General features: G+C 44.8%; 1 protein-coding gene and 1 long non-coding RNA gene across 2 annotated transcripts; one reads left to right on the top strand and one right to left on the bottom strand.

Moving 5' to 3' along the window:
* Positions 1-15,643: 15,643 nt before the first annotated feature.
* LOC123154885 (transcription factor IBH1-like 1) lies at positions 15,644-16,503 on the bottom strand. The gene has a single exon (XM_044573502.1). The coding sequence runs from the start codon at positions 16,449-16,451 to the stop codon at positions 15,918-15,920; it is 534 nt and encodes a 177-aa protein (XP_044429437.1). The 5' UTR covers positions 16,452-16,503; the 3' UTR covers positions 15,644-15,917.
* A 1,409-nt stretch (positions 16,504-17,912) lies between these two features.
* LOC123147619 (uncharacterized) lies at positions 17,913-19,108 on the top strand. The gene is made up of 3 exons (XR_006473349.1): positions 17,913-18,260; positions 18,380-18,488; positions 18,631-19,108. It is a non-coding gene; the product is annotated as an uncharacterized lncRNA (long non-coding RNA).
* The last annotated feature ends 52,981 nt before the right edge of the window (positions 19,109-72,089 follow it).

The raw sequence follows: 72,089 nt of genomic DNA, 5'->3' as shown, positions 1-72,089 counted from the left end.
ATGGGAGAGGTTGAAGCACTTGCCATTGTGTTGAACCTTGAATGCCTCCAAAGCTTGAAATGCCTACAAAATGTTTTCATGCAAGCATATGAGCAAGTGATCTTGATGGCACAAAAGAGGGCGGCTTGCTAGCATACCATGTCTTGCATGCCGATGCCGCTCATGGGGCGGACCTTGACGCTCTTAAGGGTGGCGCAAAACTTGTTGCACTCTTGTTGGATCACCCTCCACCGCTTGGAAATGGAGACCCACCCGCGCGTGCTCACAAATTGGTAAGGTGGAAACTTCTTGCACTCATGAAACTCGCGGTGCGCACGAGTCCAAAAGGTCGAATGCTTTTGCTCGGCGCCGTCTTTGGGTCTTGTCCAATGTCTCGCGAACACTCACAAAGAAGTTTGTCCTCGACAGCTGTGTACGCCTTCGTGCGCTTGCTCTTGCGCTTCGGCTTAGGACCGGCGGTTTGGTTGGCGAACTCGTCCTCGAACAAAGGCTCCACTTCAATGTCGCACTCGTCATCTTCCTCTAGCCCATAGTCCTTCGGGAACTCGTGGTCGAGGGGGAAGCCGTCCAGGTCGATGCCGACCTGATTGTGACGCCCCCGATTCAATCGTACACTAATCATGCACGCAAATGTGTACGATCAAGATCAGGGACTCGCGGGAAGATATCACAACACAACTCTAAAACATAAATAAGTCACACAAGTATCATAACACAAGCCAGGGGCCTCGAGGGCTCGAATACAAGTGCTCGATCATAGACGAGTCAGCGGAAGCAACAATATCTGAGTACAGACATAAGTTAAACAAGTTTGCCTTAAGAAGACTAGCACAAACTGGGATACAGATCGAAAGAGGCGCAGGCCTCCTGCCTGGGATCCTCCTAAACTACTCCTGGTCGTCGTCAGCGGGCTGCACGTAGTAGTAGGCACCTCCGGGGTAGTAGTCGTCGTCGATGGTGGCGTCTGGCTCCAGGGCTCCAGCATCTGGTTGCGACAACCAGGTAGAAGGGAAAGTGGGAAAAGAGGGAGAAAAGCAACCGTGAGTACTCATCCAAAGTACTCGCAAGCAAGGAGCTACACTACATATGCATGGGTATATGTGTAAAGGGCCATATCAGTGGACTGAACTGCAGAATGCCAGAATATGAGGGGGATAGCTAATCCTGTCGAAGACTACGCTTCTGGCAGCCTCCGTCTTGCAGCATGTAGAAGGGAGTAGATTGAAGTCCTCCAAGTAGCATCTCCAAGTAGCATCTCCAAGTAGCATCGCATAGCATAATCCTACCCGGCGATCCTCTCCTCGTCGCCCTGTGGAAAAGCGATCACCGGGTTGTCTGTGGAACTTGGAAGGGTGTGTTTTATTAAGTATCCGGTTCTAGTTGTCATAAGGTCAAGGTACAACTCCAAGTCGTCCTGTTACCGAAGATCACGGCTATTCGAATAGATTAACTTCCCTGCAGGGGTGCACCAACTTACCCAACACGTTTGATCCCATTTGGCCGGACACACTTTCCTGGGTCATGCCCGGCCGTGGAAGATCAACACATCGCAGCCCCACCTAGGCACAACAGAGAGGCCAGCACGCCGGTCTAAACCTAAGCGTGCAGGGGTCTGGGCCCATCGCCCTGAGCACACTTGCACGTTGCGTGGGCGGCCGAAAGCAGACCTAGCCTAGTGGCGTTCCAGTCCAATTCGGCGCGCGTCGCTCCGTCGCTGACGTCTGAAGTGCTTCGGCTGATACCACGACGTCGGGATACCCATAACTACTCCCACGTAGATGGTTAGTGCGTATAGGCTCGTAGCCAACTCAGATCAAATACCAAGATCTCGTTAAGCGTGTTAAATATCCGCGAACGCTGAACAGGGCCAGGCCCACCTGTCTCCTAGGTGGTCTCAACCTTCCCTGTCGCTCCTCCACAAAGTAACAGTCGGGGGCCGTCGGGAACCCAGGCCCACCTCTACCGGGATGGAGCCACCTGCCCCTTCAGCCCCCATCTCCGAACAGTATCACAGGTAATGTAACTGCGTAAAGTATATCGTATATGCCCGTGATCACCTCCCGAAGTGATCACAGCCCAGTAGTATAGCATGGCAGACGGACAAGAGTGTAGGGCCACTGATGGAACACTAGCATCCTATACTAAGCAGTAGGATAACAGGTAAAGGTAACAACAATAGTAGCAAGGACAGGCTATGCAGCAGTATAGGATTAACTGAAAGCAGTAACATGCTACACTACTCTAATGCAAGCAGTATAGAGTAGAATAGGCGATATCTGGTGATCAAGGGGGGGGGGCTTGCCTGGTTGCTCTGGCAAGAGAGAGGGGTCGTCAACTCCGTAGTCGAACTGGGCAGCAGTAGCGTCGGTCTCGTAGTCTACCGAAGAGAAGAGGGGGAAGAAACAATAAATACAATGCAAACATAAGCAAGACGACGCAAGACATGACAAAGAGCGGTGCTAGGTGTGTCCTAACGCAGTATGAGGTGATGTCGGCGAAGGGGGAAAACATCCGGGAAAGTATTCCCGGTGTTCCGTGTTTTTGGGCAAAGGAGCTGGAGGGGGAAAGTTGCGAGTTTGATATGATAGGGGGGTGTGGTGGACGAACGGGCTGCGTATCCGGATTCGTCTCGTCGTTCTGAGCAACTTTCATGTTGAAAATAATTTAATCCGAGTTACGGATTAAAAGATATGATTTTCTAAAGATTTTATTAATTTCTGGAATTTAATTAATTATTTAATTAATTCGAAAAATGGATTTATGACGTCAGCATGATGTCATGCTAACGTCAGCAGTCAACAGAGTTGACTTGGTCAACCTGACATGTGGGTCCGGTGGGACCCACCTGTCATTCTCTGTTTAGGTTAATTACAGATTAGTTTATTTAATTATTATTTAATTAACCTAACCAGTTAATTAAATTAATTAAACCGGATTAATTAACTTAATTAATTCATTAGATAATTAATTAATTAATAATTAATTTTATTAAATCATTTTTTATTTTTTATTTTTATTTTTAATTCCTTCTTTTTTAAAACGTTATGGGCATGGGGCCCATCTGTCATAGGCCCATAGGGGCCTATCGGGTTCGGGCGCTCGGGTGCGGATGTCACCCGAGCGGGTGCTGGGTAGCGGGTGCCCATCGGAGCGGACCCGAGGCGACGGGACGGGCGCGTGGGTGCGCCGGAGCGAAGGTGAGGCGGGTGCGGGGAGCGAGGGCGCGGCCCTGGCGCCTGGCGCGGCTAGCAGCGCGGTCGGTGGCCACGGCCGGCCGGGAAGGCGCGACAGGGCGGAGGGAACGGGGTGGAGCCGCTGGCGGACGCGGCCAGCCAGGCGAAGCGGCGTCGGCGCAGACGGTGTAGGGGAAGGGGTAGGGGGAGATGGGGTCATACCCCCGGTGCAGGGGTTCATCGACGAGGCGCGAGGAAGCCGGCGGGGAACGGACGGGGAAGCAGTCCGGCGGCGTCGTGGTTCCGGCGAGGGGGGCCCCGAGCGGCGGCGGCATCGAGGCCGAGCCCCAGTTCCAGATCCGGGGTGGAGGGCGACAAGGCGGCGCGCGGACGGGCGTTGGGGCGAGGTGACGCCGGCGATCCGGCGACGGCGACGGTGCGAGCGATGGGGTCGGGACGACGAGCGGCTTCGGGTCGGGCAGCGCCGCGTGGAAGGAGAGGGGGCGCGGGGTCGAGGTGGTGGCGGTCGGCGGGGCGCGGACGACGGCGAGCTGCGACGCGGCGACGGGGGCGTCAGCTGCCGTCGGGGGGAAGAGGCGAGGTCGGAGGGGGGGGGGTCGCGCCGGGGCGGCGGGCGTTCAAGCCCGATCCCGATTGGATCGGGGAAAGGGAGAGTGGGGGCGCGAGTGGGGGGGAGTGGGGGTGTCGGTGCCTAGGGTTAGGAGTGGAGGGGGTTATGGGGGAGTGGGGACGGGCCGGCCTAGTCGGCCTGGTGGCCAGCTGGTTGGGCCAAGGCCCAGTTGGCCTGGGGGGTTTTCTTTTCCTTTTTTTTGTTAGTTCTCTTTTCTGTTTTTGTGTTTTCTTTTCTGTTTTAAATCATTTTAAATTATCTAGGCATTTTATAAAAATGTGTTTTTTACACCATATTTACTTAAGCAAAATATGGCACCGTCCGAACATTTTTGTTTAATATTTTGAAAGCTATTGTCGTTTGACTTAGTTAGGATTTAAATTTGAATCGGTTTCGAATTAACCCGAAAATAACTACAGTGACAGAGGTGATGTGTCACCATTAACGTGAGATTACTGTAGCATGATTATCCGGGCGTCACAATTCTCCTCCACTACAAGAAATCTCGTCCCGAGATTTAAGAGGTAGAGCAAGGGGGAGAGGTCTGGTTACGATATTCTAACGAGTCTTCTCGGTCTTGGTTGCACTTCCCGAAGTAGTTGATCCCCTTTGGTGATGTCTTCATTTCTCTACTCCAGGTCATCATGGTGAAGTCGTCCTTTTCTTCGGGAACTCCAACGTACTTACGAATAGGTAAGGGGCAGCTCGGCTACGACATAATGCTTATGAGGGAAACAATCTGGGGTTAACCCATGAATGAGCATAAGATTATCTCTCGAGTTGAACATATAAAATACATCGAGAGTAAGGTACGAAGGTACAATAAGAGGTTCCAAGCGGATAGGTGGTTGCTCGAAGTCCGAACCAGAGTGAGAAAGGGGTTCAAAGTAGCGACAATAAGCATTGCGTCTGATACCATAATAGAGCACTAGGAAGGTGGCCCATGAATTAAATACGAAGCCAAGCGTGGGGAATAACCACTAGAAACAGGGTTGTACGGGAGAGTCAGGTTTCGATCCAGTGGACCTGTGGGTTATGGGCCCACCATGTGGTTCAAAAGTAGGAAGGACGGAGACGTCTTGCATGATCATGCAAGAAAGGCATGTCAGAGGATAGCCTGTCGGTTATGTCAGCAACAATGTCGGTACCAAGGGCGAGGGACGAAGAGAACCATTTTCCTGCTCGTTGAACGAGGCGGACCAATAGGCAAAGTTCTCGTCCATCCGTGGTTACCGAAATGCTATCAACAAAAGAAACAGGGTCTTACTGACACGGTTGTACAATGAGATGCTTACCTAAGCAGGGGGGTATCACTGCTCAGTTAAGTCAGATTACAAGAAAGGTTAAACAAAACAATGGAAAGGAAAATGTGTTTAAACACATATTTCAGGGGTATATCCTTCCCAAGGACAAGCAGAGCATGATAACCATGACAGGATAATAAGTAGAAAACCCGTTAGGGAAGGGGAGAGAAATTTCATGACATTACCCATACAATGATGTTTGGATAATTTGAGTAAGAAAATTTAGCATTGTGCTTCAAGTGTTCTTATTGATGATAGGAGTACCACATACATGCTTCGTAATAGCATTGCCATGGTCTTTAAGCAAAGTTCGGACTTTGGACACACAAGGCATCCATCATGAACAACTCATAGAATAAGTCCTATGATTTCCTCATGAAAGAATGGTTAACCTTGCTAAAAAGAAATTATAGCAGTAGGTCCTCCGGCCAGGTGTGCCGGACATGCCATCACCTTACCGGGTCATAAAAGACCAATGTTATAACTCTTGGAAATGTCCCAGCCATCATATCTGACCGAGGTTCAGATCCGATTGGTGTCAGGATACCTCCGACTTAGGAGGCCAGAGAAGAAAAGGTGCAACACAAATGACGAGATGACATTGTAAGATTCTCGGGAAATTTACTACGGAAGCGAGTTCCGAAACAAAAGCTCATCATTAAACCAATGAAGGGATAAGGAGGTAGCTGATGAACTCAGCGACAATTCATCGAGACTTCCAAAAGATGGTTTCCACAATTAAGTGAACAAGGAGATAACATTAGTCAGATCAAATGGTATAATGATGTATGCTCGAGGGAAACATACACAATTAAACATTGGTTGAAAGGTGCACCCGAAATATGGGCTGGGTTGCACAACCAACATCGGAATGGTGATTCAATAATCGATAGTCTAAGAATGAACGGCCGACCATTAACTTCAAAGCAATAGGGTTGCTAGAAGTTTTGGAATTACACATCACAGTCCATTTGTCGGTGGTTAGAAATAACACGGTGACCAGGAAAAGAATGGTGATGGTGATAAGTATCACTTGTATCAAGAATTCTCCAGAGGTGGTGAAATTCTCACGACATTCTTGACATAAAGGATGGTAATACTCCAAGGTAAAGAAGAGCAATTGCTGGATAGCAAGGAACTCAAGGTATAACACAAAACAAGAACAAGTTTGTGTTGGAGGAAAGGTAGTAGAGTGGTCGATGATATCACTAATCATCGAGGGCAAGGATGGTGTTTCTCAACATAAATTCAATTGATATTCTGGAAGAGTTCGTAAGGTTGATGATGATCACGACACAAGTGTTGAGAGATTTCATGAAGAAGTAATCACTCAGCGACGACATCAAGTCAAGGGAAATGATGAAGCAAGAGGTTATTGGAACCACAGTTACGACACAAACTCGAACTCAAGCTTGTTGTTTAAGGTGAAAGGGTATGACGAGGAAAATCGACGTAAGCTTAGCTATCGTCGCAAATTAGTGCTCCGAGAATAAGGACCAGGTAGCACAGTTAAAATCATCACGACAATGATATAGCCAAACAGGCTAGGAATGGCGTGATCGGGTACAAACTCGTATTTATAGAAGCTTACTGAAGAGTTGTTGAACCGTAGTGCGGACTCGGTTCAGTTATCGGTGTCTTTGAGTGTATAATAACTCAGAGCCCGTGAAAAATTGGAATCAGTGGGAACATAGCACTTGATGAAGAACTCATAAGAAGTTATGCAGTTCCATGATAATCTCGAGATACCAGGGGGTAATACCCGACGACAGATCAAAATAGAGGTTGGACTGGGGTATTGATCCATAGGAGACAATTGTTTTAACTTGTCCGATAAATGAGATCAAAGAAGAACAATCATGGTCGGAACCACGGTTGCAAGGGATCAATTCACAGATACCATATGTTAGTTATCAAGGAAATAGTTATTGTTACAAGAAGCTTCCATGATAGGATATACATCGTGTCCATGGGCATGAACACAAAGTTCAAGGTCGACTCCCACTTCTCCAATGCATAATCTTCCATTCACCTCTCGTATTTCGAAGATGACATTAGTTGTTGAAAGTTTTACCTGGTGCAATACCAGATAAGTATGACTCGTGAAAACTTTCGGGTTCACACGGTTTAGAGAAGGCATATGTTCAACCCATAGGGGCTTCTTAGAGACATATACCACAAGTTTCAAGAGTAAATAACACAAGCCCGAAAGCAGAGCATGGTTGGCCAAGCAGAGGATACAACTTAACAAAGGCATTATGTATCAGGGGAAGAACTCACAAGGTGATCAAATGTGAAGGACACTGTCGGATAACAATCCAACAAAGGACTTGATGGTCCACAAAGGATCCGATATGAGTATCGATACTCAACCAGAAGAGGAAGGAATGCAAATGCAACTGTTATGGAAGCATCTGAATAATTCACAGCTTAAATGCAAAGGAATTATGATTTCCAAAACAAAGGATCAGAAGCAGACGTTCTGATCAAGGATGGATCAATTGAATATACCAGAGGCACAATCGATGACAGATAGTTTGGTCGAGAACCAACTCATGTTCAAAATGACGTCTGAGCCGGAAGGATGAATTCTAGGATCTATTTGAGGATTGCGAGAATCCGCAACATATTGAATCAACAGACTCAAAATGATAATGACAAGGTATGCCATTAAGATTACGAGACTTATGTGATTAATCATATTGCAAGCAAGCAAGAATTTCAAGAGCAAAAGGCTCCAGAGGATTTTCGGAAGATCAAATAGTATTTTGAAGACTTTTGTGAAACACGTGAACAACTAGGGGATGAGCGGATACTCGATAAGTGCGAGAATTTTTTTGAACGGGGTATTCATGTGGCAAAGAACTGCTAGGCAGTAGGCACAAAGTATTCTCGGAACAATAGAGAAAACTTCGGGGGTATCTTGTAATAACAAGATCAATGGGGGATGATCATATGAATGGCAAGTGTAAGTAGTTATCCATACGGATTTATCGGTGGTCAGGAATAGCAAAAGTGATGGGCACAAAGTCTCGAGAGAACATTAGAGAGTATCTTCGGAATCTTCTGATGTAGCAGGCGATCCTCTGCAATAAGGGACTCTTCGGGTGGATGCGATCACGAGATCCTCATCTTAGAGTTAGCAAATTCATTTAACCCGAATAGTAGAGAGATCAGAGTCCCAGAGTATAGACGAGGAATAAAAGATCCTAATACCACCCAATGGCGACGTGGGCCCATGGGCCACACAGCCAAGTTAGTAAAAGTTTTGTAAAGTCTAGACTCGACTTCGGCCAAGGAGTGTGGAAGGGGGATTCCTACAGGCAGTTGGCTCTGATACCAACTTGTGACGCCCCCGATTCAATCGTACACTAATCATGCACGCAAATGTGTACGATCAAGATCAGGGACTCACGGGAAGATATCACAACACAACTCTACAACATAAATAAGTCATACAAGCATCATAATACAAGCCAGGGGCCTCGAGGGCTCGAATACAAGTGCTCGATCATAGACGAGTCAGCGGAAGCAACAATATCTGAGTACAGACATAAGTTAAACAAGTTTGCCTTAAGAAGGCTAGCACAAACTGGGATACAGATCGAAAGAGGCGCAAGCCTCCTGCCTGGGATCCTCCTAAACTACTCCTGGTCGTCGTCAGCGGGCTGCACGTAGTAGTAGGCACCTCCGGGGTAGTAGTCGTCGTCGACGGTGGCGTCTGGCTCCAGAGCTCCAGCATCTGGTTGCAACAACCAGGTAGAAGGGAAAGTGGGAAAAGAGGGAGAAAAGCAACCGTGAGTACTCATCCAAAGTACTCGCAAGCAAGGAGCTACACTACATATGCATGGGTATATGTGTAAAGGGCCATATCAGTGGACTGAACTGCAGAATGCCAGAATACGAGGGGGATAGCTAATCCTGTCGAAGACTACGCTTCTGGCAGCCTCCATCTTGCAGCATGTAGAAGGGAGTAGATTGAAGTCCTCCAAGTAGCATCTCCAAGTAGCATCTCCAAGTAGCATCGCATAGCATAATCCTACCCGGCGATCCTCTCCTCGTCGCCCTGTGGAAAAGCGATCACCGGGTTGTCTGTGGAACTTGGAAGGGTGTGTTTTATTAAGTATCCGGTTCTAGTTGTCATAAGTTCAAGGTACAACTCCAAGTCGTCCTGTTACTGAAGATCACGGCTATTCGAATAGATTAACTTCCCTACAGGGGTGCACCACCTTACCCAACACGTTTGATCCCATTTGGCCGGACACACTTTCCTGGGTCATGCCCGGCCGTGGAAGATCAACACGTCGCAGCCCCACCTAGGCACAACAGAGAGGCCAGCACGCCGGTCTAAACCTAAGCGCGCAGGGGTCTGGGCCCATCGCCCTGAGCACACCTGCACGTTGCGTGGGCGGCCGAAAGCAGACCTAGCCTAGTGGCGTTCCAGTCCAATTCGGCGCGCGCCGCTCCGTCGCTGACGTCTGAAGTGCTTCGGCTGATACCACGACGTCGGGATACCCATAACTACTCCCACGTAGATGGTTAGTGCGTATAGGCTCGTAGCCAACTCAGATCAAATACCAAGATCTCGTTAAGCGTGTTAAATATCCGCGAACGCCGAACAGGGCTAGGCCCACCTGTCTCCTAGGTGGTCTCAACCTGCCCTGTCGCTCCGTCACAAAGTAACAGTCGGGGGCCGTCGGGAACCCAGGCCCACCTCTACCGGGATGGAGCCACCTGCCCCTTCAGCCCCCATCTCCGAACAGTATCACAGGTAATGTAACTGTGTAAACTATATCGTATATGCCCGTGATCACCTCCCGAAGTGATCACAGCCCAGTAGTATAGCATGGAAGACGGACAAGAGTGTAGGGCCACTGATGGAACACTAGCATCCTATACTAAGCAGTAGGATAGCAGGTAAAGGTAACAACAATAGTAGTAAGGACAGGCTATGCAGCAGTATAGGATTAACTGAAAGCAGTAACATGCTACACTACTCTAATGCAAGCAGTATAGAGTAGAATAGGCGATATCTGGTGATCAAGGGGGGGGCTTGCCTGGTTGCTCTGGCAAGAGAGAGGGGTTGTCAACTCCGTAGTCGAACTGGGCAGCAGCAGCGTCGGTCTCGTAGTCTACCGAAGAGAAGAGGGGGAAGAAACAATAAATACAGTGCAAACATAAGCAAGACGACGCAAGACATGACAAAGAGCGGTGCTAGGTGTGTCCTAACGCAGTATGAGGTGATGTCGGCGAAGGGGGAAAACATCCGGGAAAGTATTCCCGGTGTTCCGTGTTTTCGGGCAAAGGAGCTGGAGGGGGAAAGTTGCGAGTTTGATATGATAGGGGGGTGTGGTGGACGAAGGGGCTGCGTATCCGGATTCGTCTCGTCGTTCTGAGCAACTTTCATGTTGAAAATAATTTAATCCGAGTTACGGATTAAAAGATATGATTTTCTAAAGATTTTATTAATTTCTGGAATTTAATTAATTATTTAATTAATTCGAAAAATGGATTTATGACGTCAGCATGATGTCATGCTGACGTTAGCAGTCAACAGAGTTGACTTGGTCAACCTGACATGTGGGTCCGGTGGGACCCACCTGTCATTCTCTGTTTAGGTTAATTACAGATTAGTTTATTTAATTACTATTTAATTAACCTAACTAGTTAATTAAATTAATTAAACCGGATTAATTAACTTAATTAATTCATTAGATAATTAATTAATTAACAATTAATTTTATTAAATCATTTTTTATTTATTATTTTTATTTTTAATTCCTTCTTTTTTTTAAACGTTATGGGCATGGGGCCCATCTGTCATAGGCCCATAGGGGCCTATCGGGTTCGGGCGCTCGGGTGCGGATGTCACCCGATCGGGTGCTCGGCAGCGGGTGCCCATCGGAGCGGACCCGAGGCGACGGGACGGGCGCGTGGGTGCGCCGGAGCGAAGGTGAGGCGGGTGCGGGGAGCGAGGGCGCGGCCCTGGCGCCTGGCGCGGCTAGCAGCGCGGTCGGTGGCCACGGCCGGCCGGGAAGGCGCGACGGGGCGGAGGGAACGGGGTGGAGCCGCTGGCGGACGCGGCCAGCCAGGCGAAGCGGCGTCGGCGCACACGGTGTAGGGGAAGGGGTAGGGGGAGATGGGGTCATACCCCCGGTGCAGGGGTTCATCGACGAGGCGCGAGGAAGCCGGCGGGGAACGGACGGGGAAGCAGTCCGGCGGCGTCGTGGTTCCGGCGAGGGAGGGCCCCGAGCGGCGGCGGCGTCGAGGCCGAGCCCCAGTTCCAGATCCGGGGTGGAGGGCGACAAGGCGGCGTGCGGACGGGCGTCGGGGCGAGGTGACGCCGGCGATCCGGCGACGGCGACGGCGCGAGCGATGGGGTCGGGACGACGAGCGGCTTCGGGTCGGGCAGCGCCGCGTGGAAGGAGAGGGGGCGCGGGGTCGAGGTGGTGGCGGTCGGCGGGGCGCGGACGACGGCGAGCTGCGACGCGGCGACGGGGGCGTCAGCTGCCGTCGGGGGGAAGAGGCGAGGTCGGAGGGGGGGGGGGTCGCGCCGGGGCGGCGGGCGTTCAAGCCCGATGCCGATTGGATCGGGGAGAGGGAGAGTGGGGGCGCGAGTGGGGGGGAGTGGGGGTGTCGGTGCCTAGGGTTAGGAGTGGAGGGGGTTATGGGGGAGTGGGGACGGGCCGGCCTAGTCGGCCTGGTGGCCAGCTGGTTGGGCCAAGGCCCAGTTGGCCTGGGGGGTTTTCTTTTCCTTTTTTTTGTTAGTTCTCTTTTCTGTTTTTGTGTTTTCTTTTCTGTTTTAAATCATTTTAAATTATCTAGGCATTTTATAAAAATGTGTTTATTACACCATATTTACTTAAGAAAAATATGGCACCGTCCGAACATTTTTGTTTAATATTTTGAAAGCTATTGTCGTTTGACTTAGTTAGGATTTAAATTTGAATCGGTTTCGAATTAACCCGAGATTAACTACAGTGACAGAGGTGACGTGTCACCATTAACGTGAGATTACTGTAGCATGATTATCCGGGCGTCACACTGATCACGCATGAAGGCCGCCTGATCGGGATCATAGCCAGCGGCCGGCGTGAACGCCCCGCGGCCGTCCTGGCATTGCGTCTCCTCTGGATCGTAGCCAGCGCCCGGCGCACCACCCTCGAAGATGAGGTGTTGCATGAAGTCCTCGTCGACGGCGGACGACATTTCCTCGAATAGGTTACGGGCGTCCGGGAGACCGCCGGCCGGCGTCTGTCGCACGCGTTTCCTCATGCCTCCGGACGACGAGCCACCGACCACCGGGGTGGCGTTGAGGTCGATGGGCGCGGGCGCGGGCGTGGAAGGCGCAACCACGCTCACGTCGGGTGAGCACTCCCCGGAGAGGCGGGAGGCCTGCGGGTAGACGTGGAAGCCGGGGACCGGGTTGCAAGCCGATGCGTAGGGTGAGTCGGGCATCACCATCCGAGGAAACGCCGACGAGCCGGGGCTGGCCGCGGCAACGGCGGCTTGGACGAGGTTATGCTGGCTAGGGTTTACCCCAAGCATGTAGAGCGCCTCCCTCGTTGCTGCGGCGACGCGGGCGTTGGTGAACTCCTGCTGCGCGGCAGCGACGGCGGCGGCCTGCGCAGCGGCCTCATCCCTCGCGTCCGCAGCGTGCCTCCGGCCCTTCCTCTTGGCAGACTCGCTTGCCCGTTGTTTGGGCGTCAGCGCCTTCTTCGGCTTGGTCGCCGCGGCGGTCTTACGCGGGGCACGAGGCTTGCCTTTCCCAGAGGGGGCGACGGCGCCGGACGAGGCGAGGAAGGCGAGGGCCGGCGGCGGCGTCGAGGTCGAGGTCGATGGCGTCCTCCATGGCTGGTCGGGGGGCGGGGGCGCACGCGGGCGGGAGCGTTTTTGGAGAAAATGGGGGGAAATGATGGTGGCTGCCACCGACAGGCGGGCCCGGGGAGAGGAGTAGGCGCGCGGCGTCCGTCTCGTGTCCGCACCGACGCAAATCCGGCTCAAAATTGAGCCTGAAATGGGTCGCCCGCGGACGAAAAATGGACGCGCGTCCGTTTGGGTCGGCGCGTTGGGCCGCCACTTTTGTCCGCGCCGACCAAAACGGACACGGGCGGACGAAATGGATCGCTCCATTGGAGTTTCTCTTAGTCCTTCCTATAGATTTGGCATTAGACATCATCGTCATGGGATGCTGGAGTACATGGATGGTCAGAAATGATAAGATCTTTAAGCAAGTGCCTGCTCATCCTATCAGCTGGACTTCCTACTTGAAAGAAGGACTCTATTATTCAATGCTGAGAGCTAAACAAGTCAAGGCCAACAAGCTTCAGTCCTGAATTAGTAACAATCTGTAGTCCATGATTAATTTTGATAGAGCTGGTATTGGGTGATTTATGATGTATTCTGGACTTCCTTTGTATATACTTTTTTTAATATAATTGAAATACCGTAAAGCAATTCTTCTACGGTAAGAGTTTAAAAAGAAGTCCGTGCATCGCATATGATTGCTTTTACAAAATTAGCACCCTATCGCGCATGTTTATCCGTAGCATGTGTGACAGTAACACACCTCTAGCAAACCATGCAAGACAATGATTCACTTCTGTGTGTGCGATAGTTTTTTTTTGAAGTGTATGTAATTACCTTAACTGTAGTAGTGCTAGTATTGACCAAGTACTGTCGAAAAAGTGCTGGTACAAACCAAAGTTTAAGATCACGGCGAAAATGATTTAGCGGCTGGCTCTTCAAAACGCTACGGCCGCTATGCCATTTAGCGGGAACAGTACATATGCATGTTTGTCTGAAGAAATTTAGGAATTTCAGCAGAAAACAGAGGATTTTCTTGGAAGCAGTGTTGAAAATCTAAGCTACAACCTACAAGTCGTGCAATACCAATAGGCTGACATGCTCTGTTGCTTGTATTGAATCAACAAACGATAGAGATTAAAGAGGATCAGAGCAATCCTGTACCTCCTGGAGATATACTGCGAGTTGGAACCGTGTGAGACTGAGCTATCATTATGGAGTGTGGACACATCGACGTCGTCCTGCAGAGGCCTTCATCGCCGGTCGCAGCGTTGGCGTGACCGCAGCAGTATAGGTTGCGGCTCCTGCCAGGTGCTCTGGTCTCCGCTTTGCTGCCTCGCACATTAGTGCATCCGACTTCCGGCGAAGCAGCCGCCGGCCCACCGAGCGCAGCTGGGAAGAACCGCGCAGCCGCCGCAACAGCTGAGAAGGGAATGGGGATAGCGATGAGTTAGGTTTTCTGGATGAGCTGCTCCTCTGTCCTCTCCATCGGGGCAAATGTGGGCCTGGCTCTTGTTGGGCCTCTGTTTCAGCCCGTCCCAGCGAAATTGCAGCGAGCGCAAATGAGTTTTGCGCCGCTTCGCGCAGCGATCGCGTGATTAGCTACAGATCGCGTTTTTTAAGGCATCGCGTCGCGGGAAGGCTTCCAGCCAGCGATCGCGCAATTTTCATCCGCGATTTAAAAGTTTGGTACAAACCCAAGCAAACCTAAAGAAAAGGTACAAAAAACCAATTACTCGTCGCCATCCACCTTGTTGATGAGCTGTTATGACATTTATTCTTTTTCAAGCTCCCCGTCAAGTGTTGGTGCCTATATATAGTTTCCATCAACCGTGGTTCATAGTGATCATATAGCCAGAATCAGATAACGATAGGATATTCATCCGTTGTGCCCACATAATTTATCTCCGAGTATGCTAGTCATGGCAGATAGTACTCAAGACAATTCCTCTCATTTTATTTTGTTAAAGTCATGTTTTTAGGAAATATGAAATATATATTGGGCCATATGTGCACACTACCACAAATATGTTAATTAGATTTGGGAGGCGTTAGGAAACGATTATCTTGTAGACACTACTCCAAAAGCGGTGAATCAAATGACATTTTTTCTATAAGAATTCAGATGCATGACATCTATTATTCTTTGTTTTTTTTTATTTCTATCACTGTTTTAAATAGCCCGCTATAGCGTTTACAAAAGGTCTTGCGCTAAGAGACTTTGTCCAAACAAATAAACAAACATTTTAAATAGCACGCTATAGCATGCTATAGCATTTGAAGAGGTCCGCCTCTAAGATGCTTAGCGCACTGTTTAAAACTATGATTCCTATCCTATGAAACAAAGAAGACCTTATATGTGTGCAATATTTTTATAGTAGGCTTTGGTACAATTTCCTGTCACTAGCTACATCCTTGCCCGTGAATTTTATTAGACTTAATTTCCTAGGTGTTTTCCATATAGCTGTTTCGGGTGTACTGCAGTAATACGCAGCATATATATGCCAGGTCTCAGTTATTTACATACTTATTAATTTTGGATTTTAGAATTTTACCATTTGTTTCCGTCGTGACAAGACAGTGACCTTCATTTGGAGCCTATGTACGAGCAGTTGTGGCCTTCTCCTTTAAATGAGTGAGCACTGCAAGTTGTTTCAGGTTCTGCAGATTTCCTGACTAATGCAAAAGCAGACCTTGCATTTAAACTGCACATGCACGCATGATCTAAATAAGTAACTTTTCACACACTCTAATATCTTCATTTGCAACGGACACCACAAAGTTTTGCTACAGTAAATACATAATTCCGGGCAGCTTTTTCTCTCTGCTGATCAACAAAGAGTGTAGTCTGCTGCTCGCAAGCACTCTACACTGATAGGAACTTCCGCAAGAGCAAGATAAAATCCTGATATTTTTCACCGCTTTTCACAAGGGGCAATATGTTGTGCGTAGCTTGTCCTTCTGTTCGCAGAAGCATTGACAAGCCACCACCTGGTACCTTAATCATGCCTCCTTTGGCAGTGCACGGTTAGAGTCACTGGAGCTAGATGTTTGCACGGTTTCCGAGAGCCAGCGGAGCACGTCGACCTGAGCGCGCAGGTGCATGGCGTAGTCCATGGCCTCGCGTAACAGAGTGGCCTCGTCGACGGTGGAGTTCCGGCCTCCCGGTATCACCTCCCTCAGTGCCATGGTCCTGCTGCTCACCAGCCTCCCCGGAGTGTCGCCACCACCGGTGCGGCCTGATCTCCCCGAGCACCTCTTATGGCGGCAGCACCTCCTCACGGTCCTCCTACACCTCTGCACCTTGCACGCGCTGGACGCCGGTGCCAAGATGGCCTTGGGCCACCTCGCTCCGCCTCCATGCGCAGCCGCCATGGCGACGTCCACGGAGGACTTGACGGCGCGCTTCCTCTCGTGGAGGCTCATGGCGCCGTTACCGAAGGATGTGCACGTGTGTGCCTGGAGCTGCAGTCCGAGGAGGAGGTTCTTGAGGAAGGCCTGCTTGAAGGACATGGTGCTGGTGTTAGGATCTTTCATGGCTTCTATATCTTGTTTTGCTTGAGAGGAGACAGGATGTACTTGCTGTGGCAAGTAATGTCGATGGATGGATAGGTACCCGACACAAGGGCTCCTGCTGCTTAAATATGACTGTCTCCGGCATCCATGTGGATGTGGTGTCACTAAAAGGCGCCTTGCTTAAAATTATTCCGTATAGTAGGTGTAACATGCTTGTGTCACCGGCAGCTGAATCATAACCTCCCACACATGCACGCATGATCTTTGTCGTTGTTGCCGATAACAACGTTTTGTGCGGTGCATGTTGGTGACTTGAAGCCAAAATGTATACCACCACATACAGTCATATACTCATGACATTAATTGTTATTGCCTTCATATCACAGCTAGACGTGCTCATATTCTTCCATGATGATGGTGATCGCTTTAATTGGGCACGCATGTATATATGAAGGCGTGTCATATTCTTTCATGATAATGATGTGTTGTCTTATGCTACGCATGGAGGTAGAGCCGACAAGTACGACGCCAGATGTTCACAAGCTTAATGTACTCCAAACACATGATGGTAACATAATTACTGGTGATCAGCTGGCTCCATGTCATGATCACACAGAAATCTATTTATATAAAAAAAGAGATTGACAGGCTAACCACAAAAAAGATAATTAGGCTAAAAATTCCCACAATACTCCCTCCATTTCTTTTTAGTCTGCATATAAGGTTTGGTCAAAGTCAAACTTTGTTAACTTTGACTCAGTTTATAGAAAAATATATCGAGATTCATAATATGAAATCAATATTGTTAGATGCATCATGAAATGAATTTGCATACCATATAGCTTTACTATTGTAGATGTTGATATTTTCTCTTATAAAGTTGTTCAAACTTTACAAAGTTTGACTTTGACCAAATCTTATATGCAGACTAAAAAGGAACGGAGGGAGTAATTAGAAGTATCTAACCATTGATTTAATAGACCTTCTTTTTCTTAACAAACCATAGTCGTTGGATATTAATAACCTGGTGGACCTCCTCACGCATCCATACAGGAAAGAAAATCTACCCCTTAGGATCCATCTACTAGGAAAGAAACTACTATCCCCTCAAAAAAAAGGAAAGAAACTACTCACGCAAAAAAAAAAAAAACTCCTCACACATCCAGATGTAAAAAAAACACACGCATCCATACAGAAAAGAAAACCTACTCTTATGTATCCATCTAGGAAATAAAAAAAGGCCATCCCCCTCACGTAGGTACATATCTATACCTACCAGGGAAGAAAATAGATCGAAAGCTATCCTCCTCTCGCCTCCTCTTTTCCTCCCATCCTGGCAGGAAAGATCGATCTGAGGTGCTCTCTTGGATGAGTTCCCAAGCAATTCCCCTAACGCAGCCCTCCGTTCCAAAATAGATGACCCAACTTTATACTAATTAGTACAAAGTTGGGTCATCTATTTTGGAACGGAGGGAGTACCTATCTAGACCTAAGGTATGCGTACAGAAAAGAAAATAGGTGGAAAGGTCTGCCCTTCTCGCCTCCTCTATTACTCCCATCCTACAATGGAAGATCGATCAGAAGTGCTTTGCTGGATGAATTCCCTGGAAATTCCATGATGTTGCCGTTGTCTAGGCGAGGATCAGGGGCTCCGGCCTCAACTCTGATTCTACATGTACAAGCCGCTAACTGGCAATTCTCTGACATATGTCTCCGCATTAACAGGTTATATGATGTTCTGCGTGTAGCGGCACAGAGGATGTGAAGACCCATGACACTACATGAGACTCACTATATACAAAACGTATGGTTTGCCGACGTCAGGGCAAGGTTCCTATGATTCCACCCACCCACACATGCATCCTTAACTTCCTTTTACTCAGCTGGATGAATGAGAGCATGGATGCAACTAGCTACATCACGAAGACTAACTTAGTAAACATGTGCAGATTGGCTGATTCAGATCGGTATGGGGTAAACAGATGTACGCATCATGCCTGTTATTCTTCCATGCACATCCATCACGATATCAGGCAAGACAACTTGCCACATGCCGAGGTATGAGCATACAAACCAGCTGATCGACCTAAGCATCCATACATACATATTACAACTAACACATATCTGCTTTTGACTGCATCATCTATTTTCCTATATTGTATCAAGATATGGAGGCCTTTTAATTAATCCTTGTGCTTAGGAATATCTATATTTTTGTGGTGGATGAAGACGTTCCCGTGCATCATGTGACTGGCCGTTTGGTAGGACAACACACTGGATGGAGGGGTGTCTGCGTCATCTATTTTTCTACATAACAACGTATATCTAGATTTTCATGTATGATTAAACTTTTCCTTTTTCTGAAATCTGCAGCATGTACAGTGGATGAGAAGCTTGGTGCATGATTTGGGGCCTTGTAGGTTGATCGGACAATAAGCTATATGAAGTCTTGAGGAGCCATACAGTTGATAAGAGATGTCACATGATATGTCGTGTGTCCAGACTAACAACGTTCACGCTGGATTGAAGCTCTTCTTTTTAGGTATTGCACACATGAGACTGGAAAAGCAACGTAAGATGGACGGCAATGTTAGTTTGCTGCATCTGAGTTTTCTTATCACGTTCTGCCTGTGGGTTACATCTATGTACAACATATATCTCCTTTTTGTAATTAGCATCACAGCCTATATAATCACTGTAAACACGCCGCCTATTTGGGGTGGCCCTTATTAACATCTGTGAAGTAAAAATTTCATGGAACTAATATATTTTCAATCCTGTGAATCACATGAAAACAATGTTTGCATTTGTTTGAACAAGTACCTTAATAATATATTTCCACTAGAAAAATAGTATGAACTTGATTTCCAAATTCACGCTCTGACGAATATTTAACCCAATAGTATGTGGATGCAGATGCAGATGCTCTTAATAACACTGTTGTTAATGTCCAATTGCCATTTAAAATCTTGGTCGCCCAAAGTTACTACTAGAGCCTCCATTTCTCTCTTTGAAGGTGTGAAATTTTATCAACTAGATGATACCCCGCGCATTGCTGCGGGATCTCTTTGCTAGCATTAAAAGTGGCATAAAAAACCTAATAGAACCGAAAGTCAGCACTATACATTCCAAGGTGAATCACAACAAAGAGAACAGTTTTCCCGCAGGTAGTAGACTGGGTCTTGTGGATGTATGGCCAAAGTATAGATATCAATATTCGATCGTTTTGTATGACCAATGCTTGAGTGCCAACAACATTTCTATGAATTGCGCCAAGTTAGTGTATCAAAGTATCAAAGTGTGGAACAGTGCCTTGATACTAAGAAAGACTTACTCTATTTTATTTTTCCTTTGAACTATTGGAGTAGATTTCCAATTACCATTGATTAAGACATCATCACATAGCCTCTATGGAGCTCAAAAGATTAATCAGGCGAGTAACTTTTACAATTCTGAAGATATTTGACAAAAATGAACATGAAAACAAACCTATTGACGCCAACCTACTTCCATTGTTCTCCATCAAGTACAATTGTTCCTTTTTCATGGGAAATGCGGTAGTTTTCGGAATAGAGACTGCTTGATACATTTGTTGGTTGAAAACACAAGTAATAAAACATGTGTTAAATATTGTACTTTTCACAATTGATGAAGAAACCACTCTGTTTGGAAAATATCAGGTTTTGTTGAATCTCCTATTTTCATCATCAAGCATAAGTTGCAAAGGTATATCTGAGATTAATTTAGGAATACTTAATATTATTACTCAACGTAGGTAAGTGCACCAAATATACGACGGGCATACAGCCACAAGTTATGATACAACGGCAGTACATATTGTAAATAAAAAAGACATCGCTCCAGCGATACCCATAGGACTTATCTATCTTCGAAAATGCGGAGAACATACCTCATCTTCCATAAATCATATCTGCAGCTTACACTTGTGTACAAAGAACTACATGTGCCATAAACATTCAAATGATCGAACAAATAGGAAATCAAGATTTTGCCCAAGCCACACACAACCAAAAGCCATTACATAGGGTACATGCATAGAACAAAAATGGTAATTTAATTTTTGATGGATCTGTAACAATGTCTTGCCTGAAATAACATGTAGAGAAGTACAGGTCCTTGAAAGTGTAGTTATCCTGTATGGATCTGTAACAATGGCAAGCCTGCAAACAACATAAAGAGAAGTAGAATTCAACGAAAGTACAGTTATCCAAATAGCAGATCAAGATGAGCAATGGTACTGGCTCATATATCATCACAAAAATTATTATCATTCACCGTGCGTCCTGCAGTTTTTAATTCTTACAAAATATAAAAACAATTCAAAACTGTAGACAATTAGGTTTGTAGGGCGAAATCGGACCGCTTCTTCCCATGGCTAGGGGCAATGTAGACGCATCCCCAGCCTTGGTGGCTCCTCCTTCTCATGGCTCAATTGAAAGAGATGAATGAACCTAAAGCTGAAACGATGGACCTGTAGAGCAGTTTCAGCAGAGAATTTTAATAGTGGTGGAGAATTATTTCCGATCAAGGTAGAAGGAAGACGAAAGGAAAAGATTTGTAACCTGTTAATAATTGTCGTTGCTATTTACTTGGATTCCTATATGAACTCGTGTTTATTAAAAGCCATAATAAAAAGTTAAGTGGGGGAGATGAAAAACTGATGTAGGACGCACTGCAGTGGGATTATTTTGGCTCGATCAGTCAATGGGTTACGGCTGCAACTGAAGGCAAGCGAGGCTAATTCGATCGGTTGTGTGCAAAGAATACGATCATTTTTATAAGAACAAAAATACTGAAGACAGAAAAAATCCCGAAGAGTACACAACCTGTCGACGTACTCACGAAGTTTGCTACCCTTGCCGCAAACCCATGGCGGACACGCATGAGCAAAACTTCCTAGTACTATGCAGTAGCTCAACTTGCCAAGAGCATGGCTACTATTACGTCAGGTGCAGGTGGCTCACCATCCGCAGATACATCACCTCCGCCTGTTGACTAACCAAAAAATTAATTAGTCATCATGGAATCAATGAACCAACCAACGATCTGTGGTTGATGACTGGACTCTCTATGGCACCGAGTAAGGGCGACGTACCAGCAACTCGTGTGCCGCTAGACACCGTTGTTGTCGAGGCCGAGGTACTTGACGGCGACCTGCTGCGGAGTGGGGCTGGGGCGAAGGCCGCCGTCGACGGAGTCCCCCTAGACGGGGCCAAAGCCGACCTCAGAGGAAGTTGGAGGTGGATTTGCGAGGGATTTACAGCTCGTCAGGGGAGTGAATTGCACAAAACCACCACATTTGCGGCTAGGTTTGCAGAAAACCACCAAGTCGCTAATCCGCTGCAAAAAACACTTCATTAGCAATAAACTTGTTGCAAAAAGCACTGATCAGGTGATTTAACCCATTTAATCATTTTCTGACAAGTGGGGCCCGGTTGTCAAGAGCTGACTTGGCAAACAAATGGCATACACACCCCTGGATCCAAAAATAAAAAGCAATCAACCCCCTTGCTCTCAATACCCCTGCTCTCGATCCCGCTGGCTCTCGTGGCCGCGGCAGAAGCCCACCCGCCGCCTGCGCGTAGCCGCCACAACGGCATCCTCACTAGAGAAGGGCAGCAGCGGCACCCTCAGCGCGGTGGCGACGGGAGTGCTCGGCCCCGCGGCTGCTAGACGCCGTGCAAGCAGCGGCAACAGCTCCACGCCGCTCCTCCCTGGCTCGACGCCGTGCCCGAAGCAGCAGCTCAGAGCAGTTGGGGACGCCGTGTGGTGCACCACCACCAGGGGCTGGGCGTGGCTCTCTTGGACGGGGGCTCCACGACGGCATCCTCCTCCTCCTCGTGGTGGCCGCGCTGCCGCTCTGCGCCGCCCAGAGCCCCATCTCGCAGCCCCCATCGCCCGACGCGCCCACCGCGTCCCCGCTCCTCCGCCCCGACGCCAACGGATCCGCCTCCCCTTCCATATCCCCCTCCGCAGGGTCCCTCGACAAGGACAAGGCGCCGGCGGCATCCCCTCCGTGCCCATCGAGACGTCCCCGCTCCCTTCCCCCGCTGTGGCCCCTTCCTACGCGCACTCGCCGTCGCCGTCTCGTCCTGCACTCCGCCGCCGCGCCCGCCCCCTCCCCTGCTGCTGACAAGGAAGGAGACGACGACGACGCCGATTACAACAAGAAGAAGGGCCAGGCCCCAGTAGGTTAGGGCGGTGCCGACGGGTTAGGTGAGGTGGCCGGAGCCGGAGGAAGGTCAGTCGCGCAGGGGAGATGAAAGATGGGTCACGAGCGCAAGGGAGGGGGAGGGATGGGTGGGGGTCTGATTGCTTTTTTATTTTAGATCCAGGGATGTGTATGTTAATTTTTTGCCATGTCAGCACCTTACAATTGGGCCCCAGTTGTCACAAAGCGATCAAACAGGACAAATCACCCGATCAGTGTTTTTTGCAACGAGATTATGCGGATCGCGGTGATTTTTGCAACGGATTAGCGACTTGTTGGTTTTCTGCAAACCTAGCCGCAAATGTGGTAGTTCTGTGCAATTGACTCCTCGTCAGGGTGAAGGCTTGCAGCCTTTGTCATCGCCGCCGTCCGCCAAAGGTCCTCCAAGGAGAGAAATCGTAATTTCATCACCGAGCGCACCACGCCGCACCGGTTCATTACCGAGCGCACCCCGCCGCACCGGCCCTGGCATAGGACGTACCTCCTGCTCCATTTCTCGTAGCAGCCGCCACCACCAGGCCTGAAGCACACGAGGTGGCCCATGTATTCGGACCAGTAGCTCAGGAGGACCTTCAAACCATGGACTCAAGCACCGTGCCAAGAAGGGGAACATAGCACGGGTGACCCCAGGAGAATCACAGACGGGAGCCAAGTCGGTGGTCCTACCGGAGGGGAGTGAGATGATCTCGGCCGCCACGCCGGACTGTACATAGGGGAAGGGGAGTCGATGGGCTCGGCTGAATCGAGGGAGAGAGAGGCACATTCTGTAGTCTGTTCTACACGAGACGGGCAACCTTTGATGGTTCTCCACTGTAATAAGGTGGTAACCGAAGCATCACAACATTGCATTGTGAGCCTGAAGGTGAAGAATTCAGGGCAATTAAACTCAGAGATGGAAGAAGAGCAGTCATGAAAAGTGGGTGGCGTAGGTGAATGTGACATTTCCGTTTTAAAAAGAGAGAGATTAGGTCCTCTTGGAAATGAGCCGATTGGTCGGTGTTTGGAAATAAAAGCTGATGTGGCATGATGATGATGTGGACAATGTGCATGTTGAGAGAATTGCTAGTAGTGGGGATCAACTTCTTAAGAATGTAAGATGTAAGATATGTTATTGCATTGTTTTGGTTGTAAGTTATGCATGGAGTGACATGGAAAATCGTGAATGGACAACCTCTTCTAATAATAACATACAAACACCATGGTCCTGAATTTGCCATCTATTTACTATACCTACAACTCCTTTAATTAAATATCTATATGTAATAATATATGTTTACGATGTCTCACCACTAGCCACACAAAAGCACGGGTTGGGGATGTCCTTCATAGAAGTATCCACATAATACAAAATTATTGGGTAAATACAGAATACTATTAATTATTTCAAGCAACCGCGATGAGGTCTACCTCTGCATATGCACAAAAGGTGCAACTTATATTCTGGCATCAAGGGGCGGCTACAATAGATGTTATCACTAATTTAATTCATTTTCTGCATCGTTCTACTTATTTACTGAAGATAAAGTGTGTACTCGGTGCTTGAGCCTGACTTCATTTAGCTCTTTGTGTTAGCAAACCGATTGCACCCAATGAGAAAACATACTGCAACGAGTGGTATATTTTTCAGAACAATGAAAACTTGAATATGGTTGGAATGACTCATATAAGCAGCTGAGGACCTGAAAAAAGTGTGATTGCTTCAATGTATTTTGTGCTCAATACTTCAATGTATTTTGTATGAACCTTACGTATATCGATTTTTTTTAATATTTAGAAAATATCAATACCCCGTTATTTGGTGATTGTACGAAACAATATATGAAATAATAGTGTTCTTTAGCTCACAACAAAGATACCATGATATTTTAAATATTTCTCTTGGACTATCCAGAAAAAAATCTGTTCGTGTTAGGCTTACATCATAATGTAATACCAACAACTGAATGCACTTAAGTTGTGTTGATCTAGAAAATGCACATCATATGCATTCTACCAAGTGATATTATCACTAAGATAATTCAGTTTTTCCATTTTGTGTAGTTTAATTACCAGTTGGTGTATGGAGAAACAAATATGACATTTTGGTTGAATAGAACTTTTGAATCATGAATTAGATATTTTGAGAAAAAAAATGTGTTCTGTGATCTATGCATGTCATCAATATGATAGACCAATAATAGATTATCCAAAGTAAATCTTCCATTTATGTATGTTTGGGAGACCAAATGTGGCATGACTTAAATTAAGGCTCCGATCATATTTCTTCTCCTCACTGATAACTTTAGACTATTGAACTATGTATGATGAGTTTCTGATGTAGATGTAGTACAAGAACAAAAATAGTTTGACATGAAAAAAAATTGTTCCATTATTACTGTTAAATAGTGGAACACAATCTATGACACATATACATTATATATATTCTCAAGATAAATCAAATCATAGCATTCTAAGTCAAACTTACAGGTAGAACTACATGCTATCTTATAAATGTATTTGTCTCACATATTCAATATAAATATCTAAATGATAAGTAAGAGCGCCACGGTGTTTCATTATAACAGGACAAGATGTTAGCATAAATGTGCTAGCATAGAGGAGGAAACAATTGGCACACTGAAATTCACAAGATCCAAATGGTATAGCTTTTTTAGATGACCTATTTATTTACTCAATGATCACACAAAGGGATACCTTTGTAGACAAAATTGGCCTATTTCTCTCTCAAACTTTGGTATAGAATTCGGAATTTGCTTGCAATTATGGGTTCCATCCTTCGAGCGATTTCTAGATGGGATGTGACATTGTGCGAGTGACTAAAAAGAAGTTCATGGTGAATTATGCACTGATTATGCATGTGTACAACTACATTGCCAGATAAATTAAGGAGGCGGCCATGCACAATACGATAGTTCAAACGACAGATAGTGGAAAAGATAAAACAAATGATTGGGTGTGCTAATGGAGGGGTAGATTGTAATAGTATATGGGGACTATCCAGTTTCACATGACACGTAGAATTACACATTGACATATGTGTTCTTACTCAGCATACTACGCGTATGGATTATTAAATTTCATATACAACCTTGGGAAAGTAAAATAATTCTCTTGCAACCAGCCACCAAATTTCATATTTAGTTCAAGTTTATGTTTTCCATCCATGGGAACTTGCAACTCTTATTCTATTTCTTTGTTGGAACAAAAATATACAATTGAAAAAAATTAAAAAAGTATATCATACCATCTATCCTTTAAAGATGCTGCCATTATTTACACAAAACCGAATAATATGATGTCATTACTAAACTGTGTAAAGTTCTAGCCCGCGCATCGAGCGGGCCACTTTGCTAGCTTGCTTGAAAAGTTGAAAGAGTTATGCTATATACGCACGTTGGAATACAGCACAACACATGCCCACCATTGCTGGTACGCTGACATCTCAATGTCTCATCATCACACATTGCATGTGCGTTTACTACGTGTATTATCATTGTGTGTTGTCGTTTGCTCTTTGCTTGACATTTAGAGATATTAAAACTGAGCACTTTTCCATCCCTCTCAGGTCATCAGCCTTTTGAGCCGTCGGATCTCGCCCTCTACACATTCTTGGCCGTGAGATGCACTTCTAATCCCGCATGGGTGTAGTGAAGTGGATTGGGCTGCTGCTCCCGTAACAAAATCCAACCTTTCTTGTTAATTGGGCCAGCTTACCATTGCGTTGTGCCGACTTGGGCTTGCTGGGTTCTACTTCTCTCATCTCCCCCCGTGGCGGCAATGGGGTCCAAGGCGGGGAGGGCCTCGCTATGCGATGCGACGCCACACGGCGATCCCACCTCACCAGTCTGGCATTCATGGGATGCGGGCAACGAACCGTCCCTTCATTTGAGTACAGAGTTTGAGGAAATAAATCACCATTGGTGACAGCCTCTAATTGCGATCAAAGTGTGCCACTCACGGATGGCATTGTTTGCATGCCGGTTACCGTGACGCTCAGGCTCTTCCTTTACTCCAGGCGTATACATATAGTCGCACTGTTCCTTCCCCACCCCTTCTTTACGTCGGCAGTGGCGTCTCGGGCAGCCATTGTTGAGCCCCTCTTCATAATGGATTCATCATTCGTTATTACTGATGCTGTTATTTCTTCTCCCAGCTTGATGCGCCTGCTCTAGGTCGACGGATTCGACACAGATCTTCTTGGTTTCCCTCTCCCTTGCTGCAGATTCCCCTTCTTGCTACCTTCCCTCTTTTGCACAATTAGTTATGGGTTCTTCTTAGTGTTGATCTCTTTCTCTTCCAATTTGATTCAAGTGGTGTCAATGGTTGGGTTGGCGACTGGTTATTCAGTTGGCTGAAGGTATACTAATGCTGTTGATTTCCATTGCCTAAAGGCCAAGTTAGTATCTGTGTAAACCTGTGTATACGTGTCTATTATTCCTACAATATCATGGCATTTTCAATGCATATTATTTACTGAAATAACTCCACTGCCTATGGACGCGACAATTGGCAGCACTGTTGAACGGAGGAGGCATCTCAAGTTCGTTGTCTACAACAGTCCAATCCTGCGATGCATGCTTTTTTTATTTGGGATTGGAGTTACAAGAGGTACTGATTTATTATTTTCCATCTGGGTTCACTGTTCTTTGTAAATTATAAATCTAGCTCCCAACTCACTAATTAATGCATAAGGTTGGTCAGCGCCTTATTATCCTTAGATTTTTTTTACTATTATCCTCAGATTTTTTTTGTTTAGTAATGTTCTATTTTTGCAAAATTGCTTACTAGTAACCAAAGTAAACAGGTTACTTGTGTGATGTTTCGAAGATAATATTTTCCATACAGTAGATTCATAATGGAATCTTCATTATATAGTTACTTATTGTTGACTCAATGTAATTGCTACTACCATCATCATCCGTTTTCTATCATTTTATCATTTCTTTTATATTTAGATGTCCTTCTTTGTGTAGTTGCTACAGTGGCCGTGGGTCAGATAATTAGTTCACCTGTACTGTCATACATCATACCGTTATGTTTTACTCCCTCCGTCCTGAATTATTTGTCGCAGGTATGGATGTATCTATATGTATTTTAGTTCTAGATACATCCATTTTTGCAACGAGTAATTTGGAACGGAGGGAGTAGTATATATGCATTAAGGATATGTGATTGCTTATGCGACAGTTTACTTTCGTGAAGGCGCACGGCAATAGTGACGATCCACTTTTATTGTGATGATGTGAGGTGGTGCAAATGGCTCGATGAAGCAAAAAATGCGCAAGAAAACGAGGTGCTGTTACTTTGCCCATTCTTCAATATCCCACACAGAATATTCTCTGGCTTCATCTCATATAGGGGATGTCGCAAGTTAAAAGACAAATATTTTCTCTCTTTCATCAGTTCATGTGCCATGTTCCCTTAACTCTGTTGCTGCACAGGTGGATTCCGTAAGTTTAAATGAAGCTGCCCACTAAGCACATCACTTCCACAAGTTGGTTATCTGAAGCACCTTTTTAAATTTCTGCTGGGTACGTATTAGAGTAGTAGAGAAAACGAATAAACTCTAGAATCACCACTGCTTGGTGTCCTATAAGTATGAATGATAAATCATTGTCATTTCGATATTTTCTACATTCCATTTTTTGTACACTAAATATCTGTATATACCTTGTCTTAACTTGTACTTTCGGATGATTTCCATCTAAAGATGTCAGACTACTTCATGTGAGTATGAATGATAAATCATTGTCATTTTGATATTTCCTACATTTTGTTTTTTGTACTTTCGGATAAATTTCATCCCACGATGTTCTGTGACAATATTGTTTCCACTTGTTCTTGCTTAAAGATGCTTACCACATAACCAGGCTTCTCATCTTTTGGTTTGTCTTTTTAGACGTGTGCAGTTAAGCTATCTGGTTCCAAATTCCATCAGGAAGTCCAAATAATAACAACTTTGATACAATGTGTGGAGGTAGTGAAAGAAGCATACGTTCCGATCTTTGTGGAAAACATTATCTACTACAAGATAATGCATTGCATCTTTGTAAATAACACTTCAGTTGGGATGATATGTTATTATTATTCTGGAAATGAAAACCCTATATTCTTATCATGTTGGTTAAAATACTATTTGGTAGATACTTCTGCTTTAGATTTATATGGTTACTTTTGATACTGACATAAACATATTTTTTTTATCTTCATGCTTTGATATATTTACTAAATTCCTAGCATTCTATCATCATAACGGATGGGCGTAGCAACACGCGCCATCAATGATCTAGTGAATACATGATGGGCAAGTATGATACGAGATGCCCACAAGATCTTGCAAAGTCCAAAGCCACGGCTTTACGCCGATAATAGGTACTGGCGCCCACGCGCTGCCTGCCCGGGCCTGGCCCAACAAGGCCGATGTGCCCGGTTGCTAACAAGACTGCTTGGGGAGGTGGCCCTCTCCAGGATTCAAACTCGAGGCGTTGCTTTAACGTACAGCTGCGCACAACCACTAGAACTATTCGACTGTAGTGACTGATAGAAGTGCCAACATTATAAGGACATTTGGGCGTGCTATTTATTGTATGTGTACACCATCACTTAGTATTTTGAATTATTTTTAAAAAATTATGAATTTAAATAACTTCATCTATTTACAAAAAAGTTCATCGAATTTGAAAAAAAGTTCATCAAATTTGAAAAAAGTTCATCGAATTTGGAAAACGGTTCATCAAACTTGAAAAATAGTTCATTGATTTTTTTTGAAAAAATCATCAATTTTGAAAAATGTTCACAGATTTTGAGAAAAGTTCATTTGATTTGAAAAAATTTCATCGATTTGAAAAAGTTTCAAAGATTTCCAGAAAGGGTTCATGAATTCTAAAAAAGTAATTTTTTTGAAGAAAAATCACGAATTGTGAAAAAAGTTCATCAAATTTGGAAAATAGTTCATCGATTTGACAAAAGTTCATCAATTGTTTTTAGAAAAATCAAATAAAATAAAAAAGTTAATCAAATTTGAGCAACAAAATCACAAAACTTTCAAAAGATCATCATTTAAAAAAAAATGTTCGTGCATCCGAAAAAAGAAAAATAAGAAAAAATAAATGTAAACAAATTAAAAGAGAAAGAAACATGAAATAAAAACATCACAAAAAGCGTCTAGAAAAAACAAAGAACGAAAAAAAACCTGCTGGTAACTCTTTGCTTGCACTTGTCCAAGACAACAATGAACTTTTGGATGGTAAAAACTATGAAGTCTCCTTTCACTACTCACAATGAGTATGTAGGCAACAATATCGGAATATTTTTGTTCTTGTAGTTTCCAAACCAGTTTACTGAAGATATTGCAAAACCATGTGATGGGTGCCAAACAAATGAAAATTAAAGTAATTGGCCCTAACTACTATGATAGACCAAAAGTTTTCCTCAAAATGGTGAAGGTTGGGCGGACTGTCCTCACAAGGGGTTGGACTAAATTTGTGCGTGCCTTCATCATGAAGGAGGGCAGGATATAGGCCTTCTGCTTCTTCACCTGGACCAACAACCAAAATATATTTCGTCTGTCTCTCTTCCGCTCCTTAATGCTACTGCTGTTCTTGTTTTAATTTGGTGCTTTTGTAATGGTTTTTCTATTTGGTTCTTTTGAATGCTTGAATATATGCTTCTGTGATGTGAATTATGCAAGGTGGTTGTACCTATGCAAATTGGGCATGTATGATAGACATGAAATATGTTGATTATCTTCTTTTGAATTCAAATTATAAAGAATTCTAAACCGTGGAAACTAAATTATAGAAAATAACTAATTGTGGTTGTCATTACGGTGCACATGGTTTTAGAAAGAAAAATGTGTGCAACATTCCCCTACAATACATACGTTTCTTTGTCACCAAACATGTGAGATGGTCGACGTATCGCAAATGGTGCGCTATTGCAAAGAGTGTGTGATAGGCTACCTTATGGCACAAGCTTAGCTTATACAAAACATGTGCGATTGGTAGACACTACACACGTTTAGCTGTTAAACATGTGTGATGCGTGCTGCATCACAAATCGTGTGCCCTAGTATTGTGTGTGATAGGCCCCTCCGTTGTTGGCCGCATCACCAATGTTGTGAAACAACATAGCATGTGTGATAAGCCCATATGTTCTTGACAATGAAATATCTGGGACATTGGATGCTTTGTAAACGATTTTTTCTTGCTTCCTGTGTGTGATAGGCCCGTGCATCGCATATGATCGCTTTTACAATATTTTCTGCATCCTAGCACCCTATCACACATGTGATACACCCCCTATAGCAAACCATGCAAGACAATGATTCACATATGCGTGTACGATATGTTTTTTTAAGCGTATGTGATGACCTTAAAAGTACTAGTGTTAGTATTAACCAAGTACAATAAGCTCACTTGGTTGAAAAAGTGATGGTACAAAATCAAGCAAACCTAAAGAAAAAGTACAAAAAACCAATTACTCATGGCCATCCACCTCGTTGATGAGTTGTTATGACATTTATTTTTTGGCGACCTCCCCATCAAGTGTTCGTGCATATATATATCAACCGTGGTTCATAGTGATCACACAACCAGAAGCAGATAAAGATAGGATACACATCCATCGTGCCCACACATTTTATCTTCGAGTATGTTAGTCATGGTGGATAGTACTTAAGACAATTCCTCTCATTTTATTTTGTAGAAGTCATGTTTTTAGGAAATACGAAATATATATTGTGCCATATGTGCACACTACCACAAGTATGTTAATTAGATTTGGGAGGCGTTAGGAAACGATTATCTTGTAGAAGCCACTTCAAAAGCGGTGAATCTAATGACATTTGTTTTCCTATACGAATTGAGATGTATGCCATGTGTTTTCTTTGATTTTTTTATTTCTATGATATTCCTATCCTATGAAACAAACAATACCTTATATGTGTGCACTATTCTTACAGTAGGCTTTGGTACAATCTGCTGTCACTAGCTCCATTTTTGCCTGTGAATTTTATTAGACTTAATTTCCCAGCTGTTTCTGGCGTACTGCAGTAATACGCAGCATATAAATGTCAGGACTCTGTTTTTTTTCCGTGAAAACTCAGTTATTTACATATTAATTTTGGACATATTTTTACCATTTGTTTCCATTGTGACATGACAGTGACCCCTGTTGTCATGCATTTTCACTTGGAGCTTATTTACGAACACTTGTGGCCTTCTCCTTTAAATCTTGTTTAGAGGAAAAGAGCACCAGGCTTCAGTTCCATGTGGATGTGGTGTCACTGAAAGGCGCCTTGCCTAAAAATATTCCATATAGTAGGTGTAACATGTTTGTGTCACCGGCAGCCTAATCATAATCTCCCACACATGCACACATGATTTTAGTTGTTGATGATAACAACGTTTTGTGCAGTGCCAGATCCGCATGTTGGTGACTTGAAGCAAAAATGTATACGACCTCATACAGTGATATGCTCATGACACTAATAGTGATTGCCTTCATATCACAGCTAGACGTGCATGCTCATATTCTTCAATGATGATGGTGATATCGCCTTAATTCGGCATGCATGTATATATGAAGGCCTGTCATATTCTTCCATGGTAATGATGTTGATGATGATGTGTTGTCATATGCTACGTATGGAGGTACAGCCGACAAGTACGACTCCCAATTCTCCAAACACATGTTGGTAAAAAAGTTACTGGTGATCAGCTGGTTCTGCACCTGTCATGGTCACACAGAAATGGCTTGAAAAGTTACAAAGAGAGTTTGGCTATATACGCGCGTTAGAATACAGCACGACACATGCCCACCATTGCAGATACGCTCACATCTCAACGTCTCATCATCACACTGCATGTGCGTATACTACAAGTATTATCATTGTCTGTTGCCGTTTGCTTTGCGAGGCATGAATACATGATGGGCAAGTATGATATGAGATGCCCACAAGGTATTCCAAAGTCTCAAGAAAATGATGATGATAACAAACATAATCACGGAGCTGGCTCCCGTGCTATGGTCACCGGCACCGAAAAAATGGCTTTCGAAAGTTGGAGACGTGGGAGCTCGGGGGAGGGGGGGGGGGGGGGGGGGGGAGGTACAGACAAGACGTGCGCATTTGGAAGCGGGGAACATGAACAAGATGGGTATGTGTTGACCACGTGCATGTGACGGGTACAACGCTGCCGTAGACCATATGGTCAGCTAGCTTGAACAGTTGGAGGACTTTAGAAGACATTCCGATGTTGGTATGTCTTAAACGACCAAATAACTTGTGTGTTTTTTAGAGGTACACATATTCATGTGTTTTATTTTGAAATTGCATATACATGTGTATTAGGGCTAAGTGTATATGTGCAACTTTTCTTGACTATATTCGAAATTGCATCCTCACCGCACTCATGTTTCTCGAGGTTTGCAAAGATTTCAATTGTAGGGCAAAGTTTGTTTACAACTAATGATTTGACTAGCCCATATTTGGCATAACCAGTTCTTACAAAAACTAGTAGAGATAAGCCAAGTAGTTTGTTTTTAAACCAATTAATAGCTAATACTTTGTGCTAACCCATACAATAGTAAAAAAACTTCCCCATGAAAGTAACCATGCTCTTAGTCTGCTAGACCCAAGAAGAGTCTTGTTCCTCTTATTCTGGAGTCTCTTGCTAACTCTGCTCGTCTCGTGCATCGTGGACCATATAGTAATGGTGCAACCGACTATGCAGTTCAAGATAATGAACAGCTACAAGCAAATCTTTTCCTAATACCTCCCAAATCTAACATATTTGTAGTAATGTGTGTGTGCTATAATGTACGTTCTATATTTTGTTGAAACATGACTTTAGTAGAGTTAAACTGAGGACAATTTTTTTGAGGAGTAATGTATCCAGAGTGGTTAGCTCACTTGAGATGAATAACCCATATGTATCTTTCTTCACTCTATTCCTTGCTAGGTGATCATTACAAATCAGGGTGGATGTGAGCTATATATACACTTGTGTGGTGAATGGGAGCTAGGAAAAAACAAATGCAGTAATAATTCATTGCACTGTTATCACACCATCTGCCTTCATGGTCTAGCTATTATTTGGATACATCATTATTAACATAATTATATAACATGCATAACGTAGGAGGTTAAATTTCAGATATCATAATACGGAACAAATGATAAGTTATTTGAAACTATGATAACAAACAATGAACACATGTATTTGTTTATTTTTCTAACTTCATGCAGATGGGTAGATGTTTTTTGTTCTGTGTGAATTGGGATGTCGAATCCTTTTTTTGAAAGTAAGTGGTGTCTTTTTATAAGCCAGGACTTCGAATAGATCTTTACCATCAAATTTTGTATGTATCCTTTTTCTTTGTTTAGAATGGATCAATGGAAGACAGAACGTGATTATTCTTATGCATCTCTTTCCTTCTTTTTTTCCAAACGGAGACGGCATATATTGTTGAAGGAAAACTTGATCATGTGTGATGATGGCCTTTTTTTAAAAAGGATCCTTGTTATTGTGACTTAATCAAACTAAAAACAAAAGAAGCTAAAAGAAAGTGTTTGCATAAATCTTAGCGTAAAATTGACGACATAGAACTTAGATGGACAATACTTAGAGCACATCTAAATGTACTTTAGCAAAACTGTTAAAGGAAAAACATCACGATGGCTCTTTTCTTGTAGCATGATGACTCTTGAAGGCATATATTGTCGTAGAAAAACTTGGTCACGTGTGATGATGGCCTTTTAAAATAAAATCACGATGGCTCTTCTCTCGTAATCCTTTTTTCGAAAGTACGTGGTGTCTTTTTATTAGCCAGGACTTCCAAAAGATCTTTACCATGAAAATTTGTACATATCTGTTTTTTTCTTTGTTCAGAAAGGAAGAAAGAAGTGATTATTCTTACGTATCTTCTTACCTTTTTTTTTCAAAACGGAGAAGGTATATATTGTTGAAGGAAATTGATCGTGTGTGACGATGGCCTTTTCTATATCTATATCTATACCTAATATTAAAGGGTGGAACCTTTCATAGTTCTCCATACGTCATCTATTTATATCCGTTAATTTTATGTTAATCATGAAGATTTGATGGCTGAGATTTAAAAATAAATTTACACACGTACAAGGAAAAAAAACATTGCAAAAAAAAAAGCCCCAGGCCCGTAACATGGTTTCAACTTTTTGAGTTGTGTAAGTATTTGGATTGGACTCTATGCAATCAGTATGCTATAAATAAAGTCCTCGCATATAAAAATAATAATCTATAAATGAAGAAGAAAAGCTGTACCGAGAAAACAAAAGAACGATCCAATCGCTGTAGATACGTGCATATGTGTCTGATGAAATTAATCGGCAAGATCAACTAGCTTTTTAGGCCGTACTACATGGCGACGTGGCACAGGCATGGGCAGCCACCGCCAGCGCTGCTGCCGCCGATGGTGGTCGACAAGCCATGGTACATGTACAAGCATGTCCCGGGAGAGCATAGGACGAGGTTCCCAGGGCCGATCCCGGCGCTGCGGATGGGCCCGCGCCTGACTGGCAACGGTGGCTTCAGGATGAACACCACCAGAGTCGAGCGCGTCACCATGATCAAGCTAGATAAAGGCGCGCGCCCTTACCAAGTGGCCACGCCGGTACCGGGCAACGAGAGCCGCAGCAACACCAGCATCATGAGTCCATGATCACCAGAGGTCACCGTCGCAAACGCCGCCAGGACATCTTGCTGGACACCGGGGAGGAGGACACCGGAAAGGCTCCCCGGGCTTCCTCTCGTTGGAGGCAAAGCACAGGAAGCTGTCGGCCTTCTGTTTCACCCTCTGCGGCATCGTGTTCTGGCTGGCGGTGGTCGTCATGGGTGTGGCCGTGCTCACCGTGTACCTCGTCTACCGCCCGCAGCCGCCGAAGCTCCGCGTTACGGATGTGTCCCTGAATGCCGGATATGTGGATGAGCTGAACGTCCACGGCGGCCCGGCCCGCGGCCTCTCGCTCAACGCCGACCTCAGAGTGCTGATCGCCATCATGCAGCCAGTATCGATCAACGATTCGTTGGTCTATCCTGGTTGTGAAAGTTTGATCAGCCCTTCCATGATCGTGCATCCATAGAATAGTCCCACCTCGCTTCATTAGATCGAAGCAGACCAGTTTAAATACATGTTGCTTAGGAAATCAAAAAGCAAGCTTGGAAATCAAACAAGTAAAGGGCAAAAAGAGGGATTGATATCCAGATGGAGAGGGAGGCGTGAGGGAGAGAGAAGTTGAGCAGCGGGGGCGGCTCAACGGACGAAGCAAGATGGATAGGGAGGCGTGAGGGAGAGAGAAGCCGAGCAGCGGGGGCAGCTCGACGGACGGCAGTGCTAACCGGCCACATGAAGCAGAGCAAAGTGGCGTCGGAGGGATTTTTGCAGCCTCTGGCTAGCGCTCTCCTTAAAATGAGCTCTACATGCTGCTGCTGACTCGTGTGATTTTTTCTCCTAATTAAACACCTGCATAACCTATGGCCGATCCGAACATCACATACATGTATGTCCTGGCTGATCTGAAACATAAAAAATCTGGTTGTCATTCCAATAATCAATGCATAATCAATCAGGCATATATGAGCACGCATCAAATTAGCCTCATCACGTCTCGCACGTTGGTAGCTCACCTGGTGTGTCCAAACAAAAGGTTTACCACAGACGAACCCTTAATTGTATTGGAATTCTTTTTTAAATATTGGTTTGTTCTTATCTTTTTGTTCCAAACAGTGATTTCACTTTTTTGACTCATCATTTTGTGTTGTTCGACAGTCTTGGATCAGCTTGCTTCTAATCGATCCATTAATAAACATCACCGGCTACAACGCTTTCTCATATGTGAGACTAATTAATATTACTTTTTTCATTTGTTGGAGACGTACTTTAAGGCTAGAGGGACATCAAGCTTGGAGACAACGACTCTGATGCTTGAAGTGTATGGAGTCTGCCTTTATAGGACCAAAATTACCATGGATGCTTTTGTGAAATTAGGCCATGTTGACATCGTAGCCCTTTTAGATTCAAGTGCATTTTAAAAGTCCTTATGTCATTTTAGTATATAATTTCAAAGCTTTTTTTTATCTCTACCACATCTCCATAGCTATTCTTGAGTCTTGACAACGTGTTCATTTAGTAGGAGGATATGACCATATGGGGATAATAGTTTTTCACCCGTTGCAACATACGAGCATATTTTAATTGTACAATTTTGAACAAAAGATTGTAACTTCCACAATTTTCTTCCTCGGTTCCTAGCTCATTTTCCATTTTTTCCATTTTAGTGAAACTCTTGTAGACACGACGACAATTACGTTATGTTTACACAATCACAAGACCAATCATTAGAGAGTAAAGTAGCTTTTTTGCGGGGTGAGTAACCATATTTGTGACTATTTAAGATATGGAGTGCACTAGATTTTTTTTTTCAAAATTATTACCTTCCTCTATCCATATTCATATAGAATTTGTCAAAGTTGGACAAAAGAAGGGCGCTTTGTCAAAGTTGACAAGAAGAAGGTGCGCGCGGTGAAATGAACAAGATTTAACAATTCTTACTAAATTTGAATCTACATCAAAAGTTTCTCCCGTTGCAACGCACGGGCATATATGCTAGTTAATAAAAACATGACGATGGCCCTTTTCTTGTAGCATGAGGATTCTTCAAGGCATGTATCGTTGTAGGGAAACTTGGTCGTGTGTGATGATGGACTTTTAAAATAAAAATCATGATGGCTCTTTTCTTGTAGCATGATGATTCTTGTCTTTACGTGATTCCTTTTCCTATATTATAAGCACTACAATAAAGACACATCCGTGATATTATGACCCAAATAATAACTTTTTTTGTTATGAATGTGACACTTCTATGACAATAATTGTGACAAAAACACGTATTATTATAGATGTGATAGGCTCCTACTTCTATAAAAAAATTATGACAGAAAATAGATTTTTTGTCCTAGACGGGCCGGAGGCGCACCTGCATGATATTCTTTGTGCCGTCAATTACGTAAATAGTCATGGTAGAAGTGAGGACGGAGATTTTTTTTTAAGATTTCTCGGTATACGGTGAGTGGTCGGGCACGAGCGATGCAGAGGTTTACGTGTTTCTCTTATACACATGCGTATATGAGCCCTTCGCTAACTGAATCCGAGTGAGTCGTTTGCCTACAGAAACTGATCGATCGATAAATCCCTCGCACGTACTACGTATTAAGCACAAGCGGTTGATCCCTCACATGTACTACGTATTGAACACAACGATCGATCTTTCTCGGTACGTACTGAAGCGATCGATCCCTCGCCGATAAATGAACCCTAGTGATACCTGCCCTGCTAACTAAACCCGAGCGATTGATCCCTTCGCTGCTTACTGAACCCGAATGATCATTGCGAGCGAGTCTCGTACGCGTACGTAGTTTGCTGGCCCGATCGAGCGATGCGTTCGAGGCGTGAGTTGACCTAACCGGAACAGTCCCCATTGTTAGCTGCCGTGCATCCGATACATAGATTGACTCGAGACCAGCAGCCGGTTGGATCGATCCAACCCAGACGTGTTGACCTAGCTGGTTGGTTGGTTGTGGATTAAAAAGTAAATGAGATTTTTAAAATAAAATGTTTAATAAATTATAAAATGTTCGTGGATTTAGAAAATATTTGTGATTTCATAAAAATATATTTGCCTATTCAAAAAATGTTTGAAATTTTGAAAACAAATGTTCGGGAAATCATAAAGTGAAAATGTTAATGAAATTGAACAAAATTCTGCCAATTTAAATATATTCATGAATGGAAAATATCCTAAAAATTAAAAAACTGTTCAAAAAATATTCTATTCATTCATAAAATGTTCATTGATTCAAAAAATGATCATGCATTTCAATAAAATATTTGTTGAATCAAAAAATGTTCGTGAATTTCAAAAATTGTATCACCAATTTCCAAAACAATGTTCCTCCATTCTAGAAAAGTTCGCCGATTCAAGAAAATTGTAAAAGAGAAGTTCACATTTTAGGTGGACAGGATGTACTTGCTCTGGCAAGTAATGTTGATGGATGGAGAGGCACTAGTAGAAAACGGGCCCATTGTCCCGGTTTGTAAGGGCCTTTTGTCCCGATTCCTGAACCGAGACTAAAGGGTCGTTACTAATGCCCTGTCCCTTTAGTCCCGGTTCAGTCCAGAACCGGGACAGATGGGCCTCCACGTGGCCTGTGCGCGGAGCCCAGGCAGGAGGGCCTTTGGTCCCGGTTGGTGGCACCAACCGGGACCAATAGGCATCCATGCGTCAGCATTTCTGTGGCTGGGGTTTTTGTTTTTTGTTTTGAAGGGGGGGGGGGGGGTTGGGGGTTTTGGGGGGTTAATTTAGGTGTTTCATATATTGTGTTAGCTAGCTAATTAATAGAGAGAAGTGTCCTCTCTTATGTCCGTGCTTGGTCGACCCTACGTACTATACATACGTATAGAGAGGACTAGACACGCTAGCTAGCTAGTAAGCAAACGAAGGAAACAGAAGATCGTCATGAACATATATGCATACAGAGAGAAGTGATATCGACCACCTCTCCTTCTCCGAGAGATTGGTCGAACAACAAGTTCTCGTATATCTATCCGACACTACCGGCTACATATATACAATAATTATCTCTTACAAATATAATCTCCTAACATACGGACGCATGGTCCACATAGTATTATCCGTCTTCAGTGATCACGTGGTCAAGAAAGAATGCTGACAATTCTTCTTGAATTGCTCACATGCGATCTGGTGCTAGGAGTTCATCCCGCATCCGAAACATCTACTTTGAAGAAGGGGGTCAATACATATATATATATGAATGAATGAAACTCAACACAAATGATGGTAATAAAATAAAATTGTGAATATTGTTATTTACGTACTTCATATTGTTCGCCAGAGTAGCCCCGCTCACAGGTCGTGTGGCAGATGGACTCACACACGTAGTATCCACAAAAATCGTTCCCTTGTTCCTGCCACAACCACTTTACAAGAAATAGAGGTCAATCAATATAGTATTGATGAAACTAGCGCTTGAATCACTAGGAGATGTGCGGAAAATACTACTATAGTACTTACTTTCGGGTGTCTAAATTCCAGCTTCTTCGGCAGTTCCGGAGCTTTTTTGGTGAATTTTCTCCAAACTCTGCCAGACAAAGAAAACAATTACTTGATATCAGAAATGAACAAAGTTGCTGATATGGTGGATAATGATCGATTTAACTTACTTCTCGAGCATTTGAGTCATGTCCGCATACTCCTGGGGATCTTTTCGTTTAGAGTCCAAGACAGTTACTACTCCCTGCTCAAGCTTAATCTCTAGGAGAATATAGTGGAACCCGCGCATGCATGCATAACTCATCAATTACATTACTATAACCTTGACTAATATATAAAGGAAACCGAATATGCACAAGACAGTAACACTCACTTGAAGTTGTAAGGAAAGAGTATTATATCTTTGTTTTCATTTATTACCAACGATTGTAGCAAGTTGGCCTCGGTATGTGCGGCATAAAATTTAAGCTCAGTTGCATCTATGAGATTTATGTTAATGAACCCAATATCACCGACTTGTCTTTTCTTCAATTCGACGATCTTCAATCTGCATAATATAGTGAGGATAATTATAAATACATGCAATGAAAGAGCTGAGCTATATAGAGAGACTTAATGACAAAAGTAGTACTACTTACAGACAGTAGCAGATGACCGTTGCTTTATCGAGGGCCAATTGATTGAAAAACTGAAAGAACTCCTCAAATGGAACAGGCAACAGTTCAATTCCAACGAGGTCATGCTCCTTTTTTAACTCTCACATACAAAGTATTCCTCCCCCCAGACTCTCTGCATATTTTCAAGTACCAATCATGCAATCTTCGCATCATTGTTGATAGAGATCTTTCATCTTTGACGAGAGGCTTTCCGTACACATATCTTTGTATCTGCACCTCCAAGAAATCATAATGTACATTGTCGGGCAGGTAATCTCCAAGATTGCTATAGTCGGGCACCATCCTCGGATCATTAGCGACGATGTCGCTAGGCACCTTGAGCGGGGGGCACGATTGCTTCGCTTGTTCGCCAAGCTGGGCAATTTGTTTCCCAGCTCGTCGTTCTTTCATCCTTTGATCACTGACAGTACTTCCCGACCGCTCCGCTTCGGCAAATGCCTTTCCAATAATGCGCTCATAGTTGCCTTTCGGCGGAGACTTGGGTAGTTTTGTCAGGGCAGCCAGAGTGCGCTTCGCTTTCAGCGGATCTACCTTCTCCTCCGGAGGTGGATGTTTCTTTGCTTTCACCCCTTCAAAGAAGTTCCTCACTCCTTCTCGCGCGATCTCGATGTTCTCCTCCGGGGTCCTCTCGTATGGTAACTTCTCAGGAGTCTTCAGAGAAGGACCGAATCTGTATGTCCTCCCGCCTCTGGCTGTACTGCTAGACGCTGGCAGAGCAGACGGAGCGGCTGTCTTCTTTACTTGCTTACAAGGAGGAGGAGAAGGACTACGACGCGCCGGAGCAGCCGGAGCGGCGGCGGGTCTCTTCCGCCCTTGCTGACGAGGCGGAGAAGGAGGAGGCTGGCTGCTCGGGCGCGCCGGTGCAGGCAGAGAAGGAGGCGGAGTGCCGCCACGCGGAGGAGAAGGAGCCGGCCGAGTGCCCTGATCGTCACTCGCTGGAGGAGGAGGCCGTGGAGGAGGCGGAGTGCCCTGACTCGCCGGAGGAGGAGGAGGAGGTGTCCAGTTAGGAAGGTTGATGAGCTCCTTCCGCCATAGGCATGGAGTCTTCAGAGCAGAACCCAGTCGAGTCTCCCCTTCACCGGTAGGGTGGTCAAGCTGGAGGTCCTCAAATCCCTCCGTTATTTCATCCACCATCACCGTAGCATATCCTTCTGAAATCGGCCGGCAGTGAAAAGTTGCGCCGGGTTCAGTAGAAAAATCAGAGCCAACAGCTTCCTTGACCTTCATATTAATCCATTGTGTCATAAGGTGGCAATTTTGAGACTCCTGATAGCATCCACGGGACAACGGCGAGGCAGGGCGCGCTCGGGGGCGGCGGACGGGCTCGGGGACGCAGGGGGTGCGGCAGGGCACGCTCGGGGGCGGCGGACGGCAACGGCGTGGGCGGCAGACGGTGTCGGCGTGGGCTCGGTGGCTGGGCAGGGGCAACAACGTGGGCGGCGACGGCGAGGCAGCCTGGCGGCGATGAGCTCGACGGCGTCAGGGGGAAATGGGCAATGTAAACTGAAACCGCTAAGTGGTGGGTATATATACATGAAGCATTGGTCTCGGTTCGTGGCACAAACCGGTACCAATACCCCCTATGGTCCCGGTTAATGTTACGAACCGGGACCAAAGGTCTCATTTCGGCAGCCCAAAGGGCGGGAAGCAGAGCCCATTGGTCCCGGTTCGTCGCACGAACCGGGACCATAGGTAGGCATTCGTACCGGTTTGTGCCACGAACCGGTACGAATGCCCCCCTATGGTCCCGGTTCGTGCGTCTAACCGGGACCAATGGCCTGCGCCGCGGTGCTGTGCGGTGGGATTTTTAGTCCCACCTCGCTAGCTGAAGAGCTCCCGCACCTGTTTATAAGCCCTGCTCTGTGTTCCCTTTCGAACTCCTCTGAACTGCAGGCTTACGGGCCTAATGGGACACTGCAATGCGTGTGGGCCTATTGGGCCTGCCGCGGGCTTGAATCCTGGCCCATGGTTGGGTTTCAAGTCGTATTCAGACCATGCTGGCCCAGTAGATGGCATTTTTTTTTCTTTTTTCTATTTATTTTTTCATTTCTACTTAGAACTAAATACTTATAGTTTTTTAGTGATTTCTTTTTTCTTTTAGGTCACAAAAATTAAAAACTTTCTGTTAGTGCCATTAGTTTTAAAATTTGAATAGTTTAAATTTGAATTTTTTAAAATTTGTGTGAATCACTAGTTTATGAATAACTTTAGTATAAAAATTGATTTTTGAGTCATTCTTTTTCCTGATATTTAATATTACTGTGTTTTATCATTATACTCAATTTGGTAATTTTAGTTAGTCATAACAAATATTATAGGCATTTTTTTCTTTTTTGCTATATATTTTTTTATTTCTACTTAGAACTAAATACTTATAGTTTTTTAGTGATTTATTTTTTCTTTTAGGTCACAAAAATTATAAACTTTCTGTTAGTGCCATTAGTTTTAAAATTTGAATTTTTTAAAATTTGTGTGAATCACAAGTTTGTGATTAACTTTACTAAAAAAATGAACATAGATGCACCTATAGAGAAAATCCGACCTAAATTCATAATCAATTTCTATGAATTTCAGAGAAATTCATTATGGATTTAGGTCAAATTCCATGTATAGAGGCATCTATTTTCATTTTGAGAGGAGCTCAACAAGGCAGAGAGGGACGAGCTTGTAAACCGGTGTGGGCGCCCTTCGGTTGGCGAGGTGGGACTAAACTCTGAGCGCAACGAGGACCAACCCTTTAGTCCCGGTTTATGGCACAAACCGGGACTAATGGTCATGGTCCAGGGGCGAGCCCTATTTTTTCCAGTTTTTTTGTTTTGTTTTCTGCATTATTTATTTTCTTTTGTTTTTTGCTTTATTTTTTAATTCTTTTTGCTTTTAGTTTTAGAAAAATTATAAACTTTCTGTTAGTGCCATTAGTTTTCAAATTTGAGAACACTTTTTTAGTTTTTTTGTTTTCTTTGTTGCTTTATTTATTTTATTTTGTTTCTACTTACAACAAAATACTTATTATTGCTATTTTTATTTTTTTCCAATTTTTTATTTTGTTTTCTGTATTATTTATTTTGTTTTGTTTTTTTGCTTTATTTTTTAATTATTTTTGCTTTTAGGTCAGCAAAATTATAAACTTTCTGTTAGTGCCATTAGTTTTAGAAAAATTATAAACTTTCTATTAGTGCCATTAGTTTTCAAATTTTAATAGTTAAAATTTGAATTCTTTGAAATTTGTGTGAATCACAAGTTTGTGATTAACTTTACTAAAAAAATGAACATAGATGCACCTATAGAGAAAATTTGACCTAAATTCATAGTTTTCAACTGAACTCTGAAAAAGTTGGCATAACATACTTGTCTGGTACAAAGTTGGCATGGTATCATCATAATAGTTGTGGGAGAAAGTCTTCACTTTTTCTTCGCTTGTGTCATTTGCTTATTGCGCCGTAACCATGGATAATCTTTATCGTTTATCAGGATGCTTGGGTCAGCCTTGACATTGAAGGGAGGAATTTCATGAAACTTTTCGTAATCTTCAGACATGTCTGTCTTGCCCTCGACTCCCAGGATGTCCCTTTTTCCTGAAAGAACTATGTGGCGCTTTGGCTCATCATATGATGTATTCGCTTCCTTATCTTTTCTTTTTCTCGGTCTGGTAGACATGTCCTTCACATAGATAACCCGTGCCACATCATTGGCTAGGACGAATGGTTCGTCGGTGTACCCAAGATTTTTCAGATCCACTGTTGTCATTCCGTACTATGGGTCTACCTGTACCGCGCCTCCTGATAGATTGACCCATTTGCACTTAAACAAAGGGACCTTAAAATCATGTCCGTAGTCAAGTTCCCAAATGTCCACTATGTAACCATAATATGTGTCATTTCCCCTCCCGGTTGCTGCATCAAAGCAGACACCGCTGTTTTGGTTGGTGCTCTTTTGATCTTGGGTGATCGTGTAAAATGTATTTCCATTTATCTCGTATCCTTTGTAAGTCAATACAGTCAAAGATGGTCCCCTGGACAACAAGTACAACTCATCACAAATAGTGTTGTCACCTCTGAGACGTGTTTCCAACCAACCGCTGAAAGTCCTGATGTGTTCACATGTAATCCAGTCGTCGCACTGCTCCGGGTGTTTGGAGCGCAGACTGTTCTTGTGTTCATCGACATACGGGGTCACCAAGGTAGAGTTCTGTAGAACTGTGTAGTGTGCTTGAGACCAAGAATATCCATCCCTGCATATTATTGAGTCACTTCCAAGAGTGCCTTTTTCAGTCAGCCTCCCCTCATACCGCGATTTAGGGAGACCTATCTTCTTAAGGCTAGGAATGAAGTCAACACAAAACCCGATGACATCCTCTGTTTGATGGCCCATGGAGATGCTTCCTTCTGGCCTAGCGCGGTTATGGACATATTTCTTTAGGACTCCCATCAACCTCTCAAAGGGGAACATATTGTGTAGAAATACGGGCCCCAGAATGACAATCTCGTCGACTAGATGAAGTAGGACGTGCGTCATGATATTGAAGAAGGATGGTGGGAACACCAGCTCGAAACTGACAAGACATTGCGCCACATCACTCCTTAGCCTTGGTACGATTTCTGGACCGATCACCTTTTGAGAGATTGCATTGAGGAATGCACATAGCTTCACAATGGCTAATCGGACGTTTTCCGATAGAAGCCCCCTCAATGCAACCGGAAGCAGTTGTGTCATAATCACGTGGCAGTCATGAGACTTTAGGTTCTGGAAATTTTTCTCTGGCATATTTATTATTCCCTTTATATTCGACGAGAAGCCAGTCAGGACCTTCATACTGAGCAGGTATTCAAAGAAGATTTCTTTCTCTTCTTTCGTAAGAGCGTAGCTGGCAGGACCTTCATACTGCTTCGGAGGCATCCCGTCTTTTTCGTGCAAACGTTGCAGGTCCTCCCATGCCTCAGGTTTATCTTTTGTCTTTCCATACACGCCCAAGAAGCCTAGCAGGTTCACGCAAATGTTCTTCGTCATGTGTATCACGTCGATTGAAGAGCGGACCTCTAGGTCTTTCTAGTAGGGTAGGTCCCAAAATATAGATTTCTTCTACCACATGGGTGTGTGTCCCTCAGCGTCATTCGGAACAGCTAGTGCGCCTGGACCCTTTCCAAAGATTACGTGTAAATCATTGACCATAGCAAGTACGTGATTACCGGTACGCATGGCAGACTTCTTCCGGTGATCTGCCTCACCTTTGAAATGCTTGCCTTTCTTTCGACATTGATGGTTGGTCGGAAGAAATCGACGATGGCCCAGGTACACATTCTTCCTACATTTTTCCAGGTATATACTTTCAGTGTCATCTAAACAGTGCATGCATGCATGGTATCCTTTGTTTGTCTGTCCTGAAAGGTTACTGAGAACGGGCCAATCGTTGATGGTCACGAACAGCAACGCCTTTAGGTTAAATTCCTCCTGTCTGTGCTCATCCCATGTACGTACACCATTTCCATTCCACAGCTGTAAAAGTTCTTCAACTAATGGCCTTAGGTACACATCAATGTTGTTGCCGGGTTTCTTAGGGCCTTGGATGAGAACTGGCATCATAATGAACTTCCGCTTCATGCACATCCAAGGAGGAAGGTTATACATACATAGAGTCATGGGCTAGGTGCTGTGATTGCTGCTCTGCTCCCCGAAAGGATTAATGCCATCCGCGCTTAAAGCAAACCATACGTTCCTTGGGTCCTTTGCAAACTCATCCCAGTACTTTCTCTCGATTTTTCTCCACCGCGACCCGTCAGCGGGTGCTCTCAACTTCCCGTCTTTCTTACGGTCCTCACTGTGCCATCGCATCAACTTGGCATGCTCTCCATTTCTGAACAGACGTTTCAACCGAGGTATTATAGGAGCATACCACATCACCTTCGCAGGAACCCTCTTCTTGGGGGGCTCACCGTCAATATCACCAGGGTCATCTCGTCTGATCTTATACCGCAATGCACCGCATACCTGGCATGCGTTTAGATCCTTGTACGCACCGCGGTAGAGGATGGAGTCATTAAGGCATGCATGTATCTTCTCCACCTCCAATCCTAGAGGGCATACGACCTTCTTTGTTGCGTATGTACTGTCGGGCAATTCATTATCCTTTGGAAGCTTTTTCTTCAATTTTTTCAGTAGCTTCTCAAATTCTTTGTCAGGCACAGCATTCTCTGCCTTCCACTGCAGCAATTCCAGTATGGTACCGAGCTTTATGTTGCCATCTTCGCAATTGGGGTACAACCCTTTTTTGTGATCCTCTAACATGCGATCAAACTTCAGCTTCTCCTTTTGACTTTCGCATTGCGTCCTTGCATTGACAATGACCCGACGGAGATCATCATCATCGGGCACATCGTCTGGTTCCTCTTGATCTTCAGTAGCTTCATCCGTTGCAGCATCATTAGGCACATCGTCTGGTTCCTCTTGATCTTCACCAGCTCCCCCCATTGCAGCATCACCGTATTCAGGGGGCACATAGTTGTCATCGTACTCTTCTTCTTCTCCGTCTTCCATCATAACCCCTATTTCTCCGTGCCTCGTCCAAACATTATAGTGTGGCATGAAACCCTTGTAAAGCAGGTGGGAGTGAAGGATTTTCCGGTTAGAGTAAGACATCGTATTCCCACATTCAGTGCATGGACAACACATAAAACCATTTTGCTTGTTTTCCTCAGCCGCATCGAGAAACTCTTGCACGCCCTTAATGTACTCGGAGGTGTGTCTGTCACCGTACATCCATTGCCGGTTCATCTGCGTGCATTATATATAATTAAGTGTCCAAATTAATAGAAGTTCATCATCACATTAAAACCAAAGTACATACATAGTTCTCATCTAACAACATATAGCTCTCCAGAGCATCTAATTAATTAAACCATACATTGAAACTATGTAAAACATTTCAATGCGAAAACAAATGCGATCATAATCGCAACCAGGGTAACAATTGATCCAACGGCATAATGATACCAAGCATCGGTATGAATGGCATATTTTCTAATCTTTCTAATCTTCAAGCGCATTGCATCAATTTTGATCTTGTGATCATCGACGACATCCGCAACATGCAACTCCAATATCATCTTCTCCTTCTCAATTTTTTTTTATTTTTTCCTTCAAGAAATTGTTTTCTTCTTCAACTAAATTTAACCTCTCGACAATAGGGTCGGTTGGAATTTCCGGTTCACATACATCCTAGATAAATAAAATCTATGTCACGTTGGTCGGCATAATTTTCATAAACAATAAATGAACCAATAGTTATTAAGATAATATATATACCACCTCCGAATCATAGACATGACGAGAGCCGACGGGGGCGGATACCAAAACCATCGCACTATATAAGATGCAATAATAAAAGTAAGAAAATAATACAAGTATCTATGTAAACATACAAGTAAGAATATATTTTCCTTTCAGAAAGAAGATAAGAACAAGAGGCTCACCACGGTGGTGCCGGCGATGAGCTCGGCGCGGGTGATCGACGGCGGTGAAGACGGGGACGGGGCGTGACGGACCGTTAAACCTAGACAAATATTGAGGAAAATGGAGTTTGGAGGTCGAGCTTGGAGAGGAGGAAGCTTAAGTAGTGTGGCTCGGGCATTCCATCGAACACCTTGTGTGCATAGGAGGTGAGCTAGAGCACCACCAAGCCCTCTCCCCCTCGGCCAGAAAAAACAGAGCAATGTGCTCTGCTCTTACGCGAGGGGGTATATATAGGCACCTCATTGGTCCCGGTTGTTCAAGCCACCAACCGGGACCAATGGTGATGGGACAGGAGCGAGGCCCATTGGTCCCGGTTCGTCCCACCAACCGGGACCAAAAGGTCCAGACGAACCGGGACCAATGGCCCATGTGGCCCGGCCGGCCCCCTGGGCTCATGAACCGGGTCCAATGCCCCCATTGGTCCCGGTTCTGGACTGAACTGGGACTAATGGGCTGACCCGGCCTGGGCCTTTTCCCCCTTTTCTACTAGTGAGGGGCGGTCCTGCACCTTAAATATGAGAGTCTCCGGCATCCATGTAGTGTCACTAAAAGGTCTGTTAGAATAAATCCGAGGCATATCGTAGATCATCCAAGGACCAAGTAATCACACGAGCACGACACCGAGATTTCTTTACAAGGTTCACCGATATGGCTACATCCCTGGGGTATGACTACGGGTGCTTCTCCCCATGACACCGTCACAATACCGCACACCGGCCACCCGGGTGCCGGCACACGCCGCTGGCTCCTCCTTGCGCGCATGTGCTATTATGTTGGCTTAAGTTACATCGTGTGTCTACCCCCGCTATATATGAGAGGCCTAGGATACAAGTGTCCTATTAGGACACGACTGCATATCCTATCTAAACACAATACAACTCAGAGTCCAACTGTAACCTAACTTGTACACAATATTCGACACAACTCTAACAAACTCCACCTTGGCGAATATTCTTCACCACCTTGAATTTGTCAATGCGTCAAACTTCCATGTACATTGGACTTGAGCTTATCCTATGAGCACCGCTGCTACTCCAAAGACTCCATATGACTCCACCTGCAACTTGTAGTCCCTTCTTTTCATGACCACAGTCAACACTCGAGAAAAATTAAGTTCCTTGTTACTCTAGTTTGTGCTCCCAACTTTCAGAGTATCAGTCCAACGTCATCACACACTGATCACTGACCTGCGTGAAAGTGAACAACTCACATATTGGATGTCACACATAAGAGTTACCTGAACTCAACATCACCGCTCCTTTCTTGACCGCCTGTCTGAAACTTGAAGGAATTTCACCATTGCTTTTAGTCATCCCGAGTCAAATTCACAGTTGTCTCACCACATGTATGACCACCAGAGCCCTGGCCCGTCTCCTTGTCCCATGCATACCGCACACCTCGCTGCTATTACTGCGTCGAGCCTCCGCTATCCCGGTCGAGTCTCAAGGGCCGCGAACCCACACCACTCAACCCCACTGCAGAGTACCACCGATCATCACCGACCGATGACGAGTTTCACGCTTTCATCAGACCACTGGGCTCCAGTCCGAACTACGTGTCACTCACTTTTTTCCAGCTGAATAGGCTTCGACTCTCTGTGCACTTACGCCGTAGCCCCTCAATCCAGCTCCACCTTCAACATGACTCCATGGTGGCTGTACGTGCCACCCCGCGCCCCGTCGATCTAAGCTCTCATGTGCACCGTCTTGAATCAACCCCGCGCCATAGCCTTGTCGAAGCCACACAAGTCCTCTAACCTGCGCCACGTGTTTCCACGTCCTAGAAGTCGGCCACCATCAGCATCACGCTCCTATGTCGCCACCGCTGATCCCGCACCGTCTTTTGTACCAACCGACTTGCGTCGATCCGTCAGACTGTCCAAGTCTGGCCCAGCCAAACTTATCCGACTGCATGACACACTCGAGACTCCCAAAACGTCTTCCGCGAATCTCCATCCATCACCAGATAATTCCATCTTAGCTGACATGACTTCCTGCAACACCTTCAAGCATCCCTGTCGTGCCAACAAAATTTTCATCCTGTGAAAAATTAACCGAGCTCCACCACAATGCCCCAAGTACACAAACAAAACCTGATAAGGTACACCCCTGTGTACTAATAGCAAAAATCGTGATATGCTCCTGGCTCAATATATGATGCTAGTGTTGTCTTGCCAAGTCTCTGCTTTCCAATGGATGCACAACGTGATGGTCTTTTTCCCTCCGCTCAAAACGATCTGTTTGTGCCTCTTTCCGTGTCCTACACGAGAACCTGGTCCTCTCTTTTTCTTTTCCAAAACAAATCTCACTACGGCTTCCCGATCAGCCTGGCCACGTCCTTGCGCTTCCACGTACGCCCTCACGCTTCCAACCCGGACAGCATCGCTAGCCCTCCAGGCTCCAAGCCTGCCGCCCCAGCACGCCATGCCACACAGGGCTCAGCTAGCCACACGCTTTTCTAGGCGGCCTCCAAAGCCGAGCCGAGCCATCTGATCTGCTGCTCCCTCGTTCCAGTCGCTGATTTCTAATTCCAATCGATCTCAACTGCTTCGATTAACAGCTTGATCATGCCGAGTACGACCTTTCGGCCGCTTCCAACTCGACGCTCGTTATTAAACGAATTAGATTTCCTCGCAGCAACTCCACGCAAATTCCTCAAGATCAACTCAATCACAGCCTCCGAACAACCTAGCTCATTATACCACTTGTTAGAATAAATCCGAGGCATATCGTAGATCATCCAAGGATCAAGCAATCACACGAGCACGACACCGAGATTTGTTAACGAGGTTCACCGATATGGCTACATCCCCGGGCATGACTACGAGCGCTCCTCCCCGTGACACCGTCACAATACCGCACACCGGCCACCCGGGCGCCGGCACACGCCGCCGGCTCCCCCTTGCGCGCCTGTGCTATTATGTTGGCATATGTTAGATCGTGTGTCTACCCCCGTTATATATGAGAGGCCTAGGATACAAGTTTCCTATTAGGACATGACTACATATCCTATCTAAACACAATACAACTCAGAGTCCAACTGTAACCTAACTTGTACACAATATTCGACACAACTCTAACAAGGTCCCTTGCACTAAAATATTCCACATAGTAGGTGTAACATGCTTGTGTCACCGGCAGCTGAACCATAATCTCCCACACATGCACGCATGATTTTTGTCGTTGTTGCCGATAACAACGTTTTGTGCACTGCCAGATCCGCATGTCGAGGCCTTGAATTAAAAGTATATGGCCATATTCTTGTGGTATGCTCATGACATTTAATTGCCTTCGCCTTAATATCACAGCTAGACGTGCTCATATTCTTCCATGATGATGGTGACAACCTTAATTCGGCATGCATGTATGAAGGCGTGTCATATTCTGCGATGATAATGGTGTGTTGTCTTATGCTACGCATGGACGTAATACCGACATGTATGGCGCGTGTCATGGTAGTATTACTGGTGATCAGCTGGCGCGTGTCATGGTTACACATAAATGGCTTTAATAGTTGAAAGAGAGTTTTGCTATAAACGCGCGATAGAGTACAGCGCAACACATGCCCACCATTAGTTGCAGGTACGCTGACATCTCAACGCCTCATCATCACACATTGCATGTGCATTTACTACGTGCATTATCATTCTGTGTTGTCGTTTGCTCTTTGCTTAGCATGAATACATGATGGGAAAGTACGATACGAGATGCGCACAAGGTCTTCTAAAGTCTCAGACACATGATGATGATAACAAACATAATCACAGAGCTGGCTCCCATGACATGGTCACCGGCACCGGAAAAATGGCTTGGGAAAGTAGGAGACGTGGGAGCTCCGGGAGCCGAGTGGTAAACACAAGACACGCACATGGCCACACGAGCAGTGTCACGTGGCGCCGACACTTGGCAGCGGTAGTGCGCGCGGCATGGGTATGTGTTGATGACCTGAATGTGACGGGGCACTACGCTGCTGTAGACGCATACACTCAGCTACCTCGGACTTTAGAAGACATTCCGATGTTGGTATGTCTTACACGACCGTGTGGTTCTTAGAGGTACACATATTCATGCACACTATTTTAAAACTACATATACATGTCACTACACCATAACACTACATTCCCAACAACCTACTTGGTCGGGAAAACAACTTCCGCCAACAAACAGTCGGTCAGGAAACACTATTGCCGACCAATCGTGTCCGTTGGGGAAAGTCTAGACGGGAAAACCCTTACCCGACCGACATATCTTTCCCGACCGACTGCTTTATGGGTATGGCGAATCTTTCCCGACCAACAATATGTTGGGCTTGCCATGGGCCTTTCCCGACCAACAGCCCGTTGGGGTAGCCGTGGGCCTTTCCCGACCAACTATCGGATGGGAATTCTTTCCCGACCAACATTCTGTTTGGCCTATTTTAGCCTTTCCCAACTGACAGTCGGGCAGGGTTTGTTTTGCCCAGCGTTTTCTTTTGCGACCAAAAATTCATTTACATTTTGTTTATCCAATCACAACTTTAACTAACATATGGTACTGATTGTCACATACATATAGTTCATGTGTTTTAAGCATAATCACGAAGACATCATACATCAGGTGCACCAAACATTTTTTATTCCATTCTCTAATGGTCACATACATACACATCATTCTGTTCTAAACATAATCACCAATACACCATACATCAGGTTCAACAAAGGACGCAGTTGTACAAAATGAAAAGTAAAACATTCGGTGATGCGGATCGCTGGCTTCATGGGTCATTGTGAGTCGAGTCCTTATGGTTGTTTCCTACAAAAGTTAAACAAGTCTCATTAGAATGATCAATTAATTTATGAAATTGAATGCAGCCAGAATTCACATGTGTACTGTGCACACACAACAGCAGAAAGAAGAATACACTTGCCTAATCTACAAAACTAGCATTTCTGGTCATGAAGACCGCCAATCAACATCCAGCAGTAGACATGGATGTGGCATAGAAGCCCTCTGTCCACCTTTTGTCTATCCACTTGAAAGGAAATGCATCATTTACTCTGTATGATTGCTGATCATAGAGTGTGCTGAGGATATACTTAAGTTACTGTACATAGGTACTAGCCAATATTCCAACACTTGTTTCCAAAAAAATAAACATACAACTTTATAGATAGTGGATAAAATGAGCTGGAAGCTAAATAAATATAACTGTGACTCTTTCAGTAGATGTACAGTTTTCTAGTATTTCACACTGGATATAGCTACCTGGTAGCTAATTATAGATGTGACTCTTTCAGAATGCCCGAAAGTATCGTCTTAGCTCCTAAAAACTACGAGTAAGAAGAAAAGAGGCCACAACACCAAAGTAGATTAACCTGGTATCCCTGCCAAGGTAGGCGGACGCAGACTAGTATTTAGGTTTGACCTGAATACACCATGATAATTGAAATCATTGGTATTGGATTGTATACTCTGTTGAATTTGTCGCAAAAGGGTAAAATTCCAGACTGTATAATCAAAGCCATGAACAAAATCCATCAAAATCAAGCATTTACAGCAAGTAGGATGGAACCAATATACTAATATTCCAGATTGTACCCTACTTTTTTAGAAAGAAATAAATATACACAAAAACGACAGCGAAAAATTATCACTTACTATCTTACTGTAAGTGAACGACAGTGTAACAATTACATCGTAGTAAGATTCGCCATACTTTTGGTTAGACAAATAGAGGACAACATCCATGTAAACCACCTTTCTAAGAGCATTTCCATGTTATGAACCTGCATGATCTATGATCCTTTAAGTATATGCTCCAGAAACTAATTAAGTTCTGCATTTTTTTGTTGATATTCAGATCTGCTATAGCTTCTTCCATTGTTTGATGATGCACTATATATTTTTATACCTTCATATCCAAAACCATCTCCTTTCTTGTATAAGTGCCCCTAACATGGAAGAGGTAAGAATATATTTGGTGCTTTTGTTTTTTGTACAGATGGGAAAAATATAGGAATACCAGTAGAGCGACTGCAGAAACTTTGACAGTTCTTCATATACACAACCCTTTTACTCAAGGAATAAGGGGAACATGATGCAAGGAATGCAACCTCAGCACTTGGACAGTAGTAATTAGAAGACTGTAGGGAAGTATATTAGAGTGTCCTATTTAATGTAACCCAATTTCCCTTTTGTTTATTTCTTGGATGAACTTTCAGACATACCGGTCGTACCAATTACTGTGGTAGTTTCAGATTAACACCTGAGATTAGTATGCCATGATATTAACAGCAAATGGCCAGGAATGACATATATGCCATAATTTATATATATTGCCCACGGTCTAAACAGGAGGAGGAGCAGCAGGAATAGCAAGTGAATGTCACGGAACTTTATTTAAGGATAACCAAATTACCTGATAAATTTCATTGAAAGAGAAAAAAATTGGCCAAAGACACAAGTTCCCCTTTTATGAATGTACATACTCCCTCCGTCCCAAAATTCTTGTCTTGAATTTTGGGACGGAGGGAGTACATAATATCAGTATAATCTCATGTTTTTGTTTGCCCTAGAATGTATTATTGCTAAAAACAAGCATGATCCTGCAGGGATAACTATACCATGTCTGTATATTTGATCCTGCAGGTACGACTTAATAGCCAAATAAAACATAATAACCCACCTTTCAGGATTCCAGGCGTCATTCGGATCCCATTGAATAGTGGCATTCCTGGTTAGTACTGTTTCCACCCTTCATTTGCTGGGCAGTGCTTTAAATGTTCACCTACAAGGTTTTACATGTGGTGTCACATTCTCCATACAAGAATAACTATTAGAAATCAAAATCTGAAATAAACAAGTTGAACACAAGGTGTTATTTGTCAAGGAGGACCAAGCGTACGATATCCAATTCAACAAAGAAAAACATGGTGTTCCATAGAGCAGATGCTTACCATTTCTCACCAAGTAGTATGGTTCAGCTCAACACTAAATTTCATTTATTTCAGAGAAGCGTAGATGTAAAACATATCTAAATAACAGATTGAGGCCCCTTTCTTTATTGTACACTTAACTCAATCAAGCATGTAAGCAAGACACTAAACCAGGAACGAATCAAACGGTGCCGCACTAGCAGGACATGGTCATGAACAACATAATTAATTGGATTATGATTACCATGAGAAATATCTAGAAGTTGAATCATAGGGTGAACAGACTTTGATGGCTGCAATGGAAATTTCAAAGCTTTAAAAGCGAGATTGTACTACAAAACTGCTAGTTCAGATGTCACATGTAGGTGAAAACACTTGCAATACTAAAGTAATCTACTTCAGCAATCAACATACATGATCTATGTTTAAGGAAAATCCAAAGTGTGAAAAGGGGTTGTATACATTAATTGCATCCACACTTAAGGAGGGCCTCAATACATGGGGTGGAGAAACTCACCAAAGTGGTTGCAACAAGCACGTTAGATGACTTCAAGATGAATGCCCACGATGTGGTTTTCTAAATAAAAAATCACATAAGAACCAAAGCCTAAACAAAACATTCAGTACTTGTTCACACACTGCATTGGCTGGGAGCTAATAGCAATAGACTAGGATGACATATTAGAAAAGCTTAGAGATGCTCTCGTAAGAGAAAAAGTACATATTCTTCTTTATTGTTGTGTACATATTGTTCTTTAGCTCTAATATATAACCATCAAAGTACAGTCTAACAACTTCAAAAAATCTAGCAGCCAAATTAGTTATAGACAAAGCATTACCTGGACATTCAGCTCATAAATTTTATAAAAAAGATAAGTTTGCTAGCCACCATTTCCTGCTCTTTTTATCATTTTAGGTATTCACACCAGTTTTGAATTAAAGTGCCAGGCTCCAAGCTACTAAATCAAAACATCATCTACTGAAAGAAAGAAAAAAGAGCCTCTACACACCACATCTTATGAACAAAATTCATCTGAAACTAAAATTAGTTCAAGTCATCATATACCAACAGATCTGACGATAATGTTTTCTAAGCAAAGAACAACCACAGACAGTGCACTAAATCACAGACGAGAAACATAATGTTGAAGGATTTTTAAGAGAGTTGCCTCACCCGTCATTGCACAGTTGCAAAAACAACACACATCTTTTGACATCCACACATAAGGAGGTCGTCAAGACTCGGGGCAGAGAAACTCACCAGAGTGTGGTTGCACGTCAAATGGATATGGTCTCTGAAGATGAACGCTAGACGTCTAGTCTTCTGAAGAAGAACCCGCCAGTGCTGATGTGTTCCGATCTGGGAGATGAATTTGGTTGTCAGGTTCGAGAAACAGAGCAGGGGGAGAGCGGAGGGGGGGAGGGAGTTGCCTCACCGTGGGAAATTGCTGGCAGCGGCAGCAAGGAGTGGGCGGCGATGGTGGGAAGCAGGCCGGTTTGGGGGCACCGGTGGAGAGGCAGGACGACGCGGGGGCGGCAGTGAAGAAGCAAGATGGCGTGGAGCAGTGCCCCGCCACGGCCAACAGGAGCTTCTGACACTGGTTGAGCCTAGTCTTCACCGGGATCTACCTGGTGCCCAGGACGATGACGAGGCCGGAGTTCTTGGTGACGGGATGGGGACGGAGCACCTTGGTGGAGGAGAGGGTACGAGTTCGTGGGGGATGGGCGGTGTGGGGCGTCGGGAGGGTTTGAGGACGACGACGCGCGCGGTGTAACGGCCGACCGGAGAGAACAGTGAGCGTCGTGACTCGTGATGTGCGGTGCGAGTGGCGGCTCGTGGTGGGGGAATTAGGGATTCCACGGGACCTGGAGGAAAAGAGCGGTGAGGTTCGCGGGATGTGCCAAAATTTAGCGCTAAAAATTTGCGTCTGCGCGCGCTTGGCCCATTTAGCCACAGGCGGTCGGTCGGCGTTATTTGCCGACCCACAGTTCGATGGGTACAAGAGAATTTCCGACCGACCGCTCGATGGCAAATGTGCATGCATTCCCGACCGATAATTTGTTAGCATACGAAGGTTTTCCCGACCAACAGTCTGACGAGAGTTTTCTCCACTACTGATCGGTCGGTAATAGACATCTTTTCCAACACACGTCAGTAGGGAATACTGTACCGTGGTGTAGTGTGTGTTTTAGGGCTAAGTGTATATGTGTAACCTGACCATCGAAATTGCATCGTCATTGCACTCATGTTTCTCAAGGTTTGCAAATATCCAATTGTAGGGCAAAGTTTGTTTACAACCAATGACCTGGCTAGCCCATATTTGGCATAACCACTTCTTACAAAAACTAGTAGAGATAAGCCAGATAGTTTGTTTGTAAACTAATTAATAGCTAATATTTTGTGCTCATCCATACACTGGTAAGAAAAACTTTCCCATGAAACTAACCATGCTCTTAGTCTGCAAGACCCAACAAGAGTCTGGTTCCTCTTATTCTACAGTTTCTTGCTAACTCTGCTCGTCTCGTGCATCGTGGGACCATATAATAATGGTGCGGGCGACTATGCAGTTCCAGATAATGAACAACTACAACCAAATCTTTTCCTAATGGCTCCCAAATCTAACATATTTGTAGTAATGTGCATATGCTATAATGTCCGTTCTATTGTTGAAACATGACTTTAGTAGAGTAAAATTGAGGACAATTGTCTTGAGGAGTAATGTATCCATAGCGGCTAGCTCACTTGAGATGAATAAAACCTATATGTATCTTTCTTCACTCTGTTCCTTGCTAGGTGATCATTACAAACCAGGGTGGATGTGAGCTATATATACACTTGTTTGGTGAATGGGAGCAAGTAAGAAATAAATGCAGTAATAATTCGTCACACTAGTCATCACCCCATGCACCTGCACAGTCTAGCTATTATTTGATACGTAATAATTAATGGAATTATATTAACATGCATAACGTAGGATGTTAAATTACAGATAGTATCATACCACGTGACAAATGATAAGTTATTTGAAACAATGATAACAAACAATGACCAAATGTATTTGTTTACTTTTCTAAGTTCATGTAGATGGGTACATGTTTTTTTTGGGTGTGAATTGGGATGCCGAATCCTTTTTCTGAAAGTAAGTGGTGTCTTTTTATAAGCCAGGACTTCTAATAGATCTTTACCATCAAATTATGTGTAGTATCATTGTGTGTTGTCGTTTGTTCTTTGCTGGGCATGAATACATGATGGGCATGTATGATACGAGATGCCCACAAGATATTGGAAAGTCTCAAGCGCATGATGATGATAACAAACATAATCACCGAGCTGGCTCCCGTACTATGGTCATCGGCACCGGCAAAAATGGCATTGGAAAGTTGGGGACATGGGAGCTCTGGGAGCCGAGTGGTAAACAAAGACGTGTGCGCATGGCTGCACGTGCAGCGTCACACAGCGCCGACACTCGGCAGCGGCAACGCGAACGGGATGGGTACGTGTTGAGGGCCTAGATGTGAGCACTACACTGCCGTGGACGCATACACTCAACTAGCTCGAACAACCGGATACGCGACCCCCGCGCCCTCTCCCTGACGGCTCGGGGTAGAACCATAGCCGCTGCAACTATGTCCCCCGCTCCTTTTCGTCTCGTCGTCCTCCAATGCACTCGGTGAAGCCAGGGCCGGCCTCGAGGAACGCGGCGTCACGTACTTCCCTAGCGGCGCGTCACATGTGTGTGGCAAGGTGTCCGGCGTTGAGGCGTCTCCCGGACAGGAAGGCGGAGCGGCAAGCGGCAAGTGCGCGGCAACTTTTTTGATGGGTTTTCCTTGCGGCTTGCCCTCAACAGTAGGCACCCCGCAACCTCGCAAGAATGGGCCCCCGGCAGTAGGCACCGGATCTGAAGAGAGAAACCTTTATGAAGACTCATTGGTGACCACCACATCCACCGACGTAGTGAGGTAGCACCACCACATGCCGCAACCTGCTCAGAACGTCAGTTTGCCCGGTAGCAGTACTTACTGGCAAGGATCTCATCATTGACAACATGCTTTAAGATCCGAGCGATGGACAACTTTTATTCCCGTCTTTCTATTATTCAAATTGAATACTAGACATAATACAACTATGGGCCACAAGCATTTGTGCTTGATATGGCAGGGATGAAAGCATTGTTACAGTACCCACTGTCTCTCTTCTCTCACATATAAATCCATCCTTTTATTTCACCTTCACTAAATTAAATCATCAATATCGTTTGAAATATAAGTTCATTTTTGAAATAATTTATATTTGAACTCCTGCCACCAAGACCTTTAGAACTAGAACAATATTGGATATATTGCAAGCACATTTAATTTTCAATGTTTCACATTTCGTACGTTGAACAAACTGATTTTACTAGAAAAATTGAAACAAACCTTTTTCACTAGGAATATGTGAAACAAACCCATTTCGCTAGAAATCTATTTAACCCAATTATATTTCAGATACAAGAAAAACCTGTTTCACATACACTAAAAATGTGCAATTGAAATAGTTGTGACATTTAAACGTGTCACACAAAATATAATTGTAATATAGGTTCAGAAATTGTGAATTGGTAACCACACAAAGTGAATTATAATGTATTATTGTGAAACAGATTATTTTTGAAATGTGAAATAAATTCTTAAAATGTGCAATTGAAATAGATGTGTTTTTATGATGATTTTTTTACAAATGTGTAACAGTTTATTCCAAAAGAGTGAAATATGTTATTTCAACAATGTGTAATAGAAATAGATGCGATTTTGTTGAAACAAGCTAGTGGAAAGTAAAATGTTGGTTCTGAATTGTAAGAGTAACTACAAAAAGTGAAATTTAAATGTATCATTGTGAAACTGATTATTTGGAAGTGTGTAACAATTTATTTTAAAAGAGTGAAATATCTGTTTTGAAAATTGTGCAATTGAACTAAATGTATTTTTTATGAAACAAGTTAGTGAAAAGTGAGATATATGTTCTGAATTGTTAAATAGTAACTACAGAAAGTGAAATTGTTTGTATCATTGTGAAATTGATTATTTTCAAAATGTGAAATATGCATTCGAGTTTGAACATGATTGAAAAATATCAAAGATTGATCTCATTAAAGGTTTCGACGCAAGGAGTTTATTTTTTTTTCAAAAACTCTTATATGGTTTAAATTATATGGATGTTTTAAATTAGACAAAGTGAAAGAAATGGTTGAATTTATTGTGTGGGAGAAGACAGAGAGTGTTCCGCCATATTGCTGCCATACATGCATGTAGAGTACAGCTGTGGGGGCCAGATGCTGAAATATCAATATTCTTTAAACATGAGAAACCATTATACAACATGGAAAGAGAATATACGATGTTGGATGGCAATCGCTGCTTGGTGTACCTACCAATACCACGTAATTTTTCACTTTAGCAACCTGCTCATCGTCCTAGGAAATCGATCTTAGGCCGGACCACCACACACATCGAAGCGAGCTAGCAGCGTGTCTTATTTTCCTTGCTATTGTTTCTTCTTATAAACCATGTGTTTTCGATCCGGGAAACTGCATTCTATTAACAAGTGCTTATAGAAATTAAACCACCTTTATCTTTAGCAGACATTCCCATGGATTCAATAACATCTCTTGGAAAAATAAAACAATCTACATCTGAAACCAGATCAAAGGTAACCAATCCTTTTTTTGGTGCCGTTGGCGGGAATCATTTCTGCTACCTTAGTAAGGTGACTAGAGCCCTTGTTTTTACTTTTAGTTTTTAATGTTTACTTTGTTTTGTCCTTAGTTTATCTTTATGCAAGTTTATCAATAACTAAAAAAGATTTGTATTATGTGTGCACTCTAGATGAAGATTTTATGCGTGCACTTATTGCACAACCTGCAGTTGCAGCTCAACAATTTGATATTAAATCTCACATTGTTAGTTGTTACCATGGTTCAGTAAAACCAGTTCGGAGACTCTACTTCTGGGAATGCAGATACGCATCTACAAACTTTTTGTACTATTTGTTTCCATGGAGAAAACACAGCACGTTACAGTGAGTCAGTGACTGTTATACATTTTTTCTGCAGTACGTAATTCCTGGCACCATTTGATCAAGCTATCTAGTACGGATGCACGGAACATACCTTGAATTCAAACTGCACACGCATGCACGATTTAAGCAACTTTTCACACTTTCTAATGCCTTTCTTTTGAAATAACACAACATGTTTTAGATACAGCTGCAGCACATAATTCCTGGCACCACTTTCTCTGCTGATCTACAAAGAGTAGTCTCTTCACTCAACTAGCTAGGTGCCTAGATAGCAAGCACCATATACATATACCAATCTGACCTCTTAGCAGAACTGTTAAAATAAATCCGAGGTATACCGTCAATTATCCAAGGACCAAGCAATCACAGGAGCACGACACCGAGATTTGTTAATGAGATTCACCGATATGGCTACACCCCGGGGCCTGACTACGGATGCTCCTCCCCGTGACACCGTCACAATACCGCACCCCGGCCGCCCGGGCGCCGGCACACGCCGCCGGCTCCCCGCATGCCCGTGCTATTATGTTGGCATAGGTTGCATCGTGTGTCTACCTCCGCTATATATGAGAGGCCTATGATACAAGTGTTCTATTTGGACATGCCTCCTACCCCGTCAGTCCTAAAACAAGTCCAACTGTAACCTATCTTGTACAATAATATTCAACACAATTCTAATAAACTCCACCTTGGCGAATATTCTTCATCGCCTTGGATTTATCCATGCGTCGAACCTCCATGTATATTAGACTTGAGATACGCCATGAGCACCGCTGCTACTCCCAGACTTCACGTGACTCCACCTGCAACTGTAGTCCCTTCTTGTCTTCTTCACGGTCAGCACTCGAGCAAAATTAAGTTCCTCATTACTCTACGTTGTGCTCCTAACTTCCGGAGTATCCGCTCAACGCCATCACACACCGACCACTGTCTGCGTGAAAATGAACAACACACGTATTGGACGTCACATATAAGAGTTACCTAAACTGCTTGTCTGAAACTTGAAGGAATTTCACCGTCGCCCTGTGCCACCCTGAGTCAAATTCGCAGTTGTCTCACCCTTCTTCCGGATAGTCTTTGACTTGTCACACCGCTATAGCACTCTACCTCCTTCTGTCTTGTCATCTGCACTTTGCCATGTGCACTGAACATAACAGGATATACGGCCATGTACTCTCTCAGCTTTTGACAATTCCAGACTCTTCGCCACTTTCTCAGATTCTCCATGGTCAACTCTTGTCCATCTTCCGGCACTGATAGACCCAGTAACCAACTTGAATCCGGTACTTGTCAACACTGCTTCAGAACCCCCTGCACAATTTGTCTGACCACCAGTGCCTTGGTCTGTCGCTGTGTCCCGTGCTTACCGCACGCCTTGCCGCCATCACCGCGTCGAGCCTCTATTGTCCTGGTCGAGTCTCTAGGGCTGCAGACCCACACCACTCAAACCCCTACTGCAGAGAACCACCGATCATCACCGACCGATGCCGAGTATCACGCCTCCATCAGACCATTGGGCCCCAGTCCGATCCACGTGTCTCTTGCTATCCCGCTGAAATAGGCTTCGACTCTCCATGCATTAACGCCATAGCCCCTCCATCAACACAGAGTGTAGTCCTCCATCAGACTCCAGCTCCACCTTCAACATGACTCTATGTAGCTGGCCACGCTACCCTGCGCCCTATCGACTTCAAGCTGTCTCATGTGTACACAACCTTGAATCAACCCTGCGTCATTATCTTGTCAAAGCCGCACAAGCCCTCAGGCCTGCACCACGTGTTTCCATGCCCCAGAAGTCGGCCATCATCAGCATCACGCTCATATGTCGTTGTCGCCGAAATCACCACCGTCTTCTGCTTTGACCGACATCCCCGTCGATCCATCAGACTATCCAGTCCGACCCAGCCAAAAAATATCCGACTGCAACCATGCTCCACCTTGCGTCATGACCAGCCTCGCACATCTTAATGCATTGCTTGACGCCCTGTGTTTGCATGATCCCGTCACAACGCGCTCCAGATTCTTCCGAACCTTATACGCACGTCTTCCGTCCTTTGTCGTACACACTCCAAGCACTTTCCGCGAACTTGACCCATCAGAAAAAACCATCCCCGCAGACTTGACCCTGATAGATACCTTCTGCAGAATTTTCTCTTAGCTCCTTTTGCTAGTACTTAAATGTACGCGTAGAACCCTTTTGTTTTAGAACTTGTCCCAAGCATCTTGGCAGCTCCATTGCTTCACGGTATCTTACATCTGGACCTGGTGTAGCCTTTTTTTGTGTACACATCAAAGCACACACCACACGTACAAACTTGCATCTGACAAAGCCTCGCTGCACCACATGCCTTCTCTGACTTGCTTCAAACCTTTTTTTTTTCTTCTCAACAAATCCTCGTTGCATGGCTTCCCTCGGTTCTGTACGCTCCAGCCCCTGGTAACCACGCTCCGCGATCGCTAGCGCACGCCTCAGCCTGCCAAACAGCCTTACATGGGCCCAGGGCCCCTGCAGCCGCTTGCCTGCTTTTACACGGCCTCCTGCGCCACCTGCGGGCCACGCCTAGCCTAGACCCCCCTGCGTTGCAGCTTCCTGCTGCAGGTGCCCAACCGATCGAGACTTGATCGATCCCTCTCATCAAGACTCTGCTGCTCGCACGTTTCGCCGCCGCCGCTTTCGATCTATCGAACCGATCTTGCCGCCCGCTGATGCAACTCATCGATGCCAGCTGCTGCCAATCCCGATTGCTTCTTGGAGAACTACAACAACCGCGAACACTTCATCGCTGCCTCCTGGATACAACTAGCCAGCAACGACTCGCCGACTAACTCCGCTCTCACGGCTGCGATTCCTTTGCACACAAGTCCGTTGATACGTTCTCCCTCCACTTAATCAACTTCCACGGCCTCTTCGAACCTTGCTCATGATACCACTTGTTAAAATAAATCCGAGGCATACCGTCAATTATCAGAGGACCAAGCAATCATACGAGCACGACACCGAGATTTGTTAACGAGGTTCACCGATATGGCTACATCCTCGGGGCCTCACTACGGGCGCTCCTCCCCGTGACACCGTCACAATACCGCACCCCGGCCGCCCGGGCGCCCGCACACGCCGTCGGCTCCCCCGCATGCCCGTGCTATTATGTTGGCATAGGTTACATCGTGTGTCTACCCCCGCTATATATGAGAGGCCTAGGATACAAGTGTTCTACTTGGACATGACTCTTACCATGTCTACACACAGTCCTAAACCAAGCCTAACTATAAACTATTTTGTACAATAATATTCGACACAATTCTAACATGAACAAGACAAATCCTGATCTATATATTTCTTCACAGCTCTGCTCAAGGCAAAGTTGTGCCTGTTTCCTCCCTGATCATCATGGAGACAATGTTTTTCTTACTGCAGGGGCACCGGCACAGCACTACCACATACTTAATCATGCCTCCTTTGTAAGTGCACACCGAGACCAAAGCATCACTGCTGACCCTGCATGCCAAATGAGCAAGTTATTACTTACACACTTAAAATTATCAATAAATGGAACCAAGCAACTAGATTGTCACGTACCTGCCGAGAGATGGAGCTGGATCTTTGCACGCTTTCCGATAAGCGGCGGAGCACGTCGACCTGAGCGCGCAGGTGCACCGCGTAGTCCATGGCCTCGCGGAGCAGGGTGGCCTGGTCAACGGTAGTGTCCCGGCCTCCCGGTATCACCACCCTGAGCGCCATAGTCCTCGTCCTCAACAGCCTCCTGGCAACCGCGTCACCACCAGCGCGACCTGATCTAATCCAGCACCTGCTCACGATTCTCCTGCACCTATGCACTTTGCACGCGCCGGATGATGGTGTGGCGCCCGCTTCGGAGGCTAAGATGGCACTGGGCCACCTTGCGTCGGTGTGGGTGGCACAGCGCGCGGCCGCCATGGCGACGTTGGCCGAGGACTTGACCGCGAGCTTCCTCAAATGGAGGTTCATGGCTCTGCTGCCGAAGGATGTGCTCGTAGGTGCATGGAGCTGGAGGCCCAAGAGGAGGTTCCTGAGGAATGCTTGCTTGCAGTGGCGAATGCAGGAATAATTTTTAGGTGTGGCAGAGCTAAAGGAGAAATCATGTAAAATGCAACTGTCTAAAGCTCATTAGAATATTAGATATATATTACTTTCTGTTATGCAAATACAACTAAAATCCAAACTTTAAGTACTACTAGATCGTTTATCAGGCATGTACTCGCGTTTTTTATTCTGTGGAGTCTTACATCATCGCCACCAGCTAGGTACTCGTCACATGCCCATGCCCATGCCCAGCACCTAGGTGTACCAGTATAGTTGCTTCAAATTTAGGTGTGGCGGCTGCCAGGCCTTGCCAGATAGCTGGCTCCGCCACTGCTTGCTTGAAGGACTTGGTGCTTTTGTTAGGGCCTTGCATTGGTTTTATGTTCTTTTTGTTTTGCTTGAGCAGAGTCAAGTACAGATGTACTTGCCGGTGGTAAGTATTAGTAATGTCGATGGATAGGTACTAGAAACAGGGGCACTCCTGCTGTTTAAATAGGACTAGTCTTCGGCATGTAGTGTCATCAATGATGTACATGCTGTCGGCGATCGCCTTAATACAGTAAGCAGGCGTGTGCTCATATTCTTCCGTGATGATGATGTGTTGTCGTACAGTAGGCATGGACGTAGAACGGACAAGTACGGATTGAGATGTCCACATGCTTAAGGTCTCCCAAGCTCATAATGGTGTACATAATTACTGAGCTGGCTAGCTTCCCCAGTGATTATCGACAGAAATGGTTTGAAAAATAGAAAAGGAGTTGGCTGGTACGGGCGTTACATGTACGCAACAAAAAACATCATATGTTTTTCGACAAAGAGAATATATTAACATTGCGAAGATAACATCATACATTTTTTGAGAAAAAATATATATTAATATCGTGAAGAGGCCCGCCATAGTGATCAACTCCTCTCAGTAGCAGCACACAAACCACTATCAAAGACAACACCCAAAAATAAAAAAGGTCTTCAAAAGCGACGCCTTTAAGAAGAGAGCAGTGTACAAGTGCCGTCATCGTTTGATCCAAGATTTTATGTTTTCACCCTCGAGAAAGTCTGACCTCTCAAAACAAAACATCATACATGACAGCTAACATACGTAGACATTTTCTAGGTGTCGATCTTGTATCAAAAGCATGATGCATCATCACGCATTGCATGTGCGTTTACTACGTAGTATTATCATTGTTTACTACGTAGCATTATCATTGTGTGTTGTCGTATGCTGGGTATGGCCGTATGGATACAAGATGGACACGTATGATCCAAGATGTCCACAGGCCTGCTTAGGGTCACGTACTTGAAGCCTGGAGCGCATGATGATCGATGACAACAAACATATAAACACAAAAAATGGTTTTGCAATGAACCGGAGGGAAAGACAAGACGCGCGCACATGGCCGCACATGCAGCGCCAAGGGCAGCGCGAACAGGATGGGGTTGTGTTGACGTGCATGCGAAGCAGCTGATGCATCGTGTAGTCATGTAGGAGTATAGAATATTTTTTTGGCGGGGGCAGGAGTACATGGTAGGTCCGATTTCCTCAAATGTCGCAAAAGTGTAAGTGAAGTTCAGTGTATGTATGTAGTCTTGACCATACTTAATCTACTGATGTGGAGGAAGCTTAGGAACCTGGCCGGCGAGGCGGCGAGCCGGTGACCATGGATGAACCATGGTAACTTTGAGTTTCTTGGCATCAAGATTGAAGAGACCTGCCTTAGCAGCAGCTTGACGGCAAGATCTGTATAGACTATAGCTAGGGAGCAATTCTATGCAGAACTACAGGTTGAGCTAGTACTACGTAGTAGGTGAGTAGGTGTGTGCGTGCATTGATCGATGCTAGTTCCTTGAAACAATGGATGCACGTGGATGCATGAGCATTGGAGTGCATGGTGCATGCGGCAGGGCAACAGCTTAACCCATTGCCCGAGGGCTGCTGCGGGCCGCGAACATCTTCTCATGGCATGGGATCTGTTGATTTGTCCGGAACATCGGGGTTGTGCATGCTTGCACATGATCTGATGATTTCCCTTCTTCAACCAATGCACGTTATCGTTATAGGCGTCTGTCTGGGGAGTGTGTCAATGTGCCTACGTGGATTGAACACTATTTTTTCTAAAGAAAAGACACTCAAATGTATGTCAGAGCATCTACAACTGGACTGGGCTATTTTATTCTTCTATACATCGACGAACTTCAAACCGTAATTTATCTGTGCGTGCATGTATGGCCTTGAAATTGTCCAGTTGATGTATCTCGTCCACAGGGATGGATCAAGGGACTACCTTCTATTTGGCACAAGGTCTGTTTTAATTGGACAGAAATGCATATGTTTAGTGGTGATGGACATGGAGAATGAAAAGAGAATAAGGACGAGAGTCAGCGATGGGCCGTGTCTGACACGGCGGACTACCCGAACATGTGAAAACACCCGAATATCCTTCCCACATATAGGCTGAGTTTGAGAGTTTGTAGAAAACTCTGCCATATACGCATAAGCGGGGGTCTAGTTGGGTAGACTCCCCCCCCCCTCTCTCTCTCTCTCTTGTCCGGACACTGTCCGGGTTGTCCGGAACATATAGGAACAAAGAGGGGAGAAGTAGATTCTCTTAGATCTAATAATTTTGAAGGAAAGCAATAGCCAGTATAACGGAAAGACAATTGGAGGCAAAACAACTTAAAAAATGAAATTACATTAAAAAATATATACTAGTCTTCTTCTTCTTCTTTTGATTGTACGCCGTTTTGCCGAAGATTGAAAAGTGCACTCAACCAACAGGAAGAAAGGACCATATGCAAAGGCACTCGCCATGCCAAGCTTTAAAGACCTCAATAGCCACTTGCCGCTCGAAACGACAAATAGAAATCGCTGAAGAAACATCAGTCGGCTTTGAGATAGCTTACCGCTCATGCTGCGTGGTCAAACAAGAGGACTATAATTGCAGTTGTTCTAGAATTTCTTCTAGCCTGTTCATTCCATGCACCAGAACATTATTCAGCAATGGCGCAGAGGGTAGAGATGTAGTGCAACACCTCACACACACAGATAAATATTTCCCTAATGCCTCCCAAATCAAAAATATTTTTGATAGTGTGTGGTGCAATATATGTTATAAATTTCAACGAAACATGACTTCCATGAGTAATACCGAGGGGAATTTCTTCCAGGATTACTACCTCCATGGTGGAAAGCTCACTTGAGATAAATGTCATATATGTACCTCTTTTAGTCTACTGCTCGCTATCTTGGCACTACTAACCATCGTAGATGGGAGCTATTTATATACACACATGCTAATTGGGATCTAGGAAGAAACAAAGTTGATAATAACTCATCGATAAGGTGGGCGATAGTGTGTAGCACTTAAGAGCATCTATAGTGGTTGGTAAGACTATCTTATGTTAAGTCTGCCACATAATGGCTATAAAAATATGATGTACAATGAGTTAACTCTTTCTCTTAGTGTTACTAAGTACCTAAATATATGTCGAGGGATATCATTGTTAGACATCATCTCTTAATTATGAGAAATCAAGTATTTTTAATTCTTTCTCATTTCACTCTCCTCCAGCTCCACATTTATCCTCTTGAAACATGATTTGCCCCACTTCATAAATAAAGGGCCGCATCCAAACAACAAGTCAAATGCAGGAAAGAAGATAAAAAGGTCTCCTCGGAGGAGTTATTTCCTGCAACCCGAAAAAAGAAAATAAAAAAGGGGATACAAGGGTCGTCGGAGACAACCGATCAACGGTTAAGAGGCGAAGCGAGTTGACGCCTACCACTATAAGATTAATCACTCCGCCTAGCCCATCCATGTCCCACTGCGTAGAGAGTGGGTGCCACTACAAAAGAGGCATCTCCTCCCAAAAGAACAAAGAAAATCATGATATATATATATATATATATATATATATATATATATATATATATATGTGTGTGTGTGTGTGTGTGTGTGTGTGTGTGTGTGTGTGTGTGTGTGTGTGTGTGTGTGTGTGTGTGTGTGTGTGTGTGTGTGTGTGTGTGTGTGTGTGTGTGTTGGAATTTTGTCTATTTTGGGCCTAGCCCAATAGCAGTTTCAGAAATTCCTAATAAATCCTAGAGGTCCACGCAGCCCATTCGTGCAAGGCAAGAGGTGGAACTAAAGTTTAGTCCCACATTGCTAGTTTAGAGGGAGTTGGACCTCTTTATAAGGAAGGCTCTTTCTCCACATGTATGAGGATGAGAATAAGAGAGACATCCACGCGCGCTCCTCCTCCGCCGCCCGCCTCGCCTCGCCACGACGCGGGTTGCGGGAATGAGTCGAGCAGATACGCACCGGAACTACTTCTTCCTCTCGCCACCGGTTCCTATCGCTGAGCTGCTGCTGTCTTCCTCATAGCGGCGTGCACCGTGAGTCGGGACAGTAGGCCTCTTTTTGGGGAGCACTCAGCGCGACTACTGACTTCTTTGTCACGTACGCCCTGGACTCCGACGACTTCTTCCCCGACGTCGACAATACGTGTTCTTGCTCTTTCTGTTAGAGGTCCTGCGCAGTTCTTTGCTCTAGTGTCTGTCCTACATATGATAGGTTCTACGCCATATATGCAACCTCTTCTACTATCTGCTTTAGACATGTTTGGTTGCAGTTCATATATGCAGATGTTATTTACCTTCTCTCTGTCAGATCGCATGACTACTTTTATCCATGTTATGTTAGTCATGCTTTATCTAATATTTCTATTAATAAAATCATTTGGTAAATTGCTCATATTTCCAACAATCCAAAAACCTTATTATAGGCAATTTACCTCGAGTGGTTTTGATGCTTCCATGAAACCTCCTATGTTTGAAGGTATCCACTAGAAGAGGTGGCGCGTGAGAGCAGTCTTATGGTTTCAAACCATGAGTTGCTATGACGCCACTCTTGGCAAACCTGAAGGAGAGCTTGATGCTCAACAGGCACAAGCTTTTCAGAAAATGGATACTCTGTTTAAGGCTGCTCTCTTGAGTGTTCTTGGTGAGAACATAGTTGATGCTTATGCGTCAATTGATAATGGAAAAGATATGTGGGATGCACTCGAGACCAAGTTTGGGGTCTCGGATGCTGGCACTGAGCTGTACATCATGGAGCAATTCTATAATTACAGGATGACTGAAGAGCGCTCTGTGGTTGAGCAACCTCATGAGACACAGTCATTTGCTAGAGAACTTGAGCACTTTAGTTGTATGCTACCAGACAAGTTTGTTGCCGGGGGTATCATCACTAAGCTTCCTCCTTCGTGGAGGAACTTTGCTACCTTACTGAAGCATAAGAGAAGGGAGTTTTCCGTCCCGGATCTCATTGGCACTCTTGATGTGGAAGAAAAGACGAGAGCAAAGGACACACGTGCTTGAGGTATTGAGGGAGGATTTAGTGCCAATCTGGTACAGAAGAAGAACTTCCAGCCCCACAAGTTCAAGAACAAGGGCAAATTTGATGGTAAAGCAAAGTCTGATGGGAAGAACAAGGCTGTGCAACACACGAACTTCAAGAAGAAGAATGACAAGAAGAGAGGTGTTTGTCATGTGTGTGGGGATCTTGATCATTGGGCTCCTAGTTGCCCTAATCGCTATGACAAGTGTCATCCTGGGAAAGGCGGCAAGACCACTAATGTTGTCATTGGAGATAGTGACATGAAGGATGTTGGGTATGGTATATTTCCCACTATTCTTTCAGTATGTCATTCTCCTGATTGGTTGATTGACACGGGTGCTAATGTGCATGTATTGTTGGGGAATGTTGCAGAAAATAAAATTTTTCTACACTTCACCAAGATCAATCTATGGAGTCATCTAGCAACGAGAGAGAGGAGTGCATCAACATACCCTTGTAGATCGTGAGCGGAAGCGTTCAAGTGAACGGGGTTGAGGGAGTCGTACTCGTCGTGATCCAAATCACCGATGACCAAGTGCCGAACGAACGGCACCTCCGCGTTCAACACACGTACGGTTGGGGAAGACGTCTCCTCCTTCTTGATCCAGTAAGGGGGAGGGAGAGGTTGATGGAGATCCAGCAGCACGACGGCGTGGTGGTGGAAGTAGCGGGATCCCGGCAGGGCTTCGCCAAGCGCAAGCGGGGAGGAGAGGTGTTACGGAGGGAGAGGGAGGCGCCCGGAGCAAGGGTGCGGCTGCCCTCCCTCCCCTCTTTATATAGGGGCCCTGGGGGGGGGGAGGGGTGCCGGCCCTAGGAGATCCAATCTCCAAGGGGGGCGGCGGCCAAGGGGGTGGCTTCCCCCCCAAGCCAAGTGGGTCGCCCCCCCACCCCTAGGGTTTCCAACCCTAGGCGCAGGGGAGGCCCAAGGGGGGCGCACCAGCCCACCAGGGGCTGGTTCCCTTTCCCACTTCAGCCTCTGGGGCCCTCCGGGATAGGCCGGGATAGGTGGCCCCACCCGGTGGACCCTCGGGACCCTTCTGGTGGTCCCGGTACAATACCGATGACCCCCAAAACTTTCCCGATGGCCGAAACTAGACTTCCTATATATAAATCTTTACCTCTGGACCAATCCGGAACTTCTCGGGACGTTCGAGATCTCATCCGGGACTCCGAACAACTTTCGGGTTACCGCATACAAATATCTATATAACCCTAGCGTCACCGAACCATAAGTGTGTAGACCCTACGGGTTCGGGAGACACACAGACATGGCTGAGACGACTCTCCGGTCAATAACCAACAACGGGATCTGGATACCCATGTTGGCTCCCACATGCTCCTTGATGATCTCATCGGATGAACCACGATGTCGAGGATTCAAGTAATCCCGTATACAATTCCCTTTGTCAATCGATACGTTACTTGCCCGAGATTCGATCGTCGGTATCCCAATACCTCGTTCAATCTCGTTACCGGCAAGTCACTTTACTCGTACCGTAATGCATGATCCCGTGACCAAACACTTGTTCACATTGAGCTCATTATGATGATGCATTACCGAGTGGGCAGAGAGATACCTCTCCGTCATACGGAGTGACAAATCCCAGTCTCGATCCGTGTCAACCCAACAGATACTTTCGGGGATACCTGTAGTATACCTTTATAGTCACCCAGTTACGTTGTGACGTTTGGTACACCCAAAGCATTCCT

The sequence above is a fragment of the Triticum aestivum genome, chromosome 7A (genome assembly GCF_018294505.1).
Source record: "Triticum aestivum cultivar Chinese Spring chromosome 7A, IWGSC CS RefSeq v2.1, whole genome shotgun sequence".
Classification (NCBI taxonomy): domain Eukaryota; kingdom Viridiplantae; phylum Streptophyta; class Magnoliopsida; order Poales; family Poaceae; genus Triticum; species Triticum aestivum.
This window is presented reverse-complemented; position numbering and strand designations above follow the sequence as displayed.

Excerpts from the sequence above, each read along its gene's own strand:
- LOC123154885 (XM_044573502.1), bottom strand. The coding sequence starts at position 16,451 with ATGAAAGATCCTAACACCAGCACCATGTCCTTCAAGCAGGCCTTCCTC.